This window comes from Nicotiana tabacum, chromosome 7 (genome assembly GCF_000715075.1).
Source record: "Nicotiana tabacum cultivar K326 chromosome 7, ASM71507v2, whole genome shotgun sequence".
In the NCBI taxonomy this organism is placed as follows: Eukaryota; Viridiplantae; Streptophyta; class Magnoliopsida; order Solanales; family Solanaceae; genus Nicotiana; species Nicotiana tabacum.
The window spans coordinates 95,236,659-95,308,747 of NC_134086.1; the positions used below are offsets into that span (position 1 = coordinate 95,236,659).

Genomic DNA, 72,089 nt, shown 5'->3' on the forward strand with positions numbered 1-72,089 from the left:
GCGACCGTTGTAATTGAGACCGCCTGAGCCAAATCGGTGCACACTGATAGAATCTGAGCTAAAGCCTCCTGAAGGCCGGGGATCACAATAGGCATAGCTGGTGCCTAAGCTGGTGCTGCTGGAGCATCAACAACTAGGAACTGATCCTGAACTGGGGCGGCTGGTAGATCTGCAGGTGCTACCCTAGCTGCTCTGCGTGCTACACCTCTGCCCCTACCACGGCCTCGACCGCGTCCTCGACCTCTAGTGGCCCTAGTTGGTGGTACTGGTGATCGTCTATCTTGACCGATAGCACGTGTCCTCACCATCTGTGAGAGAATGGAATAACCGAAGTTTAGTACGCGGATCAACAGATTCGCACGACAAGAATTTCAAGAATGTGAAGTTTTTCCTAAAGGTTTTGCAGCCTCCCGAGGATAATTATAGACGTCTCTGTACCGATCTGCGAGACTCTACTAAACCGGCCTCATGACTCGCGAGACCTATGTAACCTACACTCTGATACCAACTTGTCATGACCCCAAATACTCGATCGTGATGGTGCCTATCACAATACTAAGCAATTCAACCCAACAGGTAACCACAGTCAATTTCTTTTATTAAAAACATTTTTCTAACATTTAGTTAAGTCTCAACTTTCATAAGGAATTTCTAAATCACTGAAATGTGTGGAAAACATTACAGAAATAGACCAACACAACCCAAACATCTGGTGTCACGAGTCTAGAGCCTCTAAATACACTGATCCGACTTTCTACTACATAAGAACTCTAAAAGTGCTGAAACACAAAGATAGGAAGGAGGAAAGCAGGGTTGCGGACGCCGTGCATCTACCTTGCAATCTCCGATAAGCTTTGGAAATGCTGGGAACCCTCACTCTGGCGCTCAGGCACCTAGATCTACACACAAGGTGTAGGGAGTAACGTGAGTACGCCAACTCAGTAAGTAACTAAGGTAAATAAGGTCTGAAAGCAGTGACGAGCAGTTAAAGATCATATAAAAAGTAAACAATAGAATATCAAGTCAAACTCAACGGTTTAAAAACCAATTTCTTCATAAAGCTTCAGTTTCAGTTGAAATACTTTGAAATCATTTACTTAGCAGTTTTCAACAGAGGCTCATTATAAAAGAAGAGCAAAATGAGCAAAAATATCATAAATGGGCCCCTCAGGCAGGGTATCACTCATAAATATAGCCTCTCAGTCACTCGTGACTCAGCTCTCCTCACTCAGTACTCACACTCAATACTCTAGCTCAATAACATCTCATAATAGTAATAATCATAATAACCGCTGCGGCGTGCGACCCAATCCATAGTTTATAGTCGACTACGCTCACTGGGTGTACAGACTCCGGAAGGGCTCATACAGCCCAAGCATCATATCGCTGCGGCCCGTAGCCCGATCCAATATATATATATATGATCCTATATATATCGCTGCGACGTGCAGCCCGATCCATATAAGTATCGTTGCGGTGTGCAACCTGATCTATAATATATATAATATTGCTTCGGCGTACATCATCACCATTATATTTATAATCCTTACCATTAGGTTCTCAACCTCTCTCATTTATTAACCTCACAGCCACTCGGGCATAACAGTGGAAATCAGGGAACTCAGTCCAAACAGTTCTCACATTTTTAAGAAGTAGAGTGATGAAAATAGTTTTTAAAACAATAAATAGGTAAAACATGACTGAGGATATGCTTTGAAACAAATAGAGTGAAGAAGATAGTAAAAATGCCCTTAAAGGTCTCAATAGGTCGGCACAAGGCCACAAACATGGCATACAACCCATAATACAGTATAAATGTGACGACCTCGCCAGTCGTTTCATGAGTTACCATTCCGTTTTACCTTTTTCTACTTCTTATTGCTTTTTGTATCGGTTCTATGTATGATTGGGTTGGTTGGCTCGGGTTCGAAAAGGATTTAGTAAGGTTTGAGACACTTAGTCTCTTTTGAGGAAGCTTAAGATAGAAAAGTCAACCGGATGTTGACTTATGAGTTAGAGGGCTCGGATATGAGTTCCGATGGTTCGGATAGCTTCGGTAGGTGATTTGATACTTAAGAGCGTGATCGGAAGGTGTTTTGGAGGTCCGGAGTAGATTTACGCTTGAATTGACGAAAATGGATTTTTGGCGTTTTCTGGTTGGTAGGTGAGATTTTGATATAGGGGTCGGAATGGAATTCCGGGAGTTGTAGTAGTTCCGTTGGGTCATTTGGGATGTGTATGCTAAATTTCAAGTAGTTCGGATATGGTTTGGTATACTTTTTGATCAAAAGCATAATTCGGAATATTTTGGAAACTTAGGCTTGAATCCGATGTGTTTTGGTTGATTTGATGTTGTTTGGGGTGTTTTGAAAATTGCTACGAGTTTGAATAAGGTTATGGAATATGCTTTTGCTTTTGGTTGAGGTCCCGGGGGCCTTGGGGTGATTTCAGATGGTTGATGGAGAGTTTGGAAATTTGGTTTGGCAGCTGAAGTGTGGAATTTGCTGTCATAACCGCACCTGCGGCTAGGGCACCGCAGGTGCGGTATCGCAGAAGCGATTTAGGAGTCACAGAAGCGGAAAGGGGCTAGGAAGGCTGGAGCCGCAGAAGCGGCTGAGGAGTCGCGCCTGCGATGGCGCATGTGCGGAAGGTGCATCGCAGATGCGGAAGCTGGGGAATAAGTGAAAACCGCAAAAGAGGCATCTTGGACCGCAAAAGTGGTACTGCATAAGCAGTAGATGGGGCCGCAGATGCAAAATGCCTGGGCCAAAACATATAAATTCATTCCTTCGCGATTTTTGAGCTATTCCCCCATTTTTAGTCGGTTTTGGAGCTTTTTGGGCGATTTGAAGAAGGATTTCAAGGGAACTTCATTGAGGTAAGGATTTTGGACCTAAAACTCGTTCATATGGTATTATTTCACGGATTAGAGCTATAATTAATAGAATTTAAGGATCAAAGTTTGGGGAAACTAGGGTTTGGTATTGGAGACCTAGACTTGGGAATTTGAGGGACCATTTGTGGTTGGATTTTGGGACTTTTGATATGTATGAACTCATGGGGAGATAAGAAATCTATTGATGTGAATTTTATCGAATTTCTAGACGTAGGCCCGGGGGTCGGGTTTTGGTAATTTCGGGATTTATGCTATAAATTGATTATTTTCGCTTGGGCTTTATTCCCTTAGCATATTTTGACGTCGTGATTCTGATTTTGGATAGATTTGACGCGAGTGGAGGCCAATCGAGGGGCAAAGGCATCTCGGGCTAGAGTTTGGACCAGATTGAGGTGAGTAATGATTGTAAATGTTGTCCTGAGGGTATGAAACCCCGGATCGCACATCGTTGTGCTATATTGAGGTGACGCACACGCTAGATGACGAGCGTGGGGTCGTGCACTGTTGGGGATTGTGACTTAGTCCATCCCGAATGGCTATTTTATCGTGTAATTGATTGAAAACTATTTGCTATCATCATGTGTTGGGCTGAAGGCCATATTTGGGTCTCGTGCCAACTATTTGTACCCTTAGGGGATTTTTACTGGTATTTCCTCACTATTTTGACTTTATACTTGAACTCAGTTATGTTATATTCTATTGTTTTCATAACTCAGCCATGTTTACTCTGTTTTAACACATTAAATGAGATTCTAAATAATAATTTGGACTGAGCATCATGTTTTACTGTTGCCCGAGGGGCTTATGAGATTCTGACTAAGTAAGGCCGAGGGCTTATGTTATGAGGATACACTGATTTATGATTATGAGGCCGAGGGCCTGTGTTGTACGCCACGAGATGGCTTGATATTGTGCTTGAGCCGTAAGGGGCCCCTCCAGGAGTCTGCACACCCCCAGTGAGCGCGGGTACCCATTGTGATGTGAGATATAGCCCGATGGGATGGTGTTGTTCTATGATATTGCCCGAGGGGCGGATTTTGTTGACATTATGCCCGAGGGGCGATCTTTTATGTGTTTATCTTTCCTAGTATCCTGTTATTTACCTGCTTAATTGTTAAAAAGGCATTTCATGAAGTTTAATCTAAACTAAAATAAATTTACATATCTTCACTAATTCACTGTTTTTACTGGTTTTTATTGCTTTATTATAGCCTGTAATGTGCCTTATGTAATTTCATATTTCACAGTCTTTATTTATGATTATTACTCACTAAGTTGGAGTACTCACTTTACTCCTTGCACCCCGTGTGCAGATTCAGGCGCTGCTAATCCTGCTTGCGAGGGTTGAGAGCTCTAGGCAGATTTTGGAGTTCACGAGGTAGCTGCTCGGTGTACTACTGTAAATTGCTTAAAATGAATTGGGAATGTGTAAGCTGGCCTTGTCTTCATGAGAAGCGCCATCACGACCGGGTCCGGGTTTAGGGTCGTGACAAGTTAGCATCAGAGCCTAGGTTACATAGGTCTCACGAGTCATGAGCAGATTTAGTAGAGTCTCGCGGATCGGTACAGAGACGTCTGTATTTATCCTCGAGAGGCTGCAGAACCTTTAGGAAAAACTTCATATTCTTTAAATTCTTGTCATGCGAATCTGTTGATCCGAGTACTAAACTTCTGTTATTTTATTCTCTAACAGATGGTGAGGACACGTGCTACCGGTCAGGATGGACGACCACCAGTACAACCAGCTGTGGCCACTAGAGGCCGAGGATGCGGTCGTGGTCGCGGTAGGGGCAGAGGTGTGGCCCGCACAACAGTTAGGGCAGTACCTGCAGATCTACCAGCCGCCCCAGTTCAGGATCAAGTCCCAGTTGTAGATGCTCCAGCAGCACCAGCTCAAGCACCAGTTGTGCCCATTGTAATTCCGGGTCTTCAAGAGGTCTTGGCTCAGATTCTATCAGTATGCACTAGACTAACTTAGGTGGTCTCAGTTACTACAGCCGCAACTAATTCTCAAGCCGGGAGAGGCACTCAAACTCCTGTCGCTCGCACACTTGAGCAGGTCGTGCAGGGACTTTAGACACCGGCGGCGCATCCAGCCTAGCCGATTGCAGCTGCTCAAGACTATGTAGTTCCGGCCATGCCAGAGGACGAGCACTGTAGGTTGGAGAGGTTTGGTAGACTTCAGCCTCCGACTTTCAGTGGTGCAGAGGGTGAGGATGCCCAGGGTTTCTTGGATAAGTGTTAGAGGATGCTTCATACAGCGGGTATTTTGGAGACCAGCGGGGTCGCTTTCACTACATATCAGTTTTCTGGAGCTGCCTTCACTTGGTGGGAAACTTTTGAGAGGCGTAGGCCTATTGGTGCAGCACCCCTTACCTGACAGCAGCTCTTCATTCTCTTTCTAGAGAAGTATGTGTCGCAGTCTCGCAAAGAGGAGCTGCACAAGCAATTTGAGTGATTGCGTCTGGGAGAGATGATTGTGACGCAGTATGAGATAAGGTTCTCAGAGTTAGCTCGTCATGCTATTTGGTTGGTTCCAACAGATAGAGAGAGGATTAGGAGGTTTGTTGATGGCCTCACTTATCAGCTTTGTACTCTTATGACTAGAGAGAGGGTGACTGGTGCTACTTTTGAGGAGGTTGTAGACATTGCTTGTGAAATTGAGTCAGTTCGTCGCCAGGAGCGAGAGGAGAGGGAGGCCAAAAGGCCTCGAGGATCTGGTAGTTATAGTGGTGCTCCTTTTGAGAGGTCAATTTCAGCATGGCAAAGGCCGTCCATTCAGGCATGCTCAGCCAGCTCGCCCAGGTTATCGTGGGGCATCATCGGGTCATGGTTCTCACAGTTCGCATCAGGGCTAGTTATCACTTAGTGCCCTTCCAGCTCAAAGTTCATCTCGTGCTCCATCAGTTCAAGTCTCTTCTATGCCAGGTGCATCTGCTAGTCATTCTGGTGCGAGGGGTTCCCTTCAGTCCCCTTCTCCAACACCTGGGAGTTGCTATGAGTGTGGAGATATGGGCCATATGTGGAGGTAGTGCCATCGTCGTCTTGCGAGTTCATCTCAGCAGAGGGGTCAGTCATCGGCTTCAGCGCCAGTTACTTTACCACCACCCGCCCAGCCAGCTAGGGATGGAGGTCAGTCAGCTAGGGGTCACCCCAGAGGGGGAGGTCAATCAGGTGGCGGTCAGGCCCGTTTTATGCACTTCCAGGCAGACCCAATGTTATTGCTTCAGATGCTGTCATTACAGGTATTGTTTCAATCTGCCACAGAGATGCCTCTGTATTATTTGATCTCGGTTCCACCTTTTCTTATGTGTCATCATATTTTGCTCATTATTTGAGTACGCCCCGTGAGTCTCTTGTTTCACCTGTTCATGTATCTACCTCGGTGGGCGATACTGTTATTGTATACCGTGTGTACCGATCATGTGTGGTAACTATTAGGGGTCTGGAGACCCAAATGGATCTTTTATTATTGTGTATGGTGGACTTAGATGTTATTTTGGGCATGGATTGGCTATCTCCGTGTCATGCTATTTTGGACTGTCATGCTAAGATAGTCACATTGGCAATACCGGGTGTGCCACGGATTGAGTGGTGAGGTTTGACCGATTATGTTCCCAGTAGGGTAATTTCATTCTTGAAGGCCCAGCGTATGGTTGGAAAGGGTTGCCTTTCATATCTAGCCTTTGTGAGGGATGTCGGTTCAGAGACTCCCAATATTGATTCTGTTCCAATTGTGAGGAATTTTCCCGATGTGTTTCCTGCAAACCTGTCGGGCATGCCACCGGACAAGGATATTGACTTTGGTATTGAACTGGTGCTGGGCACTCAGCCCATTTCTATTCCGTTGTATCGTATGGCACTAGCGGAGTTGAAGGAGTTAAAGGAGCAGCTTCTGGAACTCCTTGATAAGGGGTTCATTCGGCCTAGTGTATCACCTTGGGGTGCGCCGGTTCTATTTATGAAGAAAAAGGATGGCACTATGAGGATGTGCATTGATTATAGGCAATTAAACAAAGTAACAGTTAAGAACAAGTATAATTTGCCTCGCATTGATGATTTATTCAACCAGCTTCAGGGAGTAAGAGTGTTCTCCAAGATTGATCTCCGTTCAGGTTATCACCAGTTGAAGATAAAGGACTCAGATATTCTTAAGACGACTTTCAAGACCTGATATGGTCATTATAAGTTCTTGGTGATGTCTTTTGGGCTGACCAATGCCCCAGCAACGTTCATGCATTTGATGAACAACGTGTTCCAGCCTTATCTTGACTCGTTTATCATAGTCTTCATTGATGATATTCTGGTGTATTTACATGGTCAAGAGGAGCACACGGAGCATTTGAGAGTTGTGTTGCAGAGATTGAGGGAGGAGAAGCTTTATGTAAAATTCTCCAAGTGTGAGTTTTGGCTCAATTCAGTGGCTTTCTTGGGGCACGTGGTGTCCAGCGAGGGTATTCAGGTTGATCCAAAGAAGATAGAGGCGGTTCAAATTTGTCCCAGACCGTCCTCAACCACAGAGATTCGTAGCTTTCTTGGTTTGGCGGGTTATTATCGCCAGTTTGTTCAGGGATTCTCATCTATCGCATCGCCCTTGACCAAGATGACTCAGAAGGGTGCTTCATTTGTATGGTCGGATGAGTGTGAGGAGAGCTTTCAGAAGCTCAAGACAGCCTTGACCACAACTCTAGTGTTGGTTTTGCCATCAACTTCAGGTTCATATACCGTGTATTGTGATGCTTCGAAAGTTGGTATAGGGTGTGTATTGATGTAGGAGGGTAGAGTTATTGCTTATGCTTCTTGTTAGTTGAAGCCCCATAAGAAAAACTACCGTGTTCGTGATTTGGAGTTGGCTGCCATAGTTCACGCGTTGAAGATTTGGAGGCATTACTTGTATGGTGTGTCTTGTGAGGTGTTTACTGATCATCGTAGCCTCCAACACTTGTTCAAATAGAAGGATCTCAATTTGAGGTAGCGGAGATGGTTGGAGTTGCTAAAGGATTATGATATCACTATATTGCACCATCTGGGTAAGGCCAATGTGTTGGCCGATGCTTTGAGCCAAAAGGCGATGAGTATGGGGAGTTTGGCATATATTCCAGTTGGGGAGAGACCTTTTGCAGTTAACGTTCAGGCCTTGGCCAATCGGTTCGTGAGGTTAGATATTTCGGAGCCCAGTCAATTATTGGCTTGTGTGATTTCTCGGTCTTCCTTATATGATCGCATCAGAGAGCATCAGTATAATGATCCTCATTTTCTTGTCCTTAAGGATAGAGTTCAACACGATGATGCTGGAGATGTGACTATTGGTGATGATGGGGTGTTGAAGATGCAGGGTCGGGTATGTGTGCCCAATGTGGATGGGCTTCGGGAGTTGATCTTGGAGGAGGCCCATAGTTCGCGGTATTCCATTCATCCGGGTGCCGTGAAGATGTATCAGGATCTGAGACTACATTATTGGTGGAGAAGAATGAAGAAGGATATTGTGGGATTTGTAGCGCGGTGTCTCAATTGTCAGCAGGTAAAATATGAGCATCAGAGACCGGGTGACTTGCTTCAGTGGATGGATATTCCAAAGTGGAAGTGGGGGAGGATCACTATGGATTTTGTAGTTGGACTTCCACGGACTTTGAAGAAGTTCGATGCTATTGGGTGATTGTGGATCGGCTGACCAAGTCCGTACACTTCATTCCTGTGTGTACTACCTATTCTTCAGAGCGGTTGGCAGGGATCTATATCTGAGAGATTGTTCGTTTGCATGGTGTTCCGGTTTCCATCATTTCAGATAGAGGTACTCGATTTACTTTGCAGTTTTGAAGGTCTGTGCAGCGAGAGTTGGGTACTTAGGTTGAGTTGAGCACAACTTTTCACCCTCATATGGACGGGCAGTCTGAGTGCACTATTCAAATATTGGAGGACATGTTGTGTGCTTGTGTCATTGATTTCGAAGGGTAATAGGATCAGTTTCTACCGCTTGCAGTGTTTGCTTATAACAACAGCTACCAGTCGAGTATTCAGATGGCTCAATATGAGGCTTTGTATGGGAGGCGGTGTAGATCTCCAGTTGGTTGGTTTGAGCCGGGTGAGGCTAGGCTATTGGGAACAGACTTGGTGCAGGATGCTTTAGAAAAGGTGAAGGTATTCGGGAGAGGCTTCGTACAGTGCAGTCGAGGCAAAAGGGTTATGCCAACCGGAAGGTTCGGGATGTGTCCTACATAGTTGGTGAGAAGGTTCTGTTGAAGGGTTCACCCATGAAGGGTCTTATGAGTTTTGGGAAGAAGGGTAAATTGAGTCCTCGGTTCATTGGACCTTTTGAGGTGCTTCGAAGGATTGGAGAGGTGGCTTATGAGCTTGCTTTGCCCCCAGCTTCTCGAGTGTGCATCCGGTATTTCATGTTTCTATGCTTCGGAAGTATATTGGGGATCCATCTTATATTCTGGATTTCAGCACGGTTCAGTTGGATGGTGATTTGACTTATAATGTGGAGCCAACAACTATTTTGGAGCGTCAGGTTCGAAAGTTGAGATCAAAGTATATAGCTTCAGTGAAAGTGCAGTGGAGAGGTCAGCCTGTGGAGGAGGCTACCTGGGAGACCGAGCGGGAGATGCGGAGCAGATATCCTCACCTGTTTGAGGCTTTAGGTATGTTTCTTAACTCGTTTGAGGACGAACGTTTGTTTAAGAGGGGGATGTGACGACCCATCCAGTTGTCTCATGAGTTACCGCTCTATTTTCCCCATTTCTGCTTCTTATTGCTTTATGTATCGATTTTATGTGTGATCAGGTTGGTTGGCTCGGGTTCGAAAAAGATTGGTAAGGTTTGAGATACTTAGTCTCTTTTGAGGAAGCTTAAGATGGAAAAGTCAATTGGATGTTGACTTATGAGTTAGAGGGCTCAGATGTGAGTTCTGATTGTTCGGATAGCTTCAGGAGGTGATTTGAGACTTAGGAGCATGATCGGAATGTGTTTTGGAGGTCCGTAGTAGATTTAGACTTAAATTGTCGAAATTAGATTTTTGGCATTTTCCGGTTGGTAGGTGACATTTTGATATAGGGGTCGGAATGGAATTCCGGGAGTTGCAGTAGATCCGTTGGGTTATTTAGGATGGGTGTGCTAAATTTCAGGTCGTTCGGACGTGGTTTGGTATACTTTTTGGTCAAAAGCGTAATTCGAAAGATTTTGGAAACTTAGGCTTGAATCCGATATGTTTTGGTTGATTCGATGTTGTTTGGGGTGTTTTGAAGATTGGTACGAGTTTGAATAAGGTTATGGGATATGTTTGTGTTTTTGGTTGAGGTCCCAGGGGCCTCGATGTGATTTTAGATGGTTGATGGAGAGTTTGGAAATTTGGTTTGGCAGTTGAAGTGTGGAATTTGCTGTCATAACCGCACATGCGGCTAGGGGACCGCAGGTGCGATCTCGCAGAAGCGATTTAGGAATCGCAGAAGCGGAAAGGGGCTAGGAAGGCTGGAGCCGCAGAAGCGGTTGAGGAGCCACACCTGCGATAGCGCAGGTGCGGAAGGTGCATCGCAGATGTGAAAGCTGGGGAATAAGTGAGAACCGCAGAAGCGGCATATTGGACTGCAAAAACGGTACCGCAGAAGCGGTAGATGGGGCCACATATGCGAAATGCCTAGGCTAGAACATATAAATTTATTCCTTCGCGATGTTTGAGATATTCCACCATTTTTAAGTCGGTTTTTGGAGCTTTTTGGGCGATTTAAAGAAGGATTTCAAGGGAACTTCATTGAGGTAAGAATTTTGGACCTAAAACTCGTTCCTATGGTATTATTTCACGGATTAGAGCTATAATTGATGGAATTTAAGGATCAAAGTTTGGGGAAACTAGACTTGGGGATTTAAGGGACCATTTGTAGTCGGATTTGGTACTTTTGATATATATGAACTCGTGGGGAGATAAGGAATCTATTGATGTAAATTTTATCGAATTCCAATATGTGGGTCCGGGGGTCGGGTTTTGGTAATTTCGGAATTTATGCTATAAATTGATTATTTTCGCTTGGGCTTCGTTCCCTTAGCATATTTTGATGTCGTGATTCTGATTTTGGATAGATTCGACGCGAGTAGAGGACGATTCGAGGGGCAAAGGCATCGCGGGCTAGAGTTTGGACCGAATTGAGGTGAGTAATGATTGTAAATGTTGTCTTGAGGGTATGAAACCCCGGATCACACATCGTTATGCTATATTTAGGTGACACACACGCTAAATGACAAGAGTGGGGTCGTACACTATTGGGGATTGTGACTCAGTCCATCCCGAATGACTGTTTTTCTGCGTAATTGATTGAAACTATTTGCTATCATCATGTTTTAGGCTGAATGCCATATTTGGGTCTCGTGCTAACTATTTGTACCCTTATGGGATTTTTACTAATATTTCCTCACTGTTTTGACTTTATACTTGTACTCAGTCATGCCATATTCTACTATTTTCATAACTCAACCATGTTTACTCTACTTTAACACTTAAAATAATATGTTAAATGATATTTTGGGCTGAGCATCATGTTTTACTGTTGTCCGAGTGGCTTGTGAGATTCTGACTAAGTAAGGTCGAGGGCCTATGTTGTGAGGAAACACTGATTATGATTATGAGGCCGAGGGCCTGAGATTTGTATGCCACGAGGTGGCTTGTTGATATAAGGCCGAGAGCTTATGTGATTATGCCACGAGATGACTTGATATTGCGCTTGGGTCGTAAGAGGCTCCTCCAGGAGTCTGCACACCCCCAGTGAGTGCGGGTACCCATTGTGATGTGAGATATAGCCTGAGGGGCTGGTGTTGTTCTATGATATTGCCCAAAGGCCAACCTTTATGTGTTTATCTTTCCTAGTTGCCTGTCATTTACATGCTTAATTGTTAAAAAAGCATTTCATGAAGTTTAAACTGAACTAAAATGACTTTACATATCTTCACTGATTCACTGTTTTTACTGGCTTTTACTGCTTCATTATAGCATGTAATGTGCCTTACGTGATTTCATATTTCTCAGCCTTTATTTACTGCACCCCGTGTGCAGATTCAGGCACTTCAGGTCCCGCTAGTGAGTGTTGATCCTTCCAGCTCAGGCGGATTCAGAGATTCTCTAGGTAGCTGCCGGTGTTCGCAGCCCAGAGCTTCTTCCCTTATATTAAATTCTCTGTTTTAGCTCTATATTAGACTATGTAGACTCTTCACACTTGTAGTATATTGATAGATGCTCATGATTGGTGACATCCCGATGTCGGGCCGTGTTGTTTCCGCAAATTATATTATTCACCGTATTTTGGGATTTTATTATGTTTAATGACTTAATTTGTACTACTTTAAATTTCTTAAAATGAATTGGAAATGTGTCGGCTGACCTTGTCTTCACGAGAGGCGCCATCACGACCAGGTCCGGGTTAGGGTCATGACAGAAGACAAAATAACACATTTATTTCATCTAACACCATTTATTTCAACTAACACCATTTATATCAACCAACACTATTTATTTCTACCAACACCATTAATTTGCCAAAATTGAACAAAAAAAAAGCCGCTCAAATTTGAAATATTTTTAGGACTGGGTTGGCCCCCCATATATAGTCACATACTCAAACCCTAAACTATGAAAAATACACTCACCTACAAACCCTAAATTATGGATGCCTCTCCCTCTACCAAACGAGATCTATCTTACTCTTCTACTAGCAGTGATAATGAAGAAAAGAGTCCTCCAACATTTGAAGTGGTTATGACTGATTCATACATCAACTACGACGATCTGGTAAATTATTATATATTTTAAACATTATTTCTTTGAATATTACATAACTTCTTGAGTTAATCCTAACTGATTTTTTTTACATAAAATACTTTTATTTCTTACACCTTAACTCCAGAAAATATATATGCGCTAGTATTGTATATGTTGATTCAGTTTCATATTTTCCGAAACTTAATAGTAATGTTTTTTTAAAGTATATTCCTAGAAAAATACAAGCATCTCCCTCTAACAGTGGACACCGCGCTTCTTTACTATCGTGGCAATTGTGGTATGTAAATATGAGTGTTGGTGATAGAAGAAGGTTCAATGCATGCTAGAAACTTTTTGTTTTGGACAATTATGTCAAGCGAGGTTTCATAGTCAAATTTACGTTGGTTGATATTGCACCACTATATGTTGACTTCAATGTTGAATTGAAGGGAGAAGGAACTTCTGATAATAATTCGGTTGAAATTGATTAGGATTTTTGTTGTGTTTTTCTATCCCTTTACTATTTTTTATTTTCATGTATGTTGATGTGTTAATTTTATGAAATTACAATCGTCATATTGGTCTTCTTTACCATAATAATTTTCTTTTTTAATGGAATGTTTAGTAATGCTTTTTTTTGTTAATTCTCCCTTACGGTGGCAGTGTCCTTTATATCTACCATTTCAATATACAAAAATATTGAAAGGGAAATAAAGAGCAAAAATACAGAAGAAAATAATAATAATAATAATAGTAATAATATAAAATAATAGTAAATGCTTCATAGGGAAGTTAAATAGGTTAATAATGTATTGTAAGATCTAGTAAATGCTACATAGGGAAGTTAAATGGGTAGATTTTATATTCAAAGAGGAACGATTACACTAATTTTACAATGAACTCTTGGAGTATTTGGTTGAAGTTAGGGTTAGAAATTGGTTGCAGTTGAATGTTGAAATTTTCTGGGGGAAAAACGTGCAATGTAAGGGTTGAAGGTAGGGATACCAAGATAGGTGTTGAAGGTAGGGTTTTAAGTTGAATGTTGAAAGTAGGGTTGAAGGGTAGAGTTTTAATAACTGAATGTGAGTATTTTAGTTCTTAGTTTGAACTGATTATAATGTTCTGAAGTCTTTCACGATTTGTACTAGATGCAACTAATCACATTTTGCTAGTCTAGTCCTCTAAACTAAAATGAAGTAACAATAAAATGAAGAAATATTTAACAATGACAATTATAATACCATACGTTTAAATTATTACAAAACAAAGTCAAAAAATTCAAAAAATTCTATCTCAAATCAAATTAAATAAGATTCAAACTTAAATCATCTCAAGCTAAACGGTCAAGTCTTCTATTTCCCAATTTGCTTCATCGTTTAGATCAGGCAAACTACTATGTGGTGGTACTGTTGCATCATCTTGCTGTATAGAGTAAATAACACTAATAAACAATGTATTTTTCGAAAAGAAATATAATATTAATTTGTTATACTTTACCTCTATTCCTTCCGCTAACCCAGTTTTTCCACCACCTCTACCACCACCTCTACTACCACTTCTACCACCACCTCTGTCAACACCTCTACCACCACCTCTACCCCTCATATTACCTCTAACTCCACTTCCATCACCTGTTTGTGAACTTCTAAAGTATGAATCAATTCGCCCTCTATATCTGTTCAACCCTGGACGTCCACAAGAAGCTACATATCTAGGATCTCTTATATTTCTTCCTTCACCCTCACCCTCACCCTCACCTTCACCCCCACCCTCACCCTCACCCTCACCCTCACCCTCACCCTCACATTCACCCCCACCCTCACCCTCACCCACACCATCATGTGTATCTTCCAATATCCAATTTGGAACTATCATATGATCATCATCCCAATTCAAAAGGTCACGCTCCAATATGTTCAAATGATACTTAATATATCGCCTCATCACTTCAGTGTCCAATGCAATATCACAAACCTATTCAAAATGCTTTAATAGTTCCCTGTACATCATGTATTCAGAAGTCACACGTGGGTAAGCTCCAAGAAAGAAACGTTTCAAGTGCGGAGGAACAATATTTTTTCTCCACCTTCTCAATATATACCTCTCATTAACGTTTTTAATCCTCTTATGAGACAACACCTTAAGTATATGGCATCATAGAATACCTCTTATTTCAAACCACTTGCAGTTGCAACTTAGATATTCGCCAATAGGTGTATATTCAACCGTGAATACAAATGGATCTCTAGTGTTAAAACTCCTGAATGAATAATCTGCGATAATGTAATTCTCCACTCCAACTGTTGCTTGATGGTCTTCAGGGGTGCTGATTTCACAATGGTACAGTTTCCTTAACTGTACTTGAAAAAATTCAAACACTTCACGAGTATAACATGTTTGAAATTTTTCCTCCCATGCAAATTCAGATAAACATTTTGGTTCAAAGCACCTTGGCTCATATTCAGCTTCCAATTCTTTCTCGAACTTAGCTCCTATGGCTACTCATATTGCTGAACAAATAGCTTTAAAGTGCTTTGTCGGGTGATGAATCCGTCAAAGAAAGCATGCATTCCTTCACTTCTTTGTGTGGACAACATCCCAGCCCAAAAGTGGTAATTTAGGTATACATGAACTCATTTCTCCTTCTCCAAATAAAGCTTATAAAACCAATCCCTTCCATCTAAGTTATATCTTTTAATACAATCAGTCCATCGTCTATCAAACTTACCAATGTTAATGCTATCAAGGACTAAAGCCTTAAATTCTGCCTTTGCAATCTTATCATCAAGAACTCTACTTAACTTCGTAGGCAACTTTGCGAATATGTGCCATATACAATATCTATGTACCGTATTTGGCATCAATGCATTGATGACAGCCTTAATACTATCACATTGGTCAGTCATGATAGCTAATGGATGAACATTGTTTTGAGCCCCAAGCCATGTAGATAGCACCATTTTGTAACTTGTTATATCCTCACTAGACATAAGAGCACATCCCAAAAGTATGGACTGCCTATACTGATTGACACCAGCAAATGAAGCAAATGGCATATTGTATCGATTCACAAGGTATGTGGTATCAAGGCATATTACATCATGGAACTCCTCATATGCAACTTTAGAGTGTGAATGAACCCATACGACATTACGAAATTGACCAAAACTATCCACATCTACGGAGCAGTAAAATTCCCTATCGTTTTGTTGCATGTCACTGAAGAACTTGAGTAATGATTGTGCATCCCCTTCTTGCAACTGAAGCTTTTTACTCTTCAAAATATAATTTCTACAGTCCTTTGGTGTACAACCCAGATTTTCGGGGCCACCAACAAGTACTTCAGCGACTCTTATATTTTTTGAGGGTCTTAAGCCAGCAATATCTTTGACTGCAAGAGTTCTCTTAAGAGACTTACTAAGCGATCTGTGTCCAACCATCAATCGCGATAGTGCTGGTTCCAATTGATGATTATGTTTTTTAACCACATTTGAAATACGCCATGAACCATTCTCCTCCAAAATTCTATTTATTCTAGCACGACAGTTCCTCCTCTTGGTAACATGCTTATTCCTTGGTTTCCTTGACGTATCACAACCATATTGCACATAACTAATAATATCACCAACTTTTTTATTTGATGTTCTTTTGACAATGCAAAACCCCGGTAATCTTGCATGTTCTTTGTAAAAATCAAACATAACATCCTTACTACTGAACCGCATCCCAGTAATTGGACCAATTATGAGATCTTCTTCATTGAACTCATTAGGCATTTCCCTGTCCTCTCCAACTTCTCCCCTTCCTCTAAATAATGGCCGTCATCATCATCATCATCATCTTCATCAGCAGCATCGTCAACATGATTTTATCCATCATTGAAGTTGCCGTCTGAATCAATGTCGATTGACTCATCTTCGTTCATCAAACTGCCGTCCGAATTCAACCCCAATGATATGTGTAATGCATTCTTTAGTTGCTCCGACCTAGTTTCTAGGCCGTTATTCGGGTTTAATGGCTTCAAACTAGTTTCTAGGTTAGCATTCATGTTTAGGTTTAGGGAAGGGTGGTGAATTATGTGTTTAATGAAAGCTCTCTTAGCATAAGTATATGGTATGACAAGGAATAACGTATAAATGAAAAAACAATATTATGTATACATAATAGACTTTTGATCTTCCCATCCATATAAATTGCATTTAAAAAAAATACATAATTGTATTTAAAAAAACGTAATGAGAAAATATACGAAGGCTGTCATCCGTATATACGAAGGTTTTTTATCTTCCTATGCATGAGAGAATGATGATTTATGGGATCAATGTTTTGGAATAATCAAAATTTATTAACTAATTTTGGAGGGAAAAATGGCCATTAAGTCAAATGTGAAAATAAGGGTTTTACTGGTATTTCACGAGTTTCATTGTTGGGCCACACTGAGTTTGGCCGAATAGCAGCACTCTTTGGGAAAAACCTTTACATTTTTCTTCCGAAGGCAGGAAAACCTTTTCACATAGACGGAGACCACTAAGAGGATGTTTGGCTAAGCTTATAAGCTGGTCAAACTGGCTTATAAACACTTTTTGGCTTATCTGCGCGTTTTGTAAAATTAAAAACGCTTATAAGTTAAGTGCTTATAAGCCAAAAATAAATCAAAAGTCATAAGTTGGTCTCCTCCAGCTTATCAAATTTCAGCTTATAAGCACTTTAAGTTTGACCAAAATATTTACTATTCTATCCCTAAAATACTTTTTTTTAAAACAAAACTTTCATATACTCCATTTTTCAGCTACATATTATTAATTTCAACACTTTTATTTAAACACATAACTGCTTATTTTTTAAATTAATTTGAGCATTTAAAAAAGATACTTTTCATCACACCTAATGGTTATCATGCTTATTTATCAGGTACCCTAAATCAAAATCAGCTAAGCCAAACGGGCTCTACATTGAAAGGGCCAAATTTCTGTCGCTTTTTTCCTCTCTAGGGTTCATAGAGAGTGGTCGCATTCAGTTCCCGAGATGATTATGAGGAAATCCATTATTAGTTTTACTATTCGGGTACGCAATTCGACCTATCAAATATCCGGGGAAAGGTAATTTGTTGGTATTTTCTGCTTTCTAATCGAAAGAGATAATGGAAACATCAACAAGTAAAGCTAAGATTTGCGGCAGTACAAGTAAAGGGATCGATAGAATAAGCGCTTTACCAGATGATGTACTCCACAACATCCTTTCATCTCTATTTATTTTTGATGTGGTTCAGTTGAGTGTACTGTCTAAAAGATGGAAATACATATGGACTACTATGCCTTACTTGCACTTTGATTTTGATAAATTTTATTCAGAACGGCTCAAACGGCTTTGTAATATGGAAATGACTGAGAAATTCAAAGATTTTATCAATTGGGTCTTAATTTCCCAAAGGGCAACTATCTTGTCCGTTTTGTTCTCATTGTCGATATCTACGGTATCTTTGATAAAGTAGATATTTTTCGGTGGATTCATGCTACAACAAGGCGAAATGTTCAAGAACTTTTGTTAGAATTTTGTCTTGATGAGCCATTTGAGTTACCATATTGTGTTGCATCTTGTGAATCTTTGCAAGTTTTAAAGCTAAACTTGTCTGGGGACATACTCAAACTGCCTAATCATTTGGGATTTTGTCAACTGAAATTGCTCCATCTTGAGAACGTGGAGTTATCAGACCAGCAATTGACAAATTGTTTGTTCTCAAAATGTCACCTCCTCGAAAATTTGATTTTACACGAATGTAGTTTAGGAGCCATGACACTACTTGATATTGCTTCAACATCTCTTATTTATGTTACTTTTGGAACTGACTATTATAATGTGGAGAGTTATGGCGATTGTGAAGTCAAAATTTGTTGCCCCAATCTCAAGTTCTTAAAATATAAAGCTCCAATGCCAAAGGATATAATCTTTGAGAATCTGTTTTCAATAGAAGATGTTCGTATCGTCTTTACTGATAGGATCCGCTCACTTGAAGAAACTGGTATACTCGTGCATAAGATGATCAAAGAGGTTCCTTCTACATCAGTTTTGAAGCTATGCAAGGCTTCCTTTTCGGTAAGCTTATCTCTTTAGCTTAACTAGAAAAGGAATATTGGAGTACTGAAAAGATATACAACGTAATTACATTTTTTGAATACTTAACTATATATTTTTTGACATAGAGTCTGACTACTTATTAAAAGTATATTTACTGTCTAAGTATTTATTTAAAAAAATACAGTCAGTATTCTAAGTCGTCTGGGGAACTTGTCGGTAGCTTTTCATATTAGTCTCTTAACCAATAAATTTTTCACTTCTTACTTTCTTAGTTATCGGGAAAAAAAAAATATTCTTATTTGCTGCTGCAGGGTCTGTATGAAGCGAATCAAAAGGAAGACTCTCTCGCGTCTCCTTTTATAAGCTGAAGTCCTTAAAACTGAAAGTGGGAATTGATGAAGATGTTATGCAAGTCATGATGTTATTGCTCAAATATTCTCCTAATCTGGAGGTTCTAAAATTGTGGTCCGAGGTAAAGCTCTTCATCCTTTCCCGAAATCTGCGTAAAAATTCTGTTTCTTTTATATGGTAGTTGGTCGTAAGGACTTGTAAGTTTTGTAAAACTAGAAGTTGATTAACATGAAAGGATTCTTTCAATAACTGAAGGTGGTGAATTTACGCTTGAAAACTGACGTCACTAAACTTTCCAAGGAAAAGTTCACTGATAATTGCAATGTCATTGTAACAATGCTAAACTGTGAATATATATTCGAGTAAAGCAGAATCTAACAAGCAAAATTCCTCTTACCTAAATGATAAATATGCCACAATGAAAGAGGTAGACATGACTAGTCAAGAGTTTTAACTTTTAACATCCACCTTGGGAATTGGCTGCTAGAATTGTTTACTCATGCCATTGATTTAATCATGTATGCTGCATGAATTTAATGGTAAAATGGATTTGAACCGTGAATTCCAGTGGGGAAAGTTTAAGAAGTACTGAGATGATGCTACAACTTTAAGGAGCATTAAGTTAATAAATGAAGGAGAAATTGTAAACGTGGCCCTGAATGATACCTTGTTAAAAAAAATTGCCAACAACCGTATACTCTAACTTTGGTTCTAAGCTGAGGTTTACCGGAGAGGGAGCTTACCCGTAGTTCATTTCCCTCGTAAAAGAAAGATGCATAATTGACAGATTCTGAAATCAACTCAATTCGAAGCTAGAACTCTGGAGATGTGTGTTTCAAATCTTCTCATGCGCAAGCAATGTGGTCTAAAGGGAGCATTAGTATAAATTCACTTGGCTTAATGAGGGGATTGCTAGTTTAGATGACCTGAGATGAGCAAGATGTTCGTTAGATGGATGGCATGGTTTGAATAGCAGGTACCATACTCTGAAATACTAACAGATCACTGGAACTTTTAATGCATCTGTGATGCCTAGGGGGGAAATAAAAATTCCAAAGAGAAGGAAATGGCTCAAAACATTTTGGAAGTGAATCTTGTTTGACATTTTCACTTGTAATGGAGGAAAATGGTTGCTTACGCTGCTGAATGATTGGTTATTGTTATTTGTTGTTGTTTCAATATAAGTGTTTACTATTCTCGATCAAGTGGTTACTGGTTTCTCCTCTGACTCTCAACTGTCTGCTAGGATGAATTCTGGAGTGTGAATTGGAAGCTGCATGATCCTGATGAAAGCATTGTATGCTTGGAATCTCATCTAAAGTCAATTCAGTTGAATGGTTTCAAAGGTCAACAAAACGAGATAGAACTACTAAGGTTTTTTCTGAAGAATGCACAAGTTTTGGAAAAGCTGACGATTGTTTGGGACGAGTATGCTTCTAAATCAGAAAAGGCATCAGTTGAGGTTTTGAAGTTTCCTAGAACGTCTTCACACGTTTTTCTGACATTTCGTGGTGCCAAGCCCAAACCAAGTTCTCCTAACTGGTACACTAGATATTAAAAATGACTTGACCTGGGAGATCATTATTCTATTGTTGGATGTACTTTTATTGAAATTGCTCTTAAAGATCCAAGTCAGCCATACTAAATAAGAAATTACATGAGGTCTTGATGTTTATGAAACTTCTCTGGCTGTTTTGCGTATATGCTTGAACTGCTATAGAGTAACTAGGAAGGTCATGTCTTATTTCTACTGCAAGGTAAGCAGGATGTGGTTAATTTCTTTTACAAGTGTCGAAGAAACAATTATGATGCTTCAGCAAAACCAATGTTTCTGCAACCACTTTTTATCCTCACACTGTTTGATCTGCGATCAATATGGACTTCATAGACACACTTCCTAATGTTTAAAGGGAATGAAGTTGTTTAGGTCATATTTGATAAGCTCAGCAACTATGCTTTCTTGTCCCTCGCCCGTCCTTATACAGCACACCCACTAGCTCAAATATTCCTGGACAACATCTTTAGCTATATGGAATGCTTGCTGTTATTGTGAGCGGTAAAGATCCAATTTTCATCAGCTCAATCTGGAAAGAGTGTTTTTTCTGTTAGGAGTGCAACTACACACTTGAAAATATCATCCTCAGTCTGAAGCCAAACTGAGATCCTCAACAGGCATCTCATGGCTTATTTGATGTGTTTTTGTGTTTTTCTCCTCCTGACTGGGTTCGGTATTTTATTCTAGATGAATGATGGTAGAATACCACATCTCATTTCGCAATTCAGTTAACTTCTTTTGAAGTTCTATCTGGTCAACCTCCCCCCAAAGTCCAAACTCATTTGCCTTACTTGATTGGTGATTCTACTTTGGAGGTGCTCGATATTTCACTTACTCAAAGAGAGCTTAAGTTGCAATTAATTCTTACATTTCACTTGGTAAGGTGTCATCAAAGAATAAGGTAATTAGAAGATAATCACACATCCGATGGGCAATTTCATGTGGGAGATTTTGTTTGTTTGTTTTTGTGTGTGTTTTCCTGAAGTAGCAGCACTATAGACAACTTTACCTTGTTCATAAACCTGTCCACAAACTCACTTTTAAATACTTTGGATCATATCATGTTGTTGCTGAAGGAGAAACAAGGGCCTACAATTAAGCTTCAACTTCCTCAACAGGTGCATAGATGTCCTCTCTCTCTTTTTTTTTTTTTGTGTATAACTTAGTTGAAGGCCATTTTTTGCTCTCTCTGCTCATCTAATTATCCTCCTATGGTTGATTTAGCTCATCCACCTTTTCCCAACTACTGAGGCTGTCCTATACAGGAGAATAATCAAGAAAAGGCAAAGGCAGTGGGCCCACGTGTAACGACAAGGCCGGTCGTTTCGTGAGTTACAACCTCGTTCCCCATTTTTCTGCTTCATTTGTGTTCTTCAGCTGTATTATATCTTACCGGGTCAGTTGGTTCGGGTTCGGAGTGGTTTTGGAGTAAATTGAGACATTTAGTCTCTTAGGAGAGTTTAAGATGGAAAAGTTGACTGGATGTTGACTTATGTGTAAACGATCTTGGATTTGAATTTTGATGGTTCCGTTATCTCCGTTAGGTGATTTTGGACTTGGGAACCCGTCTGGAATGTGATTTGGAGGCCCGTGGTAGAATTAGGCTTGAATTGGTGAAAGTTAGAATTTTGGCGATTTTGGTCGACAGTGTAAATTTTGATATCGGGGTCGGAATGGAATTTCGAAAGTTGGGAATAGGTTCGTGGTGTCATTTCTGACGTGTGTGCAAAATTTGAGGTCATTCGGACGTGATTTGATAGGTTTTGGTGTCGTTTGCGGATTTTGGAAGTTTAGAGGTTCTTAGGCTTGAATCCGAGGGGTAATTTGGTGTTTTGATGTTGTTTTGAGTGATTCGAAGGTTCGACTAAGTTCGTATAGGGTTATATGACTTGTTGGCATGTTGGGTTGAGGTCCCGGGGGCCTCGGGTGTGTTTCGGGTGGTTAACGGATCAAGTTTGAAGTTTGGAGAATTGCTGAAGTTGGCCTGTTGCTGGTGTAATCGCACCTGCGAGGGTATTGCCGCAGGTGCGGAAGTGTGTTGGATTGGGGAAGACCGTAGGTGCGACTGGTCGTACGCATCTGCGAGCCCGCAGCAGAGGGTAGTTGCCCGCAGAAGCGGGAGAGAGGAGGTCTGGCAGTGGCCGCATGTGCGAGGTCTTTTCTGCACCTGTGAGGTCGCGAAGCGGATAAGGAGTGCAGGTGTGGAGATGGGGATTTAAGTGGTTTTCCGCAGATGCGGAGATTTTTGCGCACAAGCAGCACCGCAAAAGCGCATATTGAGCGGCAAGTGCGAAAAACCTAGGCAGAACCTATAAATAGAAGACTTTGCGAATTTTTGCTCATTTCCACCATTTTCACGAAGGTAAGTTGCTTGAGCTCTATTATCATTAGCTATGGTGTTTTCATGTTGATTTCCTACCTAATTAGTAGGATTATTGAAGTGAAATAAGGGGGTTAGGGCTTGGAATTTTGGAGAGGATTATTTCGGTATTTGAGGGATCAAATGATGTCGAATTTTGATGAAATTGGTATGGGTAGACTCATGAGTGAATGGGCTTTCTAGTTTTGTGACTTTTGTTGGATTTCGAGATGCGGGTCGGGTTTAAGTTAATTTCGGGATTTGAGACGAATTTAGTAGTTTTCTGGTGGAATTGGTTCCTTTGACATATATTGATTGTGTTGTATTACTTTTGGCTAGATTCGGGACGTTTGGAGGCCGATTCGAGAGGCAAAGGCATCGCAGAGTAGGATTTTGCTCGGATTGAGGTAAGTAACAATTTAAATCTGGTCTTGAAGGTATGAAACCTCGGACATTATGTCTTGTGACTATTTTGGAGGTGACATACATGTTAGGTGATGGACGTACGGGCGTGCATCGAGGGGATTGTGACTTGGTCCGTCCCGTAGAACTGTAAAGTTGAACAACATGTTGAGGAGATTGTGACTTGGTCCGTCCCGTAGAAATATAAAGTTGAACAACATGCTATTAGCTATATGCTCCCTATGTGTTATGAAAGATCGACTCTAAATCATGTTAGAAACCATGTTTAGGCTATATGTTGGCATCGTTAGGTCCCGTAGGGGCCGCGTTACATGTTGAATTGCCTGTTAAATGCTATTTGTACTCAGTCACAGTTTTTACTCGTATATCATATCCCAGTCTCTATATTCTATCTGATACTTCATGTTATTGCTGTTTGGGCCGATTTTCCTGATTTCTGAGAGCGTAGAGGCTGGAGAGATTGATGACTGAATGAGGTCGAATGCCTGATTGTGAGGATATTAGTGGGATCGGACTGCACGCCGTAACATGTTTTATTGATTTATGACCGAGTGAGGTCGAGGGCCTGATTGATTTGTGCCATAATTGGCTTGTTATGATGCTTGGGCTGAAGGAGCCCCTCTGGAGTCTTCACACCCCTAGTGAGCGCATGTACCTACTGAGTGCGAGTGCCGAGTGATTGTGAGGAATGAGTGACTAGGAGGTTAGAGTGATTGGGAGGACTGAGAGATGATTGCCTGAGAGGCAGTATATGATTACATTATTGATGCTCATAATTGCCTTATATCCATATTTTGAAAACTGTTGAAAGATATTCTTATCTGGTTTTACTTGAACTTGCCTGAAATAAATTGACTTGACTTGAATTATCGAAACTTAGGAAGCATGGCTATTTTCCTTTTTGAAATTATTGAAATGAACTAAAACTGTGTAGCTCGTCACTATCTTCAGTTCCTTATTTATTATTATTACTTACTGAGTTGACGTACTCACGTTATTCCCTGCACCACGTGTGTGGATCCAGGAGCTGTTGGATGCAGAGGTTGTTGATAGTACTCGTAGCTGGTCATTGGAGATCGCGAGGTAGCTGCCGGCGTTCGCAACCCTGCTTTCTTCTTCCCTATCTATCCTTATTTTCTGTATTTTTTGATTCCAGACTATGTTACGTCTTGTTACTTTTGGGTCGGGTATGTTAGATACTCATGACTAGTGACATCCCGATGTCGGGCTTTATTTCCGTACTTATGTTTTGGGGTTCACCCTGTTTTATGGCAAAGATTTCAGTTATTTTAAGTAGGTCTGCTTATCAGGCAGATTGAGCGGTTATTTACTCTTAACGGTTTGGCTTATCGGTTATCGGCTTTTAAATATATTAATTTGCTAGCCACCCGATAAGATATCGGGCGAATTGGTATCAGTTTAGCTCTTATCGGGTGGTTATCGGGCGATTTATCGGCCTAATTCAAAGTATGCTAAATTTGTTAGGAATCAATTCCCCGCAATAAGATTAAGAAGAAAATTGTTAGAACATATGATAAAAAGTTAAAGCAATGTTATACGGGATGAAAACTAAAGCTTCATGCTTAGATAAATGTGTCTAGAACCTACGTTTTGTTGGCTCATCTGAGGAAAATTCCTTGCAAACAACCTACGTTTTGTTGGCTCATCTAAGGAAAAATCCATGCAAACAAACTCATTTAACTTTTCCGTTGTTACTTTTTACTTAGAAAAGGAATAAAATGGTGGGAAGATTACGGCCCAATTCGAAATGAAACGTCAAATGATTTAGAGAAGGTACATTTGGAAAGAGAGCCAAACCTTAAACTCTAAAAAATTCCCGCAAAATTGTCTCAACTTTCGGCTACTTGGCGAGATGGAGACGGTGGCAATGGCGAGAGGGAGAGGGAGACGGTGGTGAGAGGACGAGATGGAGTATGCGTTAGGGTTTCTGTTCTGATTATTTAGGACCCGAAACGGGTCCGTTAAACCGTTAACCCGATACCAATAAGCCATTAAGCTTCGGTTTTCGGTTTCGGTTTGGTTTTGAACCCCTAATTTTAAGAGTTTTGGTTATTTCTGGTTATTGTTGAAAGCGTTTTGGTAATGTCAGCTGGCCTAGTATCATCGCTAGGCGCCATCACGACGGGTCGTGTTTTGGATCGTGACACCACACCTCATCAAATGAACAAAATTTCCTACAGATCCTGCAGCCTCTTGAAAAGTTGGTTTGAGTTATGAGCTTGTTTTCCTTCTTTCTTCCCTAAATGCAGATGGTATTTGCTAGGATGATTTTTGCAGGAGTTAGTTACTAGTCATTATGTGGCTTAGCTCCTTAACAATCGGTTACTATTACAATGTACACATACATTACATGTACAGGTACTTTTAAAGCTGCATTGTAGTAAGAAACTTCACAACCAGATTTTGACCTGCGTTCTTGTTGGTCTTATCTTGGAACCCTACTTCCCTGATAATTTCCCTTCAATTCTCAAGCTTAATTATGCATTAGTTGAATTTTGCATCATACAGAACCAGAAACTAAAACATGTTACTTAAAACTCTTGACGGCATTTAAAGGAAAAGATAAATGGACTCTTCATTAACAGTAAAAATTTACCCTTTAATATATATTCAAGGAAATACCTCTCTTAACCACTTACAATTTGAATAGAAGAATACTATCTCCTATGAAGTGATCACTTAATTTGATATATATCGGGCGCAGATAAGTATTTGCCCTCTATTAACCTACTGCCAGCAAAACCTTATTTTCCTACACATGTATAAATGCATGTCAAATTTCTTTTCATTCATCCCATCTCCAAAGTGATTATCAATTTGCTGGTGTATTACTATTCCTATCTAATTTTAATGTTCTAATGCATTAAATAATCAAATTATTTCGTCAAGCTTTTAAGTAAATTTGTAAAATTGAATTTGTGTTCCTTGCATAAATAATGATAGCAAATTAACAATATTCTCTCCTCTTTTACTTGCAACCTACAGTATGTTGTTTTAGTCTTTTCTGGAACATTTGAAAAAGGTAGTCCCTGTCTAGATTTTTTTTTTTTAAAATAACGAAAGAGTAATCCTATGGCCGTTAATAATAATAATAATACTGAAATTCAGTATTTGTAACTGAGAATATTTCCTAAACTTTAATTTCAAATATTTTCAACTTCAACTGCACATTGTTCAAATGCCTACTTAATTTTGGGAAAACCTCAACAATTTCTTTCTTTTTCCCAAAAGCGGGAAAAGGGAAAATCTTCACACAATGGGACAAACCCCAAATGGTGAGCCTGTCGCTCTTTTCCTCTCTAGGGCTCATAGTGAGTGGTAGCGCCTTGTTCGAAATCCATTCTTGAGTTTTTCTATCAAATCATTGAGGCAAGGTAATTTTGTTGATATTTTTATGATTTTTTGTCGTTCAAATCGGTATATATAATGCAAACAGGGGCGGATTTAGGGGGGCGCAAGGGGTTACCCGAACCCCCTTTACCGAAAAATTACACTGTATATATAAGACAAAATCTGTTTTTTACCTCTATATATTAAGTTTTGAACCCCCTTAACACAATCCAAAAGTGTAGTTTAGTGGTCAAGGGGGTTCAAAATCTACATAAGGTCATGAGTTCAATTCCCACTAACCCTCTTCGTGGAGATTCTGCCTCCGCCACTGAATGCAAACATCAAAAAGAAAACTCAAGATCTCCGGTAATACAAGTAAAGGGATTGATGGACGATGTACTCCACAACATCCTTTCATCTCTCTGTATCTTTGATGTGGTTAAGTTTAGTCTATTGTCAAAAAGATGGAAATATATATATGCACTACAATCCCTTACTTGCACTTTGATATTGATCAATGAAGTGAGAGGAAAACCATTAGGTCTCAAGCTCTAATCCCAACAGAAGCAAAGAAACACTATGTGATTTCTTTTCCATCTGTCAAAGTGTTGGTGGGTAGAGTTACCCGATATATATATGTTGGAGGGAGGTAGGTAACCGGTGGAATTGTTGAGGTGCGTCATGCTTGCAAGTTGGGCCGTACACTACTGTCATAAAAAAAATAAACCTATATTCGAGTAAAGCAAAAACCGAACTAACAAAATTTACTCTCACTAGAATGATAAACATGCCACAGTGAATAAGAGATAACCTCACAAGGTAGGGGTAAGGTCTGCGTACACACTAGCCTCCCCAGATCCACAGTTAGTGAAGAAGAGATATGATCTGTCTAATCATTAATTTTAACTTTTAATGTTCACTTTGTCAGTTGACAAGTATCACCTGTATACTCGTGCCATTGAGTTTATTTATGTTTGCTGCATGAAACTTATGGTAGAAATGATTTGAATGTGAATTGATGTGGGAAAAGTGTAAGACGAACTGAGATGATCATATAACTTTAGGGAGCATTAAGTTGATAAATGAAGGAGGAGTTGCGAATCTGGTCCTTAACAGTATCTTGATTAAAAAAATTCCCAATAATCATAGTATCTAAATATGGTTCTAAGGTGAGCTTGATTTAAATTACCCAAATTAATTCATTTCCCTTGTAAAGAAAGATGCATAATTGATACTTACAGATTCTGAAATCAACCATTGCCATGCTAGAATTTTGGAGATGTGTGTTCAAATATTTTCATGCACAAGAGATGTGGTCTAAAGGGAGCACTAGAATAAATTCACTTGGCTTATTTAGGGGATGCTGGTTTAGATGACCTGATATGAGTAAGATGTTTGTTAGATGGATTGCATAGGTTGAATAGACTATGGTAAGCACCATGAAATATGAACAGATAACTGGAATTTTTAGTGCATCAGTGATGTCTAGGGAAAAAGTAACATTCCAAAGAGAAGGAAATGGTCTAAAACATTTTGGAAGTGAATCTTGTTTGACATTTTCACTTATAATGGTGGAAATGGTTGCTTACACTGCTGAATGGTTGATTATTGTTATTTATTATTGTTTCAATATAAGCGTTTTACTGTGCCCAATGATGTGGTTTCTCCTCTGACTCTCAATTGTGTGCTAGAATGGAGGCTGGAGGGAGAATTTGCAGATGCATGATCCTGATGAAAGCATTGCATGCTTGGAGTCTCATCTAAAGTCGATTCTGTTTACTGGTTTCAAAGGTGAAGAGTACTTGGTAGAACTACTAAGGTTTTTTCTGAAGAATGCACGAGTATTGGAAATACTGACGATTGTCTGGGACAAGCATGCTGATAAATCAGAAGAGGCATCAGAGGATGTTTTGAAGTTTCCTAGAACTTTCAAACGTTGTTCTGAAGTTTCTTGATGCCAAGCCCAAATCGTGAATCCTGTTTGAAATTTATCTTTTAACAGAGGAATATTTGCTTACACTGCGACAATAGATCCTTGTGGTTTGGCCCTTCCCCGGACCCCGTGCATACCAGGCTTCCCCCCACTGCTGAATGATTGCTTATTGTTATTTCGACATAAGATTCTATTGTGCTTGATTAAGTGGTTTCTCCTCTGACTCTCAACTGTTTGCTAGATTGAGGACTGGGGTGTGAATAGGCAGCTGCTTGATCCTGATGAAAGCATCGTGTGCTTGGAATCTCATCTAAAGTCAATTAAGTTGACTGGTTTCAAAGGTGAAGAACACGAGATAGAACTACTTAGGTTTTTCTGAAGAATGCACGAGTATTGGAAAAATTGACGATTGTCTGGAACGACAATGCTGATAAATCAGAAGAGGCAAATGAGGAGGTTTTGAAGTTTCCAAGAACTTCTTCACACGTTGTTCTGACATTTCTTGATGCCAAGCCCATACCAAGTTGTCCAAAATGGTACAATAGATATTAAAAATGACTCGACTTGGGAGAGGATTATTCGAATTTCTGGATGTACTCTTATTGAGATTCTCTTCAAGGTTCAAATCAGAACCGAACTGTATAAAAAATTACATGGAATCGTGATGGTTATGAAACTTGTATTGGCCTTTCTTGTTTGAACTGCTATAGAGTAACAAAGAAGGTCATGTCTTTTTTCTATGGTAAAGTATCAAGCAGGGTGTGGTTAACTTCATTTAAAGGGGTAGCACGAAGCATCCTGCATTCACGCAGGGTCCCGGGAATTGCTGCATCCCAAGGGGTTACAAGTGTCAAAAAGACAATTATGATGTTTCAGCATACCAATGTTTTCGGCAACCCCTTCTTATTCTCACATTGTTTGGTCTGTAATCAATATGGATTTCATAGAAACATTTCTTGATGTCTTTTGCGTCATAGTTGATAAGCTCAGTGAATATGGCCATTTCTTGTTCCTTGCTCATCCTTATACAGCACACTCTCTAGCTCAAATATTCATGGACAGCATTTTTAGCCTATAAGGACTGCTTGCTGTTATTGTGAGTGGTAGAGATCCAATTTTCATTAGCCCAATCTGGCGAGAGTTTTCTTCTGTTACGGTGCAACTTCGCATGTCATATTTTGTCCGATGCCAAGCCAAGATCCTCAACAGGTGCCTCAAGGCTTCGTTGACGTGTTTTTTTTTGTGTTGATTCTCCTCGTGACTGGGTTAAATACCTTCTTCTAATTGAATGGCGGTAGCTTGATGCCAAATTTTATTTTGCAATTTGTTAACATGTTTTGAAGTTCTATATGGTCAACCCCAACTCAACTTGCAAATTCTTACATTTCACATGGCTGGGGGCCAACAAAGAATTAGGTAATTAGATCCGATGGGCAATTTTATGTGGGAGAGTGTGTGTGTGTGTGTGTTTCCTCCCTGAAGTTGAAACACTTCTGCAACTTCCCCTTGTTCATACAATGTAATCACAATGTACATACATGTGCAACTACTCGTAAAGCTCCATTGTTAAGAAATGAGAAACCACACAAGTACATCTTCTATACTCTTATATTTTAATCTTACATTGCATTCCTAGTTCCATGATAATTCCCTTCGAATCTCAAGCTTGATTATTCATTTGTTGAATTTTGCATCATAGAGAAGAAGAAAAGAAACGTTACTTGAAACCCTTCTTTGAATGTTATAAGATATATATATATATATATATATATATATATATATATATATATATATATATATATATATATATATATATATATATATATATATATATATATATATATATATATATATATATATATATATATATATATATATATATATATATATATATATATATATATATATATATATATATATATATATATATATATATATAAGTTTCAGAGTTGAGAAAAATATTGTCAAAGTATTGAAGTTCATTCACGCCCAACAAGGACTACTCTTTCAAAGGCATTAGAAATGTAAAAGGGATAGTAAAAAAAGAAATGATCAAAACATCAAGTAATAAAGGAGAGAAGGTTGTAGATTTTTAATAATTTATTACCTGTTTAAGGAAGATTGATGAAATATTATTACCTAATCAATTAGAACTTTGATGAAATATTATAATGTCGTAAATAGAAAATCACCTAGTAAGTGGGATGAGTAATAAGAATTTGATATACGTATACCATCATGTGGTAATAGGGTCGGGATCGGAAGTCTTCAATTTGAATCTTGAAAATGGAGAATTTTTTGGTAGGAAGCCTTGGGTTCGCGCCAAAAATTATTTATATTTGATAGCCAAAAAAATGTATAAAATTGCATAATTTTTGTATATGACATACAAAATATGTATATATATACAAAAAATATACATTTTTGAGTTATTATTTTAAGAGCGGCATTATAATATTATTTTTCCAAGCATTTACCCCTCAATGGGCCTAGTCGACACGAATCCTCTTAAATAACAACAATTGAATTTCCTCCGCTTTAGGTTTTTCAGCAACTTAAACCTCAAATTGAAGAAGAACGAAAATGCTTCGCATACCCAACTGCTTATACACGCACCACTTCGAAAAAAATCTTCAACCCCCTTTTCCCTGTTCAATTTCCCCCAGACTTCTAACTTTTTTATTTTATTTCTATAAACTCAACTCATCTGCCTTCTTTTTGTATTTCTTCTTTCTCTATGCTTATACAAATTCCGTTTCCTTCGACGCCAATGAAGACATCCAAAGAACACCATCACCCGACCACTGTTTCAGGTATTCACTCTATATTTATCATTTACGCCTTACTCTTATATATTTGACTCTTTCTAACTTGTATGAACCCTAATCTAATTGTATTGGTGTGGACAAACAAGTATGCAAAAATACATCAAAGGCATGAGGTACAGTCCAAACTTTCTTCGCTATTATTTTTTCCCTCTAAATCAGAACTTATAATGTCAATATTCAATGAAAGTATACTTTTGTTCCCTAATCAATAACTAAGGATGTACAAATTCTAAAATAGTTTCAAAAAATCCAAAGATTCGTAACTACTATGATTTTTTCATAATTGATACTAACTGTGTCGTTGATATGAAGTTGAAGAATGTTATATTACTAATAATTTCTTTTAGAACAATGTCTTTAAATATTCTACAATACTATACTTTTTTCCCTAATCAATAACTAAGGATCTAAAGATTCATTAAATATAGAGTGTTGCAATATTACCACTATTATACTTTTCCTGCTCTACCTTCTTGTGTTATGCTTGAAGATCAATACATGAATTTAACACAGAAGTTGTAGAAAAGGAAATAGGTGAAAGAAAGGAAATGTAAGAAGTAAAATCATTCTCTGGTAACTACATCCCTATGGGACTATTTTAAGGAGGTTGATCCTTAATCAATTAATTTATTAGACCGTGAATTAAGTATATTTGTCTTTTGTCATTTTAATTGTTCGGAGAAGATACGTGCATCCGATACTGCATATGGCCTTTCACTGTTTCTGGGAAGTAGCTTGAAACTGGTTTGAGGCGAACTATATATATATATATATATATATATATATATATATATATATATATATATATTGCTGCGGCGTGCAGCCTGAGCACATCACCACTGCATAATTCAAATCATTGCAGAAGCTGATTCAGTCTGTGTTTGAGCTGCCTGGTGACTTCTTCTATTGCAGGCATTTATATTGGTTTTCCCTGACCTTGCACTACAGTCATTAGAACCAATATGTCCGAGAATGTTGATTCCGGTGAAATTTTTTCCTACTGTTTTTCTTCTTCTTTTTTATTTGGATTTTACATTGTTTATCCTGAGATTGAAATTTATGTGTTAACAAAAAAGTGTGAAAAAGGAAGGAAAAATGAAAATAGCTTCTGAAATTGGTGTTTGCAGCATATATAGGTTTTATAATGATATTGAAGTATGCTTAGTATGTTAAAAGTGACATAATTTTTTTTGTTTCCATTATGTTTATACTTGCCTGTAACCTGAGGTATATGGAGATTCTTGATCAAACTCCATGTTGAAATTGTACTTATATGGTCGTCACACAAAGGAACAAGCAAAGTGGTAGAAAAGAGAGGTTGAACACCCTTCCCGCTTTCCTTCTCCGAGGAAAAAAAAGTATTGTGCCCAACTCTAATTGATATTGTTCTTTATTCGTGAAACTTATATAATTATTTGAATCTAAGAGATATATTTCTACGTCTCATATTCTTGATTTTTCTTCATCTTTAGGTTGATATGTTTGTATCTTTCGGTCATTTTATTGTCCATTTTGTAAGATTTACTTAATCTTGAATGTGTTCACTTAATAAAACTTTCATCTAACATTTATGCATGGATAAAATGACCCGTCAATTGTTCATGGACACATAATGAGATAACGATGTTGCTTTTCTCATTTGGATATGTAATGAGGTAAAATGTTACCTTTCTCACACGGATACATAGTGAAGTAAAGATGGTGCCTTTGTCATTCCAGATTGAGATGAGAACTCTGAAATTGGTTGGAGTAATATTTGAACATTTTGAATATTCATTTTAAGTAAAAGAGCGGACACTTGGACGTTTCTCTTTGTTAGCACTTTTTTTTCTCAGAATTTATTTTGTTGGATTTTGGGTTATGATAGTAGACTTTGCTTTGTAGATACCATGAGAACGGCGGGCTATTCTGATATCATTGTTTTAATACACGTCAAAAGGTAGTGGTGCTAGCAGCAAGTATTCCAGTTGTTTATACAAGAGTTGATCCTGGACAACGTCGTGGTTATATGTTGTGATAAATTAGAGCTTAATTAATCATCTCTTTATTTCTTCATCCTTCGCTTGAAACTTAGATATCATGAGCTTTTATCGAAGTAGCGTCACAAACCTTTTCATGAATGTTATTTATTATATATTTTTTGGACCTTTTTTTGCCTTTTTCACTCTATATTCTGCCCCTTTAAAGATTTTTGGTTCTTTTGTTTTCCCTTTAACCTTCTTAAAGTCTTCCACATAATGATTGCCAAAAGTTTAAACTGAAAAAGAGGCAATTAAGTATTTTGGTCTTTCGCTCAGCTATATTTTATTTTTAATTCTTTTCAGATTTTGGTGTGTGTCCTATGCCTCTTCATTTTTATTAGCCCATTTTATGTCCATCCTGCATCCTTTTGCTTTTTTCTTTATTTTCTTCTCAGTGTGTATTTTGATGGAATCAGAAGGTATCGAATTTTGTGGGATAAACTTTGAGATGTATTTACATTGGGAGCATATTATTTATCATGCGAATGGTAATTCTTATATGTTCTTGAATATGGTATGATCAGTAAGTGCTCCGCTTCAGTTGGAATTAGTGTAAGTATGATGTAGTCCTTTTAACTTTTGTTGTTCAATTAGTTTTGATTGTTATTTAGCTGTTTCATGAGCATTAGAACTACTATCGATGTTTTTTTTTCAAAAAGACTATTTCCTATTGTTGTTTCAGATTTATTGGAGAAACTTTGCTGTTGTTATTTTATAGGAATACAGAAGGATCAAGTTTTAAGTATGGCGAGCATTTGACATCAAACACGTAAGTTATGCATCTAAACCTTTTTATATGTGCTTATGTGACATAAGTTTCCTTCTTTTTTTTTCCCTGAAATATTTGAACACTTCTATAAAATGGAAAGATCCATGCATCATCATGGATCTGTTTTAGAATTTATGCTCTTCCACTATCTTGATTCGTTGAGTTTAGTTTCTGCTTATGTATTATGCTTATAGGTTTATGAATTTGCTCTTTCTAATTCTTATTATAGTGTTGTTACTATCTATAGCACCATTACGACAACATATGTTGTTATTAGCTTCTGAGAATTTTCAGTGGTGGCAGACTTCATTTTCTCAGTGGTCTCTACAATTGTCTGTCTTCCTGTGCTCGGTATATTACTACTATTATGTTAAGGCTAAGATGTCAAGGTTCTTCTTTCCCAATTTCTACTTTAGATGTGTATAGAATATTAAATTTTATCTTGGCTTAGGATTTTTTTACAGTGAGTATATATACAAGTTCTATTTAAACCATTTCTCTCATATTTAATCTATTGGTTATGTGAATTCTAGCGAAATGTCATGGCATTTTTTCTTGATAATATATTACTATATATCAACCATGTCATTTTGGTCATTCAAATTTAGGTGCTATTGAAATTTCGGACTCAAATCTATTTGTGAGGAGAGTTTATAGAAACATCAAATACGACTATCTTTTGATGAAGAAGCTAAAAGCATGACTCTACTGGTCCATTTGGTTGATATTGGAGGTGAGGTCAAGAAAATCTCATGAACCAATTATCATTGTGGGTGTCCAATGGGTTTAATTATGGTAGCCACTTCTGCTCGGATTTTGGGAAGCCCTGAATTTCTTTTTTGTCTGTGAAGAAGATCATTTATTTCCTCTGTACTTATATTAGAATGAAAGAGAATTTAAATGATTTAAGGCTAGCTTAATAAGAGTTTCAAATGTAATGTGGTTACCCTCCAATACTAGAGAATGAGGTGCCTTGAGATGAAGCTGCTAGTGCCACAGGCTTGATTTGTGCTGTGTAAATCTTTGTTGTTATAAATGTTATGACTATAGCTTTTATTATTAATAAAATTCTGAGACATGCTTATTTCTGCTTATGGTTCTTGCTTAATATGGTTTCGTAACCTTTGAAATAGTCCAAGTCATCTTTATTAAAAATGGCATTTACTGAATGGTATGATAACCAGAGCGTTGGTATTATGCTAAACATGAAATTGGTTATTCCATATCATACTAATATAACCTCTTTTTAGTTTTTTTTTTAAAAAGTATATTGCTGTTGAATCTAATTTGACGGCTAAATCTTTGACTGATAATAATATTATTAGTGGCCTAAATGCTTTACATGACTTTATTTTTGCGGCAATTAAAATGGATACAAGGATACAAAGCCTAAGGTTGAGGCTAAGAATAGTGTCAGTGAAGCCATATTAACCAAAGCGAAAGAAGCACCACCAATAGCAGCACAAGCACCAAACACTTGATAGTATGATAGTAAATAACAAATAAATCAGTTTAGCTAGGGACTATTCTACTGTCTATACGTTAAAGCTTCTTAATAATCATCTCCTTTTTCCTATACTATTTTAGTAAGACCAAAACTGGATTCATTAATCTTAATTTTTTAAGTTGTTATTTAAAGCATTGTTTTTGTGTCTTAGATAGTGGAGCACTATAGTACTATGAGATTCACTTCATTTAGTCGAAGTACGGGGTTTTTTATCTGAAGTTAGAACTTAGTAAGTAAAGACAAATATTTAATTTTTAATTGTGTAAAAGACTTTTCATTATTAATATAATACCAATTCTGATATGTTATTATCCATCGTAATAGTTCATAGTAAAATCGTGAAAGAAATTTTTACAAGTAGAGATTGATTTTCTTTTATATGCCATTACTTATTCAGCCATGTTTTAAGCAAATTAACTAGTAGGTTAATAAAGTGTCATTTATTTTTTCATTTTTTCTCCCCCCAAAGGCGGGAAATCCTTTTCACAGCGGCACAGACGCGTCTCCGTCGTTCCCGCCTTCTCTACAATAAGTTCCCGAGATGACTGTGAAGAACTCCATTCCTTGAGTTTTGCTATTTGGGTACCCTTTCGGCTCAAATGTCTGAGACAAGGTAATTTGTTGGTATTTTTTTGCTTTTTAATCGAAAGATATAATGGAAACCTCAACCAGAAAACCTAAGATTTGTGGCAGTACAAGTAAAGGGATTGATAGAATAAGTTCATTGCCAGATGATATCCTGCACAACATCCTTTCATCTCTCTTTATTTTTGATGTGGTTCAGTTGAGTTTATTGCCAAAAAGATGGAAGTATATATGGACTACTATGCCTTACTTGCACTTTGATCTTGATCGATTTTATTCACAACGGATCAATCGGCCTTGTAACTCGGAAATGGTGAGGAATTCAAGGACTTTATCAATTGGGTCTTAATTTACCAAAGCGCCACTAAACTTGTTCGGTTTCTTCTCTGTTGTGCCAATATCTTTGATAAGTTTGCTATTTTGCGGTGGATTCATGTGTCAACAAGGCGAAATGTTCAAGAGCTTGTATTAAGTTTTAATCTTGGTGAGCCATTTGAGTTACCATATTGTCTTGCAACTTGTGAATCTTTGCAAATTTTAAAACTACGCTTGTCCGGGAACATACTTAAACTGCCTAATCATTTGGGATTTCATCAGCTGAAACTGCTTCATCTTGAGGATGTCGAGTTGTCAGACGAGCATTTGACAAGTTGCTTGTTCTCAAAATGTCATCTCCTTGAAAGGTTGATCTTAGAGGAATGTGGTTTAGGAGCTATGGCTCTACTTGATATTGCTTCAACATCTCTTATTTATTTTACTTTAGTAAATGACAATCATTATGTGGAGAGTTACTGCAATTGGGAAGTCAAAATTTGTTGCCCCAATCTCAAGTTCTTCAAATATCAAGCTCCAATGCCAAAGGATATAATCTTCGAGAATCTCTTTTCAATAGAAGACGTTCGCATCTTCTTTATTGATATGAGTGGATCTCGTGAAGAAAATGGCATATATAAGCTGATCAAGGAGGTTCCTTCTACATCAGTTTTGAAGCTATGCAAGCCGACTATTTGGGTATAGTTCTCTCTTTAGGTTAAGCATAAAAGGGAAATAGAAGTATTAAAGAAATATAAAGTGTCAATACGTTGTTTGAATACTTAGATTGTATGAGCAACAGAGGCGGAGCTAGGATTTGAACCTTATGGGTTTGAGATTATAATCCTTTTAAGTTATTGGATTCTAAATTAATAATTTTTACATATTCATTGAATTTCTTAATACAAATACATGGTTTGAACAAAAGCTATTGGGTTTGGCTGAACCAACAACCATCACTGTGGCTTCGCCCCTAATGAGCAGTCTAAGTACTTATCAAAAAAATATACAGTCTAAGTATCTCTAAGTCATTGTAAGAGCTCGCTTGTAGCTTTTCAATTAATCTCTTAATTTCACAACTGATTATCGAAAAACACTCTCATTTCTTCTTTTTTGCTGCTGTAGGATCTTTATGAAGCGGTTCGCACAGTAAGACTCGCTCCAATCTCTTTTTATAAGCTGAAGATCTTAAAGCTGTATGTGGATGTTGATGAAGATTTCATGCAAGCTATGATATTATTACTCAAGTATTCTCCTAATCTAGAGGTTCTTAAATTGTGGTCTGATGAGGTAATGCCCGCCATCTTTTCATTGATTCTTCTGTACAAATTCCGTTTCTTTTATATGCTAGTTGGTTGGAAGTACTTGTAAGTATTGTAACTACACTTTACAAGGAAAAATTGACATATAATTCCAATGTCATTGCAATAATAAGAGGGCAGCCAACATTCATGGAAGGCCCGTGAAAGGGCCGCACTCCAAAGGGGTGTGATGTAGGCAGCCTTCCCTGATGCAAGAGTCAGTGACAACTTTACTATTGCTCCAAGGCCCCCCTTCAATTTCATTACAATAAGGCTAAACTGCAAACCTATATTCAAGTAAAAAGAACTGTACAAGCAAAATTCCACTCAACAAAATGATAAACATGCCATAATGAAAGGGATAAGATTTGACTAATGATCAATTTTAACTTTTAACATTCACTCTGGGAGTTGGCAAGTATCACCTATTGCTAATGCCATTGAACTTATTCATATCTGCTGCATGGAACTTAATGGTGGAAATAGATTTGAGCAGTAAATTGATGTGGGGAAACTCTGAGAACTGAGATGATGATACACCTTTAGGGAGCATTGACTTGATAAATGAAAGAAATTTGCAAATCTGGTCCTGAACAGTAGCTTGGCCCTGAAAATTGCCAGCATATTAGTCTAAATTTAGTCCTAAGCTGAGCTTTATTGCAAAGAGAGTACCCAAATGAATTCATTTCCCTTGTGCAGAAAAAAGATTCATGATGGACTCTGATAGATTCTAAAATTTGATCAATGCTAGAACTTAGGCGATGTGTGTTTCAAATGTTTTCATGAGAGCATAAGTATCACTTGGCTTAATGAGGGGATTGTTGTTTTAGATTACCTGAAATGTCGAAGATGTTGATTGGATGGAGTGACATGGTTTGTATAGTAGGTACTACACTGTGAAATATCTACAGTTTACTAGAACTTCTAATGCATCAGTGACGCCAAGTGGAAAATAGAACAAAGAGAAGGAAATGGTGCAAATCATTGTTAAAAGTGAATGTTTTTTGGCATTTTCACTTGTAATGGTGGAAATGGTTGCTTATGCTGCTGAATGATTGCTTATTTTTATTTATTGCTGTGTCAATTTGAGTGTTTACTGTGCTCGATGAAGTGGTTTCTCTTCTGACTCTGAACTGTCTGCTAGAATGGAGACTGGATTGAGAATTTGCAGATGCATGATCCTGATGAAATCATTGTGTGCTTGGAATCTCATCTAAAGTCAATTGAGTTGATTGGTTTCAAAGATGACGAAAACGAGATAGAACTAATAAGGTTTTTTCTGAAGAATGCACGGGTATTGGAAAAACTGACGATTGTTTGGGCCAGCTATGCTGATAGATCAGAAGAGACATCTACGGAGGTCTTGAAGTTTTCCTAGAACTTCTTCACACGTCGTTCTGAAATTTGTCGATGCCAAGCCCTGGCCCAAGCCAAGAACTCGGCACAATAGGTATTACAAATGACAGGACTTGGAAGAGGATTCATTGTTGGATGTACTCTTGTTGAGATTTTAATCCAAGTCAGAACCAGACTGTATGCAGAAACTTCAAGGGGTGTTTTGCTTTTCATGTTTGAACTGCTATGCAGGAGTAGTAACTACTGAGTCAGAACTCAATACTAGATTATCTTTATGAGATGTGGTATCTAACTTCAAAGTCCAATGCAGTCTTGAATTTCGACCTGAATTGAAGGCCAAAACTGCTTAGCCGAGCTGGTTCTAATTAAGTGTATTTTTAAGCCGTAGTGTTTTAAATCATCTGGATAAGAGGGGGTAGATTCAACACTTTCAGGTTCTCTACCTAAGATGCACTTACTGTATGTATTATATCCACAAATACCACGTCGGTGGGTAACAATTTTGAATGAGAATTTTTCCTTATAAAAGGAGGCCTAATGTTTAGGATTAAAACACACCTCTTATTTGCCTCCTCATTTTCTTAAGACATTTGTATCTTCTCTCTTTAGTATAATTTCACTTGTATTTTTGGAGTGGAATAAAATATTGGTTGTGTCCGAGAAAGTAGGCAAAATTGGTCGAACCTCGTAAATTCTGGTGTTCCTTTTATTGTTATCTTATTGTCTTATTTATTATTTAGTGATTGCCATAATTTTTGGTATAGTAGTTGTGACTCATTTACACTATATACATTTAACTTCCGCAACAATTGGTATCAGAGCCAAGGTATTGTCTAAGTATGCTCTGTGGTTGCAGCATAGTCTGATCTTCCACATTAGAAAAGATTTATCTTGGTAGTTGAGTCAAGGTTCTGTTTGAGTATGTTCTGTGGTTGCAACTTAGTCTGATCTTCCACACCAGAAAGGAAATAATCTTGAGTTGTGTCGTCAGTTATTAAATAATATTTGTATAAAAAATGAGAGACAATAAACAAGAAGAAGCTACATCAAGTGTCGATAATACGTCATCATTGGCATTTTCGCTTATGACAAAAAATTGTGTCAAATGCGAAATTTGCGGTAGAAATTTTTGACGGGTCATGACATTTTGGGATGTGACAAGGCGAGGTTCTAGATGTCTTTTTTCAACAAGGGTCGGATCTTGCCATTGAAGAAAAGAAACCAGATGTTATTGGAGAAGAAGATTGGAAAATTATCAACCGTGTTGCTTGCGGTACTATTCAATCCTACCTTGCTAGAGAGCAAAAATATCCATACACAAAGGAAACTTCTGCAAGTAAATTATGGAAAACACTGGAGGATAAATTTTTGAAGAAAAACAGTCAAAATAAATTGTACATGAAAAAGAGACTGTTTCGCTTCACCTATGTTTCTGGTACCACGATGAATGGCATATCACCAGTTTCAATAAGTTGGTCACAGATTTGCAAATATGGATGCAACTTTTGATTATGGTGACTTGACCTTGGTGTTGTTGGGGTTACTTCCTGATGAGTACGAACACCTTGAAACTACTGTACTCCATGGAAATGACGAAATTTCTCTCAGAAAAGTTTGTTCGACTTTGTACAACTATGAACAAAGAAAAGGAGAAAAACAGAAGGGGGGAGAAGGAGAAGCACTGGTTGTGAGGGGTCGTCCTCAAAATCAAACGAGGACAAAGAAGGGAAGATCCAAGTCAAGATCTAGACCCAGCAAAGATGAATGTGCCTTTTGTCGAGAAAAGGGGCACTGGAAGAAAGACTGTCCGAAGTTGAAGAATAAGTCCAAACATAACAATGGAAAGGCCATTATGGATTCAAATGTAGCTGATTGTGATGATTTAGACTTCTCAGTAGTTACAACAGAGTCATTAACATCATCAGACATATGGTTGATGGACTCGGCTTGTAGCTATCATATGTGTTCCGATAGGGACTGGTTCGTGGATTTTCAAGAAAGAGAATATGGAGTCATCCACATAGCGGACAACAACCCTCTTACCTCATATGGGATTGGTTCAATACGATTAAGGAACAATGATGGAATGATCAGAACATTAACAAATGTTCGATATGTACCGGATTTGAAGAAGAATCTCATCTCTGTGGGAGTCCTAAAATCAAAAGGGTTCAAAATCATTGCAGAAAATGGAGTGATGAGAATATGCTCCGGTGCACTAGTGGTAATGAAGGTCAATCAGAAGAATAATAACATGTATAGTTATCGCGGTAGTACAGTTATTGGGATATTGACAGTGACATATAGTGACGACAAAGAGGCAGAAGCAACCGGGGTATGACACATGCGAGAGGAAAATCCTTGAAAACTCTATCAGATCAAGGATTGTTAAAAGGAGTAAAACTTGCAACTTGGAGTTTTGTGAGCATTATGTCAAAGGGAAACATACAAGGGTTAAATTTGGTACAACGATCCATGATACTAAAGGCATTTTGGATTATGTACACTCTGATGTTTGGGGTCCTTCCAAAACACCTTCATTGGGTGGGAAACACTATTTTGTAACCTTTGCTAATGATATTTCCTAAAGTGTGTGAGTGTATACAATGAAGAGGAAAGATGAAGTGTTGGGAATTTTTCTCAAATGAAATATGATGGTGGAGAATCAAACAGGCAAGAGGATCAAGTGTATTCTCATAGACAATGAAAGTGAATACAAAAATGATCATTTCAATAAGGTCTGTAAAAATGATGGCATCGTTCGACACTTCACTGTCAGACATACAACACAACAAAATGGAGTGGTAGAACGTATGAACCAGACCTTGCTAGAGAAGGTACGGTGTTTGTTGTCCAATGCTGGCTTGGGCAAAGAATTTTGGGCTGAGGCAGTTACATATGCATGCCACCTCATTAATCGTCTACCATCTGCCGCTATTGATGGCAAGACACCATTTGAAAAATGGTATGGAAAGCCCGGTGTAGATTATGACTCTTTGCACGTGTTTGGCTCAACTACATATTATCATGTGACATAGTCAAAATTGGATCCAAGAGCAAAGAAAGCTATTTTTATGGGGATTACTTCTGGAGTCAAAGGATATCGCTTATGGTGTCCTATGACAAAGAAAGTAATATTCAGCAGGGATGTTACCTTTAATGAATCTGCTGTGGTAAATAAGGTAACAGAAGATACCAAACAAAATGAGGGTGCTTCTAAGCAGGTGGAGTTTGAGGGAAAATTTATTTTTCCTACACAAGAAGCAGAGGAGGAAACAAATGAAGATTATCCTCTGGAAGAAGAGCCAGTAGAGAGGGAGATTCCAACTCAGGAACCTCAACAACAACTTGAATCAATAGCAACCAGCAGGCAAAAAGGACAATAACAAAACCTGTTTGTCTTATAGAGACAGTTGCTTCCGCCGCCTCAATTGTAGCTGATGATGTTCCTACCACTTATAAAGACGCAATCCAAAGTTCAGAAGAAGATAAGTGAAGGATTGCCATGAATGATGAAATACAATCCCTTCATCAGAATCATACATGGAGATTGACCAATCTCCCGAAGGGAAAGAAAGCAATTGAGTGCAAATGGGTATTTGCAAAGAAAGAAGGATTTCCTAACCAAGAAGATGTTCGCTACAAAGCAAGATTGGTGGCCAAAGGATATGCTCAAAAGGAGGGAATTGATTACAATGAAGTGTTTTCTCCAGTTGTAAAACATTCCTCCATTAGAATTATGTTGGCTTTGGTAGCACAGTTGGATTTGGAACTAGTTCAGATAGATGTAAAAACTGCATTTTTACATGGAAACTTGGAGGAGAAAATCTACATGACTCAGCCAGAAGGATTCAAAGTTGCTGGAAAGGAAAATATGGTGTGCAAACTTGAAAAATCGTTGTACGGATTGAAACAATCTTCTAGACAATGGTACAAACGATTTGACAAGTTTATGTTGCGGCAAGGGTACAAGAGAAGCAAGTACGATCATTGTGTGTAATTGCACAAGCTTAAAGATGGTTCCTTTATATATCTTCTCCTATATGTTGATGATATGTTGATAGCTTCCAAGAATTCGGAAGAAATTGATAAGTTGAAGATTCAACTGAAGAAGGAGTTTGAGATGAAGGATCTGGGTGAGGCAAAGAAAATTCTTGGCATGGAGATAATAAGAGATAGACGTTCAAAGAAACTCTGTTTATCTCAGAAAGAATATTTGAAAATAGTACTACAACGTTTTGGCATAGATGAAAAGACTAAGCCAGTTAGTACTCTACTTGCTCCCCATTTTAAGCTAAGTACTACTATGTCGCCAAAAGATGAAGCTGAACGAGAGTATATGTCAAAGGTACCATACACAAATGCTGTTGGTAGCTTGATATATGCAATGGTCTTTATGAGACCTGACATTTCACAAGCTGTTGGAGTTATTAGCAGATATATTCATAATCCAGGAAATGAGCATTGACAAGCTGTAAAGTGGATTCTACGGTATATTCATAATACTGTAGATGTTGGGTTAGTTTTTGAGCAGGAATGCAATCAGTCTGTAGTTGGATATTGTGACTCAGATTTTGCGGGTGACCTGGACAAACGAAGATCAACTACTGGTTATATGTTTATTTTTTGCAAAGGCACCAGTTAGTTGGAAGTCTACTTTACAATCAACAGTTACTTTGTCTACAATAGAGCCAGAGTACATGGCTATTACAGAGGCTGTGAAGGAGGCAATTTGGCTTCAGGGGTTGCTAAAGGAGCTTGGTATTGGACAAAAAAATATCACAATTTTTTTGTGATAGTTAAAGTGCTATTCAATTAGCGAAGAACCAAGTTTATCATGCAAGGACGAAGCACATTGATGTTCAGTATCATTTCGTACGAGAAATCACAGAAGAAGGTGGAGTCACGGTGAAGAAAATTCATACTACGGAGAATCTTGCTGATATGCTGGCAAAAGTGGTGACTGCGGTCAAGTTTCAACATTGTTTATCAACATTGTTGAACACTAAAGATTGAAGATGAAGACACAATCAAAATTTGTTATTGAGAGAAAATTGAAGATGTGGAATTTTGCCAAGGTGGAGTTGTTGAAATTGTCAAAAGTCCCACATCGGTGAGTAACAATTTTGAATGAGAATTTTTCCCTATAAAAGAGGCCTAATGTTTAGGATTAAAACACACCTCTCATTTGCTTCCTCATCTTCTTAAGTCATTTGTATCTTCTCTTTTTAGTATTATTTCACTTGTATTTTTGGAGTGAAATAAAATATTAGTTGTGTCCGAGGAAGTAGGCAAAATTGGTCGAACCTTGTAAATTCTGGTGTTCCTTTTATTGTTATCTTATTGTCTTATTTATTATTTAGTAACTGCCATAATTTTTGGTATAGTAGTTGTGACTCATTCACACTATATATATTTGGCTTCCGCAACAGTCTGGACCTGATGCTTTATGTCTTTATTGGACTAACTATCTTGACCAACTTTTGCCTAGCTTGCCCAACCCCAGGATGATTGAGCTCACCAGTTCTGATTACTAGTTGGAAAAAGGAATTTTTACCTTTTATAGTAAAGGTTAACACCTAATTTATTTTAAATAAATACCATTTAAAAAAATTATATTCTATAGATACCTTTTGATGTTTACAACAAAATATCTAATTTTGATTACCTCCTACCCCTAAGCCACTAAATACGCTATTCAGTTACACTATTTTCTTTCTCTCTCTACTTTGATACATGTCATTCTCTTCCCCATTCCCTAAAAACACAACTGAGGGCTCCGCTCCGCCGTCTTCTTCCTCTGTTTCTGTTTGTCAAGTCTCCTAAATGCTCTCTCATTTCATCTCCAAATCCTCACACCTCCTACTCTTAATCCTGCTTCCTTCCAAAACCCACTTCTTAAACCCTAAACTCATTTCCACTATACCCTCTTTTCCTATTCCCAAGCCATGTTTCTTCCCCAACAACTCTCATTTCTTCTCCACAGGTAACATCAACAATGGCAAAGATTCAAAGCCATCATCTTCTGATTTGTGGAAACTTTTTTCTGAAACTGATCAATCACTGTTCAATGAAGATATAGAAAGTGTTGAGGGTATACAAACGCAGGTTCTTGATGATGGGCCTTAGGATAAACAAGAACAAGAAGAGAGTGGTGATGTGTTTAAAGAAAAGGGTGTTGGTGGAGGTGGGGAGGATGAGATTCGCCGAAAATTAGAGTTTGTTCTTGAACAAAGACGACGGAGTTTGGGGCTGAGCAACTTGATTTTCTGTTAATATATTTCAATGTATTTTCAACGTATCACGTTGTATTTTCATGTATTTCATTGTATTGTCTTTTTTTCATTGTAATTCAATGTATCTCGCTGTATTCCATGTATTTCATTGTATTCATTGCCTTTTTTTAAATTGTATTTCAATGTATCCCGCTGTATTCTATGTATTTCATTGTATTCACTGTCTCGTTATATGTCATGAATGTATTCATATGTTTTTTTAATTAATATAATTTATGTATTCAGATGTATTATATAATTTCTTTGAAGATTGCTATGTTTTTGGGGTATTTTTCGGTTGAGAATCTTTAATATACAAGGAAATACCAAATTTGTGTGTTATAATTGAGTTTGTTGAGTTATATTAGGAGTCTATTATGTTAATTGATTCACTTTCCGTTTAAAAACAGTGTAATCCCCTGTTTCACGCTGTGAATACAGTCGAATACAATAATTTGTCCGACTGTAATCCCATGTTTCACGCCATGAATATAGTCGAATACACTCGAATACAACAACTGATTAGCTGGACTTCCCTGATTCATGCCTATTTTTGCTATTGTATTCATGAATATAGTAGGTTAAATACATCTAATACATCTTATAACAACAAAAAACGTATCTACAATTCATAATATAGCAAATGGTATCTATAGATAGTTAATTACCGCTAAAAGATAGTGCTTTATGAAAATTTCTCTTAGAAAAATTACCACTCTTTTTATAATTTTTTCTCTATAGTTTACTAAGTGGTTCAGCTTAAGAGTTTGTCTATCCTGTCGAACTCCTTGAGTTGGCCTACTATATTTCTAGTCTAAGTTTTAGGGGAGAAATTCAAAAATAGCCAGATTTACAACTGGTCGTTCAAAAATAGCTAAATTTCAAAAGTAATCGAAATTTAGCCACTTTTCATGTAAAGATAAATCTGAGTGAAAACACTGTTCAAAACCCGAAAAATACGCCAATATATTATACTGGAGTTCTAAGCATAAGTATGCTTGAATTCCAGCATATTATACTGAAGTTTCAGGATAAGTATGCTGGAACTCCAGCATAATATGATGGAGTTCTAGCATAAGCACACTAGAACTCCAGCATAATATACTGGAGTTCCACGAAGTATAATTGTCCAGTATAATATACTGGAGTTTGGAGCACCGACACTCCAGTCTCCAGTATATTATACTGGAGTCAGCAAAGTATACCGGTCCAACATAATATGCTGGAGTTCATATATAGGTGCATCGAACTCCAGTATATTATGTTGGACCGGTCTCTGTTGCAGCAAAATAGTGGCTATTTTTTATTGACTTCATAAACGCTGGCTATTTTTAAATGACCAATCCGAAAACTGGCTATACCGTGCTATTTTTACAAGTTTTTAGCTATGCTTGGGCCTAAAATGTTCTAATTTAGGCTATGACGTGCCCCTCCACACATAACATGAAGATTCCCACTTTGTATGAATCAGGCACATAACATGAAGATTCCCACTTTGTATGAATCAGGTCCCCTTATTTTCCAATATTCATGGGTTTAGTTTATAATTATGTGCATAGAAATATAAAGACACATCCCGGGATAAGTTTAGACACGTTGCTGGGGGCATATATTCTACAAAATGAGGAAGAGGCATGGGCGAAGTCATATGTCAACCACCCTTCATCGGAAAATAACACTGAGTATATATGTAAAATATTAGGTATATAATATATATTGAACACTCTTTGTCGAAGAATTTTTATTTCTTTCAAGTTTGAACACCCTTAAAAAAATTTCTGCCTTCACAAGTGGGAAGGAGAGTCATATACTTAACTGGGACTAGATGCGGGTTCAGGCGTGAACAGCTAATTCAACACAAAAACCACTGCAAGGTACAATCCTATGCTAAAATTAGTTTACAAGACGAATTGTGATAATTGGATGGTAATTCTTGTTAAAAATCTTGAGTACGCCACTAGGAGTGGCACCATGATAATGTTAGTCACTAGTTGCCCCACTATTCAACAAATTTTCTTTGCGATACAGCAGAAGTTTTCCGTTAATAACAAACCAAGATGGTTCGATAGTCTCATAAATACTTCCTCCTCCGTTACTTGTCTACAGTGGACTATGCACTGCACTTAAGAATTAGTAAACAAAATACATATTTTACTATAATATCCATAATAATGATACTTTGGACTTTGAGCTTCCCTTAAGATCCTGTTTTCTTAGGATCAATGTTTTAAAGGGAGGGCGTGAGGCGAGGCGTTTTACCTCTGACGAGGCGAGGCGAGGCGAGGCGAGGCGAGGCGTAAGCCATCTGACATGGGACGTAAGTCCCACGGATTTTTAAATTTTATTAATTTCAAGAATTTTAAGATAGTATAAAATAAAAAATAATTATAAAATTACATTAAAATCACAAAATTATAGCAAATAATCTATTTAAAATATTTATAAATTATAATTCAACTATGAATAATACAAAAAGTATGACATATACCATAATATGCAAATTAGCTGCAACGCCTTTACAACTCAAATATCAAAAGTAATGTATTCGATGCGAAATCTTATATGTATCTCTTAATGAGTAATGAATCTTGAAAGAATTTCGATATCATAGTTTGATTTTTTTAAATACTCCTTTTATTTAATATGTTTTCTATTTGAACGAGAATTTATATAAAAATATAATTCACAATTTAAATATGATTCTCTGGCATCATTTATTTTTAAGCTTCAACAAGTTTATAAAGTGACACATAATTCACTATACTATATCATGATAACTAATTATTTGTAAATAGTTACTAGTTAATACTAAGCTATTAAGTTAATAAGTATTGTATCTCCTAAACGTAAAACAAATATTTAGAAAATAATTATAAATAAAATTATGGACTAATATAATAAAGACATAACAAAAGTTAATAAATAAATAGTTTTAAATAAAAAATTTATTTAAAAATCTACTATCATAGCAGCCTTAGTAGATAACATGCAATAATTTTTATTTTAATTATGACATAAAATACTCTCAACTTAATGATTTATGATTAAGAAAAAATAATTTTGAATAACCAACGATTTATTGAGAAAATTTGAGGATCTACAAGGTTAGTTACACACAATTGCATAAAGTCCTATTAGGCGAGCCCAATACGCTGGGCGTTGGGCGCGTCCGGGGCATAAGCCCCGATGACCGAGGCGTAAGTCTTACGGAACTAAGCCCCACATATAAACCGGGAGACGTTTTATGAGTGCTCCGCCCCAGAGCGAGCCCCGAGCGAGTCCCAATTCTGCCTTTTAAAACAGAGCTTAGGATCTTCAGTGAAAACCGTTCCACGTCTTTGTTGAGATTTCTTTACCTCCGAATACTTAAATATGTGAACTTATAATTAGTAACTGGTTTTCCAAAATCAAGAACCACGTTACTTAATCTGGAATAGGGAACAAAGCATCCACGTTATACTATACTACTCATGAGATGTGTAGGTAAATCTATGGATTACTTGAACTAACCATTCTTTTCTTCTTCTTTTTTTCTAGTTTAACCATTTGTTATCGGACTTGTGTCAATATGCTCCCTATTGAACATGATTGTTCATTCCAAAGGATCTAACCCGAGACATCTGATTAAAACAAAAAGAGATTCCAATCTCACGTATCCATTAGTGGTTACAAAGTTCAACAGTTCACTCCAACTACTTAGCAGCAATTACAACACCAGCATCATCTTGGTCAAGTTTTCAAGTGCAATTCATTTAGATTAATGGCATGTTTTAGGATTCGTGAGACTCCCAATTCCTATAACAAGTTCTTGTCTAATTGAGGGATTGAGATAATGCTTTAATCAACGCCTGGATAGTTTTTTCCTCTACTGGTCAATACAAGAATCACTAGATTTATGACGTCTCAACTTGCCCAAAAGTCCTTCTACCCAAAAAAAAAAAATCCTTATTTTTCCATACAGTTACTTTGAAACCAAACTTCCCTCATATTCAAAGATGTTTACTACTTAAGATTTGCATAATCATTTTGAGCTTTGACTTTAGACTATCACTTAATTCTATGTTTTCGTGATGCCTAAGGAATCTATCCTAATATTTGTTTTTCCTAAGAAGAGCTGATCATATTCTTGGTACTGGTTAATGGTTATGTTTTTGTTTTTTCATTTTGTTTAAATTTAATAACCAGAAAGATATTTAACCCAAAAGACAATGACCGTTAGTATGATGGTTCATTCCATTAGATGTAGTAGGTTCTACTTCAACTGACCAAAAGAATCACCAAAATAGACCATTAGGAAAACAAATGTTAATATGGTTGCCCTAATTAGAAATCCTTATTCTTCTTAAAAAGAAAAAGAAAATCTAAGGGAAAAGGTTTCATAATTTTTTAGACGTTTACTTCAACTCTAATATCAAGCAATGTGTGTTTCTTCTGTAGTATAAAGGTACTCCCTCTCTAAGTATATTTAAGTTGCAGATATTACTGTTAAACATCATTTTCTTTAAAATGCAGCTTTTCCTACCAAAAAACTCATGAATATGAATGATGACTTAATTAAGCAAAACAAGCAGCTATTACAGGTGTACTTGTAAAATTTGTTCAACCATCGACGTACATGCTAATAATGAATCCAACACTAATATTTGGATGTTGTTGATAATAATCTCTAATAAAAGCGTCATAAAATATTTACTTGATAAGGGTGCGTTATTTTGGTATGGGAGAACAAGCAACCCTATAGAAATTTGATTTCTCCCCCTTGCCCTAGCTATCGCACAATGCAAATGTATATGTATTCACAAACTCTAGAATTGGCAAGTTGTGGTTGTTAATGATGATGTCCATCTCATTGAAGAAGTATTAGGCATGTGCCTAATAAGAGTTTTCTTTGGTTTGGTAGCCAACCTTGTTGACTTGGTTTGGTTGGTAGCCAACCTTGTTGAATTAGTTTGGTTTGGTAGCCAACCTTGTTGAATTTCTTTGGTTTGGTAGCCAACTTTGTTGAATTGTGAAAAGTGTGTGTAAATTGTCAAATATGGTAGGCTTTAGAGAGTGAAACTTTGGCTATAAAAGGAGAGCTTCAACTCTCATTTCTTCACACCAACAAAGAGAGAAAGAAAGAGTAAGGTTTCACAGACAAGGTATAAGAAAATAGTCTGTGAGGAAAATAGAGAGTGAGCGATATTGTAGTGAGGTGGGAATATCAAAAGAGGGTTATTTCTTTTGAGTGTTGTAGTGGTCTTTGGAGTATTTACCTCCGACCTACAAAGTTGTAAAATTCCTTACTATAGTGATATCAGTTGCTCCTCTCGGGGTCGTGGTTTTTTTCCCTTATTCAGAAGGGTTTTCCACGTAAAAATTTTGGTGTCATTGTTACTCTTTTATTCTTGTTAATTACCGTATCTCGGTGCTACATTATTATTCCGCTTTATTACCGTGAATATTATTTTGGTAAGGGGTTTATTCCCAACATTTGTCTCGTAGACGTTTTCCTTTTAATATTATTGTTGACATTCACAAGTGTCTCTTCGTCAAATTTAACACGTTCCTCAATGGAAAGTCGAGCGAATCGACTGTCACCTTCCTCCATGCTCCTTTTAACATCAACATGAAGATAGGCACAATATAATGATTCGTTGTGACAATATATGGTTTGAAAGAGGTACTAATATGGTATATACAGAATTAATCTCTCGTATTTCTAGAAAGAGGTGAAACAATCATGTTCTGAAGAGTTTGAATCATCAGAAGGAGAATGGTTATGTCTACCTTCATAGGTTGTTATTACCATACGGCAATCTTCTGAAAGTCTTTCAACTCTCTTCTTCACTCGGCAATTACTGTGTGTACATCTATAGTAACTCCTACAATAACAAAATTATATATCTGATAAGCGAAACATTTTAAATAACAAATCAGAAATTGGTTGAAACAAAATCAGTCAAAGAAACAATTGTTACACCAGTATGTAAATAAGCATTGTACAAGCAGAAGATCAATAATTTAACTAGGGGTGTACATAAGTCGGGTTGATTCGGATTTTTTAATTACCAAACCAAACAAATAGTGTTGGGTCTTTAAATCTATAAACCAAACCAAACCAATAAAGTCAGGTTTTTCAATCTCGGTTTTCTCGGTTTTTTCGGGTTTTCGGGGGGTTTCCTGATAAAGTCTTCATAGTACAAAATATGTAACTTGTGCTCCAAATATTTCTTTAGTTTTAGTAGGATACAACTATATAATGTATTTTTCAAGAAAATAACACAATAATCCGAGATGAGTCGTAGCATTGTACTAAAATATTCAATAATAAAGATAATAAAATCGCATAAAGATAATATTACTAATTAATACGCCATAATAAAAGCTAACATAATCTAAAAATACTATATAGGTCATGCTAAAATAAGTACAACTAATAAGTATAATTATACAACTAAACACTAAAGAAAAAGATAAACTAAGTTATGCATATTACTAATGCAAAATTAAAAAATAGATATCCAATATTATTGTCAATTCTAGTGTTGAATTGAATTTTATTTATTAGTATTAGTATTGATTCGAACTCTATTTGATATTCTACCTTTATGGGCTATAAAATTAGTGTTGATATGAATTTTTTTTTATTAGTATTAGTATTGATTTGAAATCTATTTGACCTTCTACCTTTATGGGCTATAAAATTTATTGGACCATCAAGAATATTAAGTTCAAACTTTAAATAATATATTTAAAGATTAAACTGTGAATAAGTTTAAGAAATATTTACAATAAATATTTATATGTATAAAATATTTTTAAAAAATTGTATAAATATACTGTCGGGTTGGTTTGGTCTCAGTTTGACTTTTTTTTTTAGTTAAAATCAAACCAAACCAATTATGGTAGGGGTTTTTTTCCAACACCAAACTAAATCAAACCAAACCACAATCGGGATTTTTTTTTCGGTTTGACTCGGATTATCGGTTTGGTACGATTTATCGTTTTTCTTTGTACACCTCTAAATTTAAACTTTTGGGTTAGCTATATATACAATATGCTACATGCCAGTTTTCGAGCATATGATCGGGAAAAATTACACCCGTAATTTGATTTAGGAGTTGGTTTACATTATTAGCCTTAGTAAAAGGTATTGGACAAGAATTTTCTATAAAATACTTAATTTCTTTTGAAATGCCTAATTAAGTTGCATTGCATGTTAAAATGTGCAGTGAGTATACATATGCAATTTTTATTCTATTGATATGGTCATACTACTTTTGCACAAATCAATCAACATAGTCAAAATCTATGTTGAGCATATATAATCAAAATAAATAAGTGCTCTCTCTAAAAAGCTTAATTAAGCTTTTGAATAAGATAGTTACACACTTCAACATGGTATCAGAGCTGGCAGCAGAGGTCCTGGATTCGAATTTCATTGTCACTCATTATCAAAAAGAATTTTTACGTACTTGGCTCATGTAAAAGAATCAAGCCCGCACGTGAGGGAGGCTCTCTCTAAAAGCGTAAGCTTTTAGATGAGATGATTACACATTTAAACAATCTAGAGAGAGCTTTTCGTCATAATTCGACTGATCTCCCAAAAACCATGAATATTTATATCCGCATTTTGAAAATTAGTTCGTTCTCCCATTTGCAAGGTTTGAATTGAACGAAATATATTTGAACAAGTGCATCATTAAAAGACTTAGTTCTATGGCAATCGATACCTAAAGCTAATTAGCCAACTATATATAACCAAATTTCTGTCTAACCTTGTTTAGGCCATAATGTAGGAAATATGAAATACAAGGTAATTGGAAAAAGAGAAAAATACTCAAACAAATAAAGCCAAAGTACAAAAATACAAAAGGAAGCAGAGAAAATAATGGTTAGAGGAGAACTCAACAGATATAGATGGACCATCCCTACTGTCAACACTCTCCCACTACTGGATATAGAGTAGAAGTAATAATACCAATTTAAACATTTCTTGTACTTCCCAAAACTATATGTAGGCACACGATCATTTTCCATTTTCTATTTTAATTTAAACTTGAAAGAAATTTGGTAGTATGAAATATTAGGTTCAGTGTCCAAATTGTATCATCTTTCGAGAAATGACAACTAATGCGAAGCTGGGAAAAATTAAATGTGGTTGCTATTTTCACAAAAAATTAAGTGTAGGAGAAGGAATTAAAGCCAAACAAATTTCCTATACTTTGTACGATAAATTTAAGTCTTTTTTGGGGAAAAAAGGATCTATTGTCTCTGTTAGTCCTTTGAGCCGAGGATCTCCCGGAAACAATATCTCTACTCCTTTTGAATAGGAGTAAGGTCTATGTACACTCTATCCTTCCCAGACTTTACTTGTGAAGTTTTACTGGCTGTTGTTGTTCTTTTCGGGGGGAAAAAGGAAAACAGAAGAAACTGGTAATTAGGGCAAAGATCATTAGGTACCTGGGATGAAGGCTGTTCTTGACAACTTTTTGACCATATTTTCTCCATTTATATCCATCATCAAGAACATCAATGTCACTCCTTGTTTGGAAACAAAACCTTGGTTCTCTTAGCTTTCTCCTTATCTTCACCTTTCCTTTATCTGAAGATGAACTTTTCCACCTACACGTTTAATTAGAGAACCCAATGTTAGTAATCACTTGAGTTCAAATAATATATACAAAAATATACAGATACTTCTGGTAGCAAAAAATGAAGTCTAATCATACGTGTTGAATCTGATGAAACACATGTGGGTAAAAATAGTTGAGCATTATAATATAAGTGGATGTAGCACTTTGTCCTTCTCAAACTGCACTACACCGTCCACCACATAGTACTACAAACCCACAGTATTTATACACATGTTGAATATAATTAAAGAGCCTAGAGACATTACATGAAATTATATGTCTGCCTGAATTCCTAGATCTTCGTAGATTCTAATCTAAAGCATGAAGAAACTTCTCTAGGGTATTAAATAGTGGGATTGAAAATAGAGGAGCAAAGACTGCTTTTTTCTCTTCAAACATCCGTAATTTACTGGTCTGACTAATTTGAATACGCTCACCGCCGTAGGAAACCCATCATGAGTTGAGAAGTTTTAGTGCTCACCACTGAAAAAGAATTCCATATTCGGGACTCAAACTTATGACATCATATTAAGGCTGAAGAATCTTTTACCGTTTCCACAACAAACTTAGACGGTTCTTAATTAAGAGATATCTACCATTCAAGGCTCCATTCCTTTAGATTCAGATGGAATGAATTTGTAAGCATGAAAACTATGCCCGATGGTGAAAGACTAATAGAACATTTTATTGTCATTTTGAAAATAACTCAGAGAGATATAGAGGGAGAGCTACCATGAATTGTTACCCTCGCTGGCATTACCGCTGCAATTTTCGTCATTAACAACCTTGGGATCTAGTGTTTCCACCTATGTAGAGATGATCCATAGAATACACACCATTAATTAATCAACAAAAGAGATGAGCACAAAGTAAATTAAGAATAAAATAGAGAAACCCTAAAAGAGATATCGGAATATTTGATTGTGTTATATCACAAAGACAAGAAGCTTGTATTATTTTTTTCCCATATGATAGTAGTGGCTGGATCAATTTGCGAGCATCTGATACTTGCTATCTTCCATCAATACAAATATGTCGTGACTTTTGTTCATCAAAACTTAAGCAGATGAGATGAGAAGAAGTCTGTAAAACAACCGAATAATTACCTGGTCATTATTCCAAGAAGGTCTATTGACAAGTTCATTGTGGTTAAACCCTAGGGCACTGCTAATGTTATTCGAGGCGGCAGCAGCGGTGGCGTTTGTGGTGGTGGTGGGAGGCGTAACGGTGGTGGCGGCGGCAACTTGAAGAGGCTGAGGTATTTGAGAAGACAGCTGTGAGTGTGAGGAAGGAGGAGCTAAGAAGCTCATCATCTGGTTATGATCTGCAAAGTGTACAAATCCCAAATCATGAGGTGCTGAGAAAGATACTTGTAACTCGTAGTTGTTTAGCTCCCTTCCTTCACCCCTTTCCATTGTCGTCTTTAATCTTTTTATTTCTTGATGTTTTGAACAATTTCTTCTGTTGCTGCTGCTTCTCCTTCTTCTAATGGATGTATTTTGGTCAATTGCATGTATTCGTACACCGTGTGGGGCTTCCAGAAGAATATTAGTGTTATTTCTTTCTCCAACATGGGATTTAAAGTTCTCTTCTGGTCAACTAGTAACGCTAAAAGGAATGTTTGTAGAAAATATATAAGCATTTATTTATAAGGATTTTATTGATATGCACGAATTATGTAAGAATTGTAGTGTAATCAATATGGTTTAACATATTATATTTATTAGGTGACCTTCTTACTACTGTATAGAGATTTTCCTAGAATTATCTAACATAAGTAACATTGTTGTATAGATATTAATATCTTGCCCAGCCATGTGCATACAACTTAAATCACCCTCTTCCAGACAATAAAAACTTACTCGTATCTGATTTCTCTAATTATATAGTGCATGCCAGGTATTTGCACATATACTTTTCTCATTTAATTATGGCAAAATGAATATTTAATTTTTCTTTACTAAATTACTTAACCCTGATAAATTTATAATTTTGTATAAACATTAGAATAATTGCTCATAAGTATTTACGTTTCAACGTTGTCTGAAGTCTACCTACAGTACAAGAATAGTGTTACAGGTCCATAGCATTATCTAGTAGAGAGGGAGATATCAGAGGATAAAATATATTGATAAACTTGAGGAACAAATAACAATGACCTCTTATTAAGAACAAAAGAAAATTAGAAAAAAATAATCTGATAGTAGTAATTAAGAAGTATTCTGATTAAAACATAGGAATAATATTTGGGTTATGAACTCTTTTGTATTTTTTAAAAGTTTCTGCTAGTGGACCTTTTTTACCTTATGCCTCATAAAACAATGTGAAATTAATGTTTTACTACAACTTTATATCTATATACAGTCCTTTTCTTATAAAGAGCTAAACAATCTTATGGAAAATTGGTACTCATACATTTGATGGATCCAATATAATATGGGATAGTTCTGCGGGATAAATTTGGAATCGCCTGGTAACGTATGAAATAGTCATTTATTTCTCTCTGTGTAATCATAAATCATAAAGAAAATTGAAAAGTTGAACTAATTTGTTAGGCTAGCTCTCGGTGGAGTTTGATAATAGCAATTACTTTGGAACTAAGTATATTTAAATAATCATTGTTATTGACTTATCATGCACTAAACCATTTTTAAGCGCTTTTAGTTTATTCATCGGAAGTCAATTAATTTCTTAATTAACGTTATAACCATGAATTATTTCAGCACATCTTTAACAAAAGTTTTTGTGTAATTTCAAAATATGACAGAATTCTTTTGTTTTTTCTTTCTGCTTGCAAATACTTGTCATTAACAAGATTACCATAATAATCAAATTTGTTTTAACCTAATCCATTGTGCATAACGTTGTAAAATCACCGATTGGCCACGGATTTCGCTTAATCAAATCTTTATTAGTTATATTTAGTAAGAAAAATTAAAGAATAATATTTCACTATGTAGTAGCTTTTCGAAAAAATAAACAGAAATACTACAGTACATAATACTATAATACAGTTTACTTTTGTGTACCAATTATAACGTCGATGACTAATAGACTCTTCTTTTAATTTGTTCTTTTTCTCTTCGCTTTTGGTTAGCATAGGTCCATTATAAGGAATATTGTACCAAATGAAAAAGGATATTTTTTTTTCTTGGTCCAAAAATGAAAAAGTTAAGATTGAAATCTTAGGCAAACCTCGTCTCTGAGTTTTTAAAAAACAAAAAGGAAAAAAAAAAAAACTTTCCTTTGAAAAGAAAGACAAGAAAATAACATCCACTCATCAAAGGCAGTTTTACCTTGCATAGTGATCCTTTATCCTTTAGATTTACTCCAAACATACATCAATGTACCACTTGCTTTTTCTTTTAATAAAAAAATACCACATACCTAAATCTAACTAGTTTTAAAATCGTCGTAAAAAGAAGTGTATTGTGCAATCACCGTACTTATTTTATATATATGAAAGCGTGAACATAGGGTGTATTTAGTATAATGGAAAATATTTTCCGTGGAAATATTGACGGAAAAAAAAAATTGAAATATGAAAAAAAGCCTTTTTGGAGAGGGGGTGGGAGAAGTAGGGTAGGGGAGAGAAGGGGGGCGGGGGTTGGGGTTAGATGTGAGAGTAAGTGGAGTTTTTGGAAAATGTTTTCCTAACTTTTTCTAGGGAAGTCATTTTCCTCCAATTTAAAGAAAATATGATATCTAGGAAAATATTTCCAAACTATTTTGTTCAACCAAACAGCGAAAAATGAGAAAATATTTTCCGTCATACCAAACACACCCATAGTGTGGGAGTATTTTCAAAATTTTAAAATAGTCATGTGTCTTTTCATTTTACAAGTGTCCTGTCTATTTTCAAGTGGCTTCTTGCATGAAGCCTTAAAGCCAAGTGTTGAATGAGTTTTGACAAGTAGCTATACAAATCTACCATGTGTCTTCATGCATGGAAGCCAAGGTGCATTTGTTAATATTGAAGCCAAGTGGACTAATATATTTGGACAAGTATTAAAAGACTCTTTACACTTGTCATACATGCAACCTCCCTAATTGCCTATAAATATGTTGCGGATTAGCCATCATACCCACTCAATTCTCAACGGAGAATTCATCTTGCTAATCATTACTTTCTTCCTACAATCATTACCTATTATTATTAATTCTTCTCTCAAATTTTCTGAACCTGCTGGATTTAATATTAAATTTTGCTGATTCCTGTATCATCTAAATAAATAGAGGCAGACTTGTTTAAACCTGGGAAAATATTTTGACACAGCTGAAATATTTTTTAGGATAATGCCCAGCACGACTCAAGCCAATTCTTGTATTTGCTCATAAATAATATTATTGTAGTATTATTATTACTTTTCCCGTGTTATTTCCGTAAATTCCTTTGTAAAAACATTCAGAGGCCAATCTATGTAGACAATTAGCAACAACAAAAAAAAGACAATTAGAGTACCCACCCACCTCCCACACCCCCCCTCCAAAAAAAAAGGGGGAGGGTTGTGACATGACCTAAAACTTTATTTTATTTTTTGTCGTGAAATAGAATTGAATATATTCGATCTCCATGATAGGATCGTTGTTCTCCTAGCTCTCTAACAAATGCGTATTCGTTTCACTTAATGAATACTGTGGGTACGTGGTTGGGTGATATGTAAAGTTTGCAAATTAAATTATATCAAATCAAGTATCTTCGCACAGATTAATTATCTATATCTATATCTATATCTATCTATATTATTATAAAAGCATGAAGACAATGTCGATTTACAAAATAACTTTATCATATTAAGCATAATAGCTCATAATAAAAGGACATAACTAAAATTCTAGATATTAGCCTTATAATCCTATTAATTTTAGGACATAATACTAAGTTAGGAATCCTACATGATTTCTAACTTAATTTGATAATTCAACTCATACAAATCTTGTAAACAGCTCCAACGTTAAATCCAGCGCCTACTTCAAAGGTAAGAGGAACACCAGATAATTAGTGGTGAAGGTCTTGAAGCAAGCCAACAAAGGTTTAGTAAAATCAATTTCATCATCCTCTGTATTTGTAATACATTACCACTCCATAATGTTCAATACCAAAAAAAAATAAAAGTAATATTAAATGGACTGCATAAAGATCTAAAAGTGAAATATCATATCAATCTTTTACTATTTGAAAATAAAATTTATGGTGGATAAAATTATAATTAAGATTAAATATTCAAAACAAAAGATGAACTAATATTAAGATCTGAATCAACATAGTATAAATTATTTTCTTATGTTAAATCAAATAATTAAATCTTTTAATTAATTATTTAGCAAGAGAATCCAATTCAATTATTTTTTAAATTCATCATATGAGTAAAATTCTTATTCAAGTTAAAAAAATCTTAGGGTACATAAATTTATTCCATAAAAAGAGCGTTAGAACACAAAGTAAAAAAGGTTAATATATTATTAAGAGTCAAAATGCTATACAAGTGTCTAAGGAAGCACAATCAAAGCTAAATCCTAAACAAGAACAAGCTTTCAAGACTATATTATAAAGAGTCGACTCTGCTATAACGGGATTATTCTTTGTAGATGCCTCCGGTAGAATCGAAATAATATTTCTATGTTATGCATTACTTGAAAATATTATATCAAGAGGCATGACACTATTAGCAATAATATCAAGTAGCGTACCGACACCGATTTTATTGTAAAGCCACCCAGTTTACATTTAATATACCACTTCAAACAACTTAAATAAACATTATAAATATATCAAAGCAAAGCAATGATGCTAAATTTATAAGGAAAACAAAATTGATAATATGGGATGAAGCACTTATGGCTAAGTGTCAAACGAAGTTCTAGAGATATATTGGATATTAATGAACCGTTTGGTGAAAAATTAATGGTTTGGGTGGTAATTTATGTCAAGTACTACCATTTGTTCCAAAATAGACAGAAGTAGAGACTGTAAAAGCTAGCTTGCCAAAGTTATACTTCTGGCCTCAAATGAAAAAGATTCAACTGACAAGAAATATAAATTAAGAACAGATCCAGTATTCAGTGTCTTCTTGCTTCGGGTCGGAAACGAATAAAAGCATCCAATAAAAGATGGTTAGGTTCTTCCTGAACACTTGGTTATAAATCCTAATGGTAATCATATGCATTTAATAAGAGAATATTTCTATTATTAAATTAGAACGCAAGTTGTGCAAATCGCGTGATAGAATTAGAAAAACATCTTAGCTAGCAGAAATTAATGAATACGTTGATCAACTAAATAAAAGGTTGATTGCAAAATTTTATAGCAAAAAAAACAAAATATTTTTCTGTTTTTGACTCAGCAGAAAATACCGATAATTACCACCAAGAAGAATACTTAAATACTTTAATACCTAACGGCCTTCTACCATACATATTTGTTGTCAAGTTCATTATTTCTTACGTATGTTAGTGTCACTGTATATATAATAGACTAAGTTGATCTTCCATTGTATATAGGTTGATTTTGAAGAAAAATATGTCCGCCATGCTACTGAAAAACTTAAAGACGCCAAATAGCTTATGTAATAACACACATATGGTATATAGAAGTTTGGACAATAACGTCATACATGCAAAATTATGATACTGGTCAATGTGCTTCTAAGTATATTGTTATCCCTCAATTCAACTTTCGTCTTCTGAAACTAAGGAATATTCTTTTAAATTTGTGTGAAAATAATTTTAGTATGTTTATGTTTTGCAAATATAACAAATAAAATAAACATCCTAAATATTGGATTATATTTACGACAATATATTTTCTTCCACGAATAACTGTATATTGTATTTTCAAGAGGGATATCAAGATCGACAACAAGAGTTCTGGTTAAGGCAAAACAACCAAAATATTAGGAGGAAATATACACACAAAAATATTGTCCACAAAGAAGTGTTCGTTAAGATACCATCACATTAAATACTTTTAAATTATAATACATGATTATCTAATTAACATGACAAAATTGATCATTTTGTGTAAGTTTTGATGATGTCCTTTTATTTTAAATTCATGTATTATGCTAATGTAATAATATATTTCGGTATTTAGATGATTGTTGTATTATTATACATAAAATTTCTCTTATTAATTAAATTTTATTGTTCCTTCATATAAATAAATGTTTAAATCATCACATGTCATTATTAACGTGCAACGCATGTTCATATATACTAGTACTATATTAAAAGCACGAAGACCCTTAGGGAAATATCATTCGCCTTTTTTACCCTTTAAAAATAGATTTTACTTTGGATAAAATCGTAATTAGATTATTTTCCTTATATTTAGTACTTCAAAATTAACTAAAATTTAGAGTTTTATATCATTCCTTCTTTGGATTATGTAAGAAGTCCTAATATAGGACTTAAATTAAGGACGTAGAAGGTAAGTATTTAAAAAAAAAAAGAATTATGTTCACGTATGGAAAACTTGTACTCCTTATAGAGTCCAAGTCAACATAGAATATGTTTAGTATCTATATCTATATATATATATATTAAAAACACGAAGGCTGTTAGCGAAATGTCGTTCGACTTTTTTAATAGAGTTCACATTAGACAAGATTGTAATTAATTATTTTTTTCATATTTAGGATTTTAAAATCAAATAAATTTTTTCTTATTAAATTTTTCCTTATTTGATCTATGTAGAGCTCCTAATATTTAGGAATTTGAGATTGAGTAAGATTTTTATCTCGAAATTTTCTATAAATTAGGCCAAGTAATAACATCTCACTTTTAAGCTCCTTTCAGGCTACGTTACAGATGAATAAAAATTTTGATTCTCATAATATTCACAAACAAAAATATGATTTTTAAGTGGTTCATAAAAAGCAAAGAGACCAACGAAAACCAAAAAAAGCAGAAGCACAAAAACTCTTTGGGGCTATATCAACAAATTAATCTAAGGGTTTTGTTAAATCACTTTTGTTGTTTTTTCTTTCTCTTTCTTCACCTTTAAAGTCAAAATATATTTTAAAGGGATCCTTTATGATTCTCCCTTCAAAAATATATTTTACACTAGACTAAATAACTATTTAATTATTTTATTAATATTTAAGACTTGAAAGTTCATTGAAATTTTGTTATTAAATTTTTACTAATTTGAATTCTATAACTAAAATTTAGGAATTTAAATCAATTAATTTTATCTTAAATAAATAGTTAAAAAGTCAACTATTTGAAGCGCTAATTTTTATTATCCCATCCTTATTGGAAATCTAAATCGATAGGTTAATTACCTATTTCATTGTCTTTGTTTTGCAAACATCTAATATTTATTACTTTAAAATGAATTATTGGTATTAATTTTTTGTTTCTTTTCACATTCATTCAACATATGGTAGTTCCCCATATTTTTTATATATTAAATTATTCTGGTAAAATATTAATGCAACATTAGTCAAATTTAAACTTTGCATTACCTGTAAATTTTTTCTATGAGCTACAGGCAACCTCTTTATTTCCAAATCTCTAAAATACTAAAATATTTAATTTTTTAATTTATTTTATTGAAATTGATTTATTTGTTTTTAGTATTAGGTAAAAGAAAATAATTTTAAAATAATTTATTTGTAAAAGGACTTTTGTGGAGCAACCTTTTTCCATTGAATTAGCTAAATGAGAAAAACATTCATTATTTTCAAGAACTTACCCTTTTTAAAATTTTATTTTTATATTATTTGATTTTTTTGTGTACCCCTTGATATAAATACACGCGCAAAGTGTGTACCATAAGACTAGTATCTTAAAATACATTTATTGGTTTTTATCCAAAAAAGTGTAGTTATTAAAAAACAGATTTACGAGATTTCATTGTTTCCTTTTTACTTTAGTCTTGATTTTGCCTACAACTTTTAATTTTCTAATTTTTAATCTCTAAGAATCAACATCCACGTTCTAAAAGAAAATTACTCGATTTAGAAATTAGTTTAACTTCTATTATCAACCATGCAAACCTTGATAATATTCCTAAGGCAAGAATCAATTAAAATATTGAAGACTCTATTTTTATTGTGCTCACTTTACATAACACGATTAGTCATTTCGAAAATTTATTTAACAAATGGAGTAGTTCATTGCAATAGAACGATAATTTACTCATCCCACGGAATTAACTATATATTAAAAACTTGATTCTCCCAAGATTACAATCTCAATGCCAGGACTAAGGAGCAAACATTAGCAATAGTGAGTTAGTGCCTGATAGCTGGAGGAAACACAATGAAAAGGTTGAGACCTATATGATTTAAAAGCTTTTAACAAGGATATTTTAAAGATGGATAAAAAGCTTATACTATTGGTTTTATACTAACAATGTATTTGCTTAACTAACAATGACCCGATTAAACTGACTAGTGACTATTATGACATATCCATAAATTCCGTACGAACAATAACTTAATAAATATGATACACATAATTAGTCCATACACATAGAAAAATTAATATATAGTATATACGTACTTAAGTGTTAATTCTTCTAATTAGATAAATATTTATTCAATACTATTTCTTATGAGTATAGATCATAAGTATATTAAAAGACACATTAAATGCTATATAAGCGAGTCTTAGTCCTTCACCCTTTTCTAACATAAATTTTGTATGAATTATTATGCGACTCACATAATGGTATTTGACAGTTATGACGGGTCAATATGCTACAAACATAAAGGAATTATCGGCTTTAGTTATCTTAGTAAAAATAAAAAGAACAATAAAAAAATATTTAATAAATTATTTTTGCTGGTCCATTACATTTTAATCAAACGCTCATTCTCAAAAGTTTAGGTACCATAATGTATCTACATACTCTAACAAACACTATAGTTAAATGTAAAATATCTCAATACTGAAAATTATTATACTCTTTGACCCAACAATAAATTCTCAAAATACTTTCAAAATGATATTTAATAATTGCACGTCACGTATACATAGTTTAATAATATATATTTGATTTTTAAGTTTTATACTTATTGTCACACCTCCTTTTTACCACCCGGGGGTATATAGGAGTTTTTCCAATTAAAGTGACATAAATCGAAATGAGATTATTTTAATTATCAGAGTCGCCACTTGGAATAGTTTATTTGGTGTTCCAAGTCACCGATTTATTTTTAAATCCCAAATCGAGGAAATTTTGACTTTATTTAAAAGTCTGCGAACCAGAAATTCTAGATAAGGAATTGTGTTAACCCGAGAGAAGGTGTTAGGCATTCCCGGGTTCCGTGGTTTGAGCACGGTCGCTTAAACTATTAATAATTGGCCTATTATCTGATTAATTACACTTTTTAAACCTATGTGCATTTTTTAAAACTTTCTAACCGCTTTTACTGTTTTTAGGAAAATTCCACGTTATTTAAAACACATCTTAAACCACGCTACATGAAATACACATGCGGTTCACGACACGTTTTATTTAACATTGTTGGAAATTGAAGTCGGGTCACATGAAATGTACGCCCAGATTTTAGCAATTATAAATCGCAATTACGTCACGGGAATCGTACCCATAGCCATGATAATTTATTGTAACGCGCCTAAAGCAAACTACGAAGATTCATTTTTTAATATGTAAATTACAATATTTGTGAGGGCCATGGATGATCTAGTTATGGATGGCACACCTCAATCCTTTTTCTCTTTAAAGGAATTGTATTTAACTATAGCAACTATAAATGTTCGGATTTTCATCTAAATTAAAATTCAATCTAAAGCTACTCAAAACAAGCCTGCATGGGGTAGTATACTTAAATAATTAATTGTTTGGGCAGGTTCCAGGCTTGCAACAAGCCCAGAAATGCCCAGAGGTCCTAAGAGAGAAATTGGACTTGAGATGAGGCCCAAAATTGAAGATGAATCAGCATGAGGCATCGAGGTTTAACTGGGCCAACTACAAAGCCCAGTTCTTAAAGATAAAGCCCCGCTCTTAAAGACAAAGCCCCGTTGTACGACTTGTTTTAATTATATTTGAAACAAACTTCATTACATGAACATCCTGAGATCGAACAATGCATTGAACCAAAATGAAAACGAAACAACTAAGCTAAGGCTGGAGTGCCCTAGCTTGAAACGTGATTGGGCTATCTCGATTTGGGCCCATATTAGGCCTCATTCGAAACTCAACAATCCTCTTACCCAATTATAGCCCAAATCACATGCAAATTTTAACAAAATTAAAGGCATATCATGAGACCAAATCATATTACTATGTTAATGATACAACACTTGGAATTCTCCTTATTCAGAAATCATAACAGCCTGCACATAATTCATTTTTACCCCTGTCATAACATAATAAAACTCCTAACTCTAACCAAATGCAAACATGATTTTAACACATATGACTTACTAATATGGATTTGTTCATGTCTACTCCCAACTCTAAACATGCATTCATATCTACAGAATTAATGGCGAGCATGCTGAAGGTGTTCAACCATTTGAATTCATATGGCAACTCACAAACAACAGTTTAATACAGTTCCACATATTACAATTATAGGTATAGCTGAAGCTACCTAGCAAAAATACAAAAAAAAATGACTAAAATTAACTCTAACTTTCAACATTCAAAAACCATAAGTAACTGCCTAGAGGTGAACATCAAATTTAAGCCAAACATTTCAAGAATGGACAAAAAACTACGAGAAAAAGAAAAACAAAGAAACAACATTGAACAACAACGGATCTGGAGTTTCACTTTCCAATCAGCATATTATAGCCACATTTTTGCAGTTGTGAGAGTCCCTGGATACACCAAAAGGGAAAGAAAATCTTGAAATCAGCTAAAGTGAATCAATAAAGAAAGACCAGCAGCAGTGAACAGCAAATAGAACCAAGCAGCTTCTGTGATCAACTATTTTTAGCTTGGAGAAATCTAGAAATTCTCATGATTTTTTTTTAAAGTTCTAAAAGAAAGATCAGAGAGCAATTTGAGCCAGCTTTGATAATAAGAGTGCAGAGAACCTTTTTGAGTATTTTTTAGGGAATGAAAATCTATCCCTTCAATGAGTGAAAGAAGGGTGCTACTTATAGGCCTCCAAGGCCATGTGCTGAAAATCAAATCAGGAAAATATTCCCTTTAGCCTGAAAAGGCATCTTTTTAACCACCCGGGACAACTGGTTGTCCCTTATTGGCTCAGTATTTTGGGCTAACCAAATAGGGATAACTTTCCCAGGTTCTAGAAACTTCTTGTACTAGCCTTATCTGAACAAAACTTGTTTCATACCCTTTCCAGACCCCTTAAGTTTTTTCATTTGTTCAATTAAACCCCTGAACTTCAATTTGTTCACAAATTAGAACTAACAAACACAACCCAACTGGGCGCATATTAAAAAATTGAAAAGACCAAAGTATTTGTGCAATTAAACCCTAGATTAACCCTAAACCTAAATAATTTTATCATGAATCAAATTGAAAAGCAGTAGGAACAGAAACCAACAAGGGACTGCTAAGGCTGACTAATCCAGCTATTGGGATGAAAATTCGAACAAGTTTTAATAAACACATGAATCTAACCTAAAATTAATTTAAAATAGGAATCATGCAAAGCAAAAATTTAAAACCTAACTATGTTAAAACACAGAAATTAAAGAAGATAAGAAAGGAAATGGGTTATTACGTAAACAAATAAGGATGAAAAACTTTGATAAACCTTGGGCCAAATGATGAGGTTCGAATAACTCCGAAATGACCCGAAATGAATGATAATCAGTTGTTCTTGCCAAGAACAATCAACTAGCATAGATTTCGAGCCAACACGAGCCTTGAGAAACCAACGAATCAGTCAAAGAAGAGAACAGACTCGATCTTTCTGATTTTTTGTTAGATCTGGCTTTGAGAGCATTTGATGGGGGGTTTTGGGAAATATGGTGATGGCTTGATGACGAGGGAAGGTTGATGAGTGTAGAGGATCGATTTGGCTGGGTTTAGAGAGATTGAGGTAGCCGCCGCCGGTTAATGAATTGAGAGGATTCTGGGACGGCTAGATTAGGGGTTTTTTGTGTGAGAGACGGAAAGGGGGAAATGGGGGGGGGTGTCTCTAGGTCTAGGGGTTTTTAGGACAGTTATAAAGGAGTGTGAGGGTCAGTTCTGGTCCGTTGGATCATAGGGAATGAAGGGCTGAGATCAGACGCCCCAAAACGACGTCGTTTGTTTAATGGGGGGCTGGACCGGGTAAGTTAAATTTGGTCTTGGGTTGGGATGTGTTTGGGAACGGGTCCAAGCATAAAAATCAGCCCAATTCCAATTTTAAAAACCCTTTCTTCAATTAAACCTTTATTTCCTTTTTCTTTTTTCTTTTTTAAAATCCTAAATTAATCTAAATTGTAAAACTAACCAATTACCTAATTATAAAAATTACTTGAAAGAGAAAAATCAATAATCTAAAAATTAAAAGATAAAAAATGTAAAATGGGCCATTTTTGTGATTTTTATTTTTTAATAAAATAGATAATTAACTAATTAATCCTAAAAATATAAAAACAAAACCTAAATGCAATGCATGATATTTTTGGTATTTTTTATGATTTTAATAAAAATTAAACGTGCACAAAAATACAATCAATTAATAAGATCCTACAAAATTCATATAAAAATGGCAAATAATTGGAAAAAATCTATTTTCTTGGATTTATATAGGGCAAAAATTACATGCTCACAGCTGTCTCTATTTGCTTGGAAACACGAAGGATTTTCGAGCAAAGATAAAATGAGAAATTACGAACGATTTTTGCCCGTTTGAAACTCCATGAGAAGCATATTTTGAAAAAATCTGACCGAACGTGGCTTCGGATGTTGCCTACATATCCTTGGCTATAAAGGAATTAAGTCAGTGTAGTTCTGAAAGTTTTGGTAGCTGGGACTACCGGAAAACTGTGATTTCACTGTTGTTGTTGCTTCTGCTTGCTGAGCTCCTTATTGCACCGAGATAAAAGATGAAAAGCTAAACTAGCTAAGCCTATCAACTACGAGTTACAAAATTCCTATCTATAAACCTTCTAAAGCTTGATCTTGAGTCTTGGATGGTTCTTCCTGCAGACTCTGATCTGAATCTTGATGCTTGTTAGTTGCAACCGCTGGTTCATTCTTCTTCAGCTTTTCGGATTAAGGCGGGACATACAAAACTTTTGACTTCAATCATATTTTGGGCAGTCCGCATCTTTTCTCCGCTTCTATACTTCGAGTTCAACTTTTTTTCTTTTTTTTCTTTTCTTTTATTTTGGTTGAGACTTCTTCTTTTGGTCATCTCAAACCTTGTACCTTATGGTGAAAACCTATTCAGGCACTAAAGCAAACAAACAAACGAAATTTTTTGCTCTAGTTTTCACTAGGAAAATTTCATGAGTTATTGTAACAAAAATCTAAACTATTTATTTATTGAAAGCAATTAAAGTCAGGATTGTGTATCCATAAGAAAAAGATTAGGGAGTGGAGGCTTTATATCTAAAATGTAATCAAATGGGGATCGGAGGCCCCAAGTTGGGAAGATTACCAGGTTATGTTGGAAAAATGACTGGGTTATGCCGGAAAGGAAAAATGTCATCAGGTTATGCCGAGGAGGTCTAGGGGTTATGCTGAAAAAGTCATAGGGTTATGCCGGAAAAAGGAAAAGGTCATTGGGTTATGCCGGAAAAGTCATCAAGTTATGCCGGAAAAAGAAAAGGGTCCTCGGGTTATGCCGGAGAGGTCTACGGGTTATGCCGGTAAAGTCATCGGGTTATGCCGAAAAAAGAAAAAGATCCTCAGGTTATGCCGGGGGGGGGGGGGTGCACGGGTTATGCCGGGAAAATCATAATGTTATGTCGAAAAAAGAAAAAGGTCCTCCGGTTATGCCGGGAAGGTCCACGGGTTATGCCGGAAAAGTCATCGGGTTATGCCCGAAAAGAAAAAAAGGTCCTCGGGTTATGTCGGGGAGGTCCACGGGTTACGCCAGGAAAGTCATCGGGTTATGCCAGAAAAGAAAAAAGTCCCCAAGTTATGCCGGGGAGGTCCACGGGTTATGCTGGGAAAGTCATCAGGTTATGCCGGAAAAGAAGAAGGTCCTCGGGTTATGCCGGGGACAAAAAAAAGGTCCTCGGGTTATGCCGAAAAAGAAAAAGGCCCTCGGGTTATGCCGGTGAGGTCCACGGGTTATGCCGGTAAAGGGTTATGCTGAGGAGGTCCACGGGTTATGTCGAGAAAGTCTTCGGATTATGCCAGAAAAGGAAAAAAAGTCCTCGGGTTATGCCGAGAGGTCCACGGGTTATGCCAGGAATCAACTAGGGAGTGGAACTCTATAATGGAAAAGACTACCAGGTTATGCTGGGAGTGACTAGGGAATGAGACCATATGTTGGGAAAAACGCAGCTAGAGATTGGGGACCCTAGACTACCATGATTTTGATTTTTTTTTTCTTTTTTTTTACTTCACTCTTCATTTTATTTAGGGGAGTGAATGGAGGGTTTAAAAGACTTCCCTTTATGGGTCAGCTTTTGCTGCAGAACCGTTTTGGTTTCTGCGTGCCTTGCTTTTATTGTTCCTGCTTCTTGCAAGGCTGTTTTGGACTGCACCTGTTTTCAAATCAAAGAACAATTTGTCAGTTTGAAATGGTGGTTGATTTTTTGAACTTGATTGTTTTTATCACTTGATCTAGGCCCAACTCTTTCGATGTAAATCTATGTTGCTCGCTGGCTTTCTGGAGATCGATGTCTCTTTTAAACCCAAGGATCTTGACTTTCCAAAATTTCAACATGGTGGTTAGCCTGTGTGGAGTTTTGGCCTTTTCATCTTATTTTTCCTTTATGGGCGCTTGACTTTGGATTTCTTTCCTTTTCAATAATTTTGATTCTGGAGCATCGGCCATCATGGTCAGTCGAGATCGACCTGATGCACCTGCTGAGGCTGGGTGCTTTTCCTTGAATTTTGGCTTTTATTAAGCAGAACCCTGCAAAATCAATCTTGCCATCTTTTCTTTAAATTAGTTTTGGAGGAGGATTAAACCGAAAGGGATTCAAAAAAAAGTAAACAAAGGACATGATAATGAATTTAATGAGAAGTGTCCCTTTCGGGGGAAGGAAAGAATGGCTTATCTGGAGTGCATGCAGACTTCAGTAGACATGACATGCCTCTTGGACTGGATACCCAATCTATGCAACAATCCAATCTCTCATAAACCCATCATAACTCTTATCTCAAAACCGAGAAGCCTTTCCAAGACTCTATCACTGTCGATGGTTGTAAGGAATTCCTTCTTTTCGATCAATGGTGCCTTTTGCAGGTTTTCACCAACTGAACTCTCTCATTTCTCTTCTCACCATCGCCTTATAATGCTCTTTGTGAGTTTTCACTAACAAGACTCTCATTTTCAACTTCTCTGCTCATCATCGCCTTACGGTGACTGTGTGGGTTTTCACCAATAAGACTCTCTCATTTCATTTTCCTCATTTGATTGTATTAGATTCCCACATCTTTCCATTGTGAACATCTTTACCAATTGATCAAAAGGACTTTGAACAAGGTTTAGGGTAAAAGATTGGATTGAATTACAACTTTGGAACCTTTCAGCCGAACTATCGCCGAACCATTATAAATTCTGCCCCAGTTTCAACTTTGGGGAAATGTGGATTTTTGTTTTGGTGTGACTGAACCCCAGAGAGAGGCTACCTACGTATCCTTTCGGAATCAAGTCGAACGTAGTTCAGGGAAAACTTTGTTTTTTGATTTTTTTTACAGACGTTTTCGGGTTCCAAAGAGGGTAATCAAAGAAAGGTAACCAGCTCAAAGGGTTAGCAAAAGGTTGAAGTGTTGGGGGTAGCGGGAATGAAAGCTTTTGTCATCCCAATCAGATAATATCGGTACCGCAGAAGGGTTAAACGTAATACCTTTTGACCGCGTCCGCATTGACAGTTGTTTCTGGGTTATTTTCTTCAATGTCTCCCAAGTATAATGCCTTTTTCGATAACAATTTTCTTATAATGTATGGGCCTTTCCAATTTGGAGCGAACTTTCCTTTTGCTTTCTTGTGACGTGGGAGAATACGTCTCAAAATGAGTTGCCCCACTTCAAAGTTCCTAGGCCGTACTTTCTTTTTGTAGGCACGGGCCATTCTTTGTTAATACAACTGCCCGTGGCAAACTACGGCCATCCGCTTTTCATCAATCAAAGTCAACTGTTCTAAACGGGTGTTGACCCACTCACTATCTTCAATCTCAGCTTTAACGATGATTCGAAGAGATGGAATTTCAACTTCTGTCGGTATTACGGCTTCAATGCCATAAACCAATAGATATGGTGTTGCTCCAACTGATGTGTGCACAGTTGTGCGATATCCCAACAATGCAAACGACAACTTTTCGTGCCATTGTCTAGAATTTTGAAACATTTTCCTAAGGATCTTCTTGATGTTTTTGTTTACTGCTTCAATAGCACCATTAGATTTGGGCTGATAAGGAGTAGAGTTCCGATGCGTGATCTTAAATTGTTCACATACTTCCCTCATCAAATGACTATTCAAATTTGCAGCATTATCCGTAATGATGGTTGTAGGAATACCAAAACGACAAATGATGTTAGAGTACACGAAATCTACCACTACTTTCTTAGTGACGGCTTTGAGAGTGGCTGTTTCAACCCATTTTGTGAAGTAGTCAATGGCAACCAATATGAATCTGTGCCCATTTGAAGCTTTTGGCTCGATTGGCCCAATGACATCCATACCCCAAGCAACGAACGACCATGGTGCTGACATAAGATGTAATTCTGAAGGCGGTGCATGAATCATGTCACTGTGTACCTAACAC

General features: G+C 36.3%; 4 protein-coding genes across 38 annotated transcripts; 3 read left to right on the forward strand and 1 right to left on the reverse strand.

The window, feature by feature from the left end:
* The first annotated feature begins 17,005 nt into the window (after nucleotides 1–17,005).
* On the forward strand, nucleotides 17,006–18,749 carry LOC142162185 (putative F-box/FBD/LRR-repeat protein At5g62970). Its single transcript, XM_075218507.1, has 2 exons — nucleotides 17,006–17,044; nucleotides 18,069–18,749. Exons 1-2 carry the CDS (start codon nucleotides 17,006–17,008, stop codon nucleotides 18,747–18,749), a joined length of 720 nt encoding a protein of 239 aa, XP_075074608.1.
* Nucleotides 17,550–29,662, forward strand: LOC107812094 (putative F-box/FBD/LRR-repeat protein At3g49480). Of its 4 annotated transcripts, XR_012693439.1 has the most exons (7): nucleotides 17,550–18,731; nucleotides 19,025–19,185; nucleotides 20,311–20,606; nucleotides 21,696–21,737; nucleotides 21,844–21,946; nucleotides 23,318–23,385; nucleotides 24,426–24,557. XR_012693439.1 is itself a non-coding variant. In XM_016637127.2 (5 exons), exons 2-5 carry the CDS (start codon nucleotides 19,120–19,122, stop codon nucleotides 28,476–28,478), a joined length of 456 nt encoding a protein of 151 aa, XP_016492613.2. In that variant the 5' UTR covers nucleotides 17,550–18,731; nucleotides 19,025–19,119; the 3' UTR covers nucleotides 28,479–29,662. The 4 variants fall into 4 exon arrangements, 2 of the variants coding, with proteins under 2 accessions (XP_016492613.2, XP_075073440.1); XR_012693438.1 differs by having other exon boundaries at nucleotides 21,844–23,385; XM_016637127.2 differs by lacking the exons at nucleotides 21,696–21,737; nucleotides 21,844–21,946; nucleotides 23,318–23,385 and adding an exon at nucleotides 28,444–29,662 and having other exon boundaries at nucleotides 24,426–24,484.
* Nucleotides 29,663–31,216: 1,554 nt separating this feature from the next.
* On the forward strand, nucleotides 31,217–39,920 carry LOC107812093 (putative FBD-associated F-box protein At3g50710). Of its 32 annotated transcripts, XM_075217362.1 has the most exons (10): nucleotides 31,217–31,626; nucleotides 32,376–32,871; nucleotides 33,398–33,452; nucleotides 34,253–34,303; nucleotides 34,912–35,036; nucleotides 36,280–36,423; nucleotides 36,595–36,708; nucleotides 36,807–37,406; nucleotides 37,833–37,997; nucleotides 39,153–39,920. In XM_075217362.1, the coding sequence occupies exons 7-10, from the start codon at nucleotides 36,637–36,639 to the stop codon at nucleotides 39,384–39,386; spliced, it is 1,071 nt and encodes a 356-aa protein (XP_075073463.1). In that variant the 5' UTR covers nucleotides 31,217–31,626; nucleotides 32,376–32,871; nucleotides 33,398–33,452; nucleotides 34,253–34,303; nucleotides 34,912–35,036; nucleotides 36,280–36,423; nucleotides 36,595–36,636; the 3' UTR covers nucleotides 39,387–39,920. The 32 variants fall into 32 exon arrangements, with proteins under 32 accessions (XP_075073463.1, XP_075073450.1, XP_075073452.1 ...); XM_075217349.1 differs by having other exon boundaries at nucleotides 32,376–34,086; nucleotides 34,217–34,303; XM_075217351.1 differs by having other exon boundaries at nucleotides 32,376–34,086.
* Nucleotides 39,921–51,244: 11,324 nt separating this feature from the next.
* Nucleotides 51,245–55,811, reverse strand: LOC107812092 (putative WRKY transcription factor 12). The gene is made up of 4 exons (XM_016637126.2): nucleotides 55,364–55,811; nucleotides 54,990–55,063; nucleotides 54,085–54,246; nucleotides 51,245–51,503 (listed from the first exon to the last, which is right to left on the reverse strand). Exons 1-4 carry the CDS (start codon nucleotides 55,670–55,672, stop codon nucleotides 51,341–51,343), a joined length of 708 nt encoding a protein of 235 aa, XP_016492612.1. The 5' UTR covers nucleotides 55,673–55,811; the 3' UTR covers nucleotides 51,245–51,340.
* Between the last annotated feature and the right edge of the window lie 16,278 nt (nucleotides 55,812–72,089).

Bases quoted from the DNA above. Each gene is read 5' to 3' on its own strand.
- LOC142162185 (XM_075218507.1), top strand. From the start codon at position 17,006: ATGGCCATTAAGTCAAATGTGAAAATAAGGGTTTTACTG. The intron at 17,045-18,068 runs GTATTTCACGAG...AATTTCCCAAAG, and splicing joins TGAAAATAAGGGTTTTACTG to GGCAACTATCTTGTCCGTTT.
- LOC107812094 (XM_016637127.2), top strand. From the start codon at position 19,120: ATGCAAGTCATGATGTTATTGCTCAAATATTCTCCTAATCTGGAGGTT. The intron at 19,186-20,310 runs GTAAAGCTCTTC...ACTGTCTGCTAG, and splicing joins TTCTAAAATTGTGGTCCGAG to GATGAATTCTGGAGTGTGAA. The intron at 20,607-24,425 runs GTACACTAGATA...GTGTGGATCCAG, and splicing joins AAACCAAGTTCTCCTAACTG to GAGCTGTTGGATGCAGAGGT.
- LOC107812093 (XM_075217349.1), top strand. From the start codon at position 36,637: ATGCCTTACTTGCACTTTGATCTTGATCGATTTTATTCACAACGGATC. The intron at 36,709-36,806 runs GTGAGGAATTCA...ATCTTTGATAAG, and splicing joins GGCCTTGTAACTCGGAAATG to TTTGCTATTTTGCGGTGGAT. The intron at 37,998-39,152 runs GTAATGCCCGCC...ACTGTCTGCTAG, and splicing joins TTAAATTGTGGTCTGATGAG to AATGGAGACTGGATTGAGAA.
- LOC107812092 (XM_016637126.2), bottom strand. From the start codon at position 55,672: ATGGAAAGGGGTGAAGGAAGGGAGCTAAACAACTACGAGTTACAAGTA. The intron at 55,064-55,363 runs GTAATTATTCGG...ATCTCTACATAG, and splicing joins CTTCTTGGAATAATGACCAG to GTGGAAACACTAGATCCCAA. The intron at 54,247-54,989 runs GTAGCTCTCCCT...TTAAACGTGTAG, and splicing joins AGCGAGGGTAACAATTCATG to GTGGAAAAGTTCATCTTCAG.